Source organism: Mandrillus leucophaeus, unplaced genomic scaffold (genome assembly GCF_000951045.1).
Source record: "Mandrillus leucophaeus isolate KB7577 unplaced genomic scaffold, Mleu.le_1.0 Scaffold454, whole genome shotgun sequence".
Taxonomy (NCBI): Eukaryota; Metazoa; Chordata; class Mammalia; order Primates; family Cercopithecidae; genus Mandrillus; species Mandrillus leucophaeus.
In genome coordinates, this window is record NW_012104854.1 from 509,714 (window position 1) to 581,802 (window position 72,089).

The 72,089-nt window shown below is 35.9% G+C and overlaps 1 long non-coding RNA gene across 1 annotated transcript; it reads left to right on the forward strand.

The window, feature by feature from the left end:
• Window positions 1–43,791: 43,791 nt before the first annotated feature.
• On the forward strand, window positions 43,792–48,350 carry LOC105549722. Its single transcript, XR_001007596.1, has 3 exons — window positions 43,792–43,904; window positions 44,154–44,355; window positions 48,149–48,350. It is a non-coding gene; the product is annotated as an uncharacterized LOC105549722 (long non-coding RNA).
• The last annotated feature ends 23,739 nt before the right edge of the window (window positions 48,351–72,089 follow it).

A 72,089-nucleotide genomic window follows, 5' to 3' on the forward strand; every position in this document is an offset into this window, starting at 1 on the left:
CTCTTCCTTCCTCCTTCTCTCCTTTCCTTCCTTCTTTGCTTCCTTTCTTCCTCTTTGCTTCCTTCCTTCCTTCCTCCCCCTATCTTTCTCTCTTTCTTTCTTCCTTTTTTCCTTTCTTCCTTTCTTCCTTATTGTTTTATGATTATTCTCATGGAAGTAACTCACCTCTGATTGACAAGAAGTCATTCATATCTTCTCTTGGCTAATTACTAAAAGACAATTCAGGGGATATTTATGTCTCACTGGCTATTGTGAACTGTGAGTTTCTATCTTCTTTGAAATTTCTTTTTTTATGATCTGACCAAACAAACCTTCAGTGACAGGACTCCTCACTTGGGGAACATAGACATGAGCAGAAATTTTGTAAACTAAAGTTATCTCTTCAATTCTCTCCTACATGTTCTTCAACTCTCTCCTTCATGGTCTACTTGTTTGTCGGTAAACAATCTAGTCAGGCCTCTATATCTTAATGCTACTGTAGGGAAACCACCAAATACCCAGAGCTAATGACAGTCTCTCCCTCAGTCCGGTGGCAAAATCTACTGCCCACCCTCATATAGCAGCCACTGACAAATCACAGAGGCTTCTGCTGATAAAGTGTTAAAGTCAGCTTTGAACCTAATAATCTCTATGATGTAAAATATTTGCTACTGACTGAAAGTATGCAATATTTCTCAATGAGCTGGCTTATATATTATGATGCTTTGTTCCTTTCTTCTTCTCATGTTACTATCTATCACTGTGGCACGTTGAACCATGTTATGTTTATTTCCTTACCAGAAAAAAATCAAAACACGTGTCAGTTTAACCTCTAAGGATTGCCAGGACTTCAGGAATATTTATTAGAGGTTTCTTTGGATAATTAAAAATCCAGTCTTTTTGTTTATGAGTCACCAGAAATGAGAAATTATTACGCTGTCTATGCCATAACAGATCTTTAGTCTGACCCTGAATTAGAACTTATTTTACTTAGGAGGGGCAGGAGGCGAATAAGCGGAACTTATTGACCTTAGGAGAGCCTGCCAACTTGCCAGAGTGTTAATGCTTACACTCAGATTAGGTCCCCAATGATGCGCGATACTTGCGAAAAGGCAAGACTTTCTAACCTCAGCAGCAACACCTGAACAACAGGTCAAGAAAATGCTAGGTGCCTTAATGCTGTTAAAGGAAGTAGCTATTGTGAAGGCAGAAACTCACTAAAAAATAAAAATAAAACAAAAAGTGACCTAGAAACTAAAGGAAGTAGAAATGTCCTAGCTAATCATTACCCCAAGCAGATAGTCTTTATAGAATTTTTGCCCCGGTCGGGCGCAGTGGCTCACACCTGTAATCCTAGCACTTTGGGAGGCTGAAGCGGGCGGATCATGAGGTCGGTTGATTGAGACCATCCTGGCTAACATGGTGAACCCTGTCTCTACTAAAAATACAAAAACAAAATTAGCCGGGCGTGGCGGCGGGCGCCTGTAGTCCCATCTACTCAGGAGGCTGAGGCAGGAGAATGGCGTGAACCGGGGAGGCGGAGCTTGCAGTGAGCCGAGATCGCGCCACTGCACTCCAGCCTGGGCGACAGAGCAAGACTCCATCTCAAAAAAAAAAAAAAAAAAAATTTGCATGTGTCTGCAAATTTTTTTGCGCCATCTCAGTCTTTTATGTCTCTGCAATGAGTTCACAGAAGTCATTATATACAATTTTTTTTTTTCCTGACATCAGGAAAAAATATTAGGAAAGATCTGATGTTAATTACCTGAAGATAATCTCAGGCTCCCTAGGAGGGTACCTCATAGTGTCAAAAGATCTCAAGTGAAAATAAAGTAAAATCCAAATGAGGTAAGTCAAATCCACAAGAACATGTTGTCTCTAATGTATTTCTCATCTGCCTAAAACAAAATCTTGACAATACTGTAAAGAAAGGATATGAATGCAGTCAAATCCTCAGGCCCACTTGAATAATTTCAAGTGAACTTCATATAAATACTCCCTTGCAATGGAGTATGACTGTGTTCTGGTTGAGGCATGTTTGTGTTCAGTAAGGGCCAAATCTTTTCCTTTCTGTAGAGTTATAGCTCTGAAGCAGCTAAAAGTGCCCACTTTTATGCATGCTTCTTGGGAACCTCCAACCTATCTTTTTACTGACAGAGATGCTCATTTTACTAAAAATGTCATTAAAGAGCTCTGCAAGGTACAATAGCTTGCTCAGAAGCTTCACTATGCATATAATCTAATCTGCAAAGAAGAAGGAAGAAATTAAAATTTCAAATTAGCTAAAAATTTGAGACAAACAAACTTTTTTACTCTAAGATCTTTTAACTTTATAATAATACAAAAATCTCTTTTGGATGTTCATCAATTCTGCTTTTATAAGTTAGTAATAGGTAGATTCATGTATCTAGGAATATCACCTCTGATCTAGACCCTGCCTTTTTGTGAGCAAATATAGCCAAATAATAGTATAAGATCCAAGCAATACAGAAAATATTATCAATTTACAGGCAGTCTTTCCTCAAACTCTTTTAAAACAATGTATAAACGAAAACCTGGAGACTTCATATATTCGAAGAAATGTCAGAGAAAAATTTCTATTGAAAAGGGAGTGATCTGGTACTATCAACAAATGGCAACAAAACCTATAAGCTTATAAGCAGTATAGTAATGTAAAGCAAAGTAAGAAATGTACAGTAACTTTCCCTTACAAAATGCCATTTTAGAATTATATAGTGTTCTGCCACGTGGCAATAGAAAATAAAACTCTGCTTTCCTATAGGTGGTTTCTTTATCTGAAGAAGAAATTTTATGCAATAATAAACATTATTAAAATTTATGGTCTGTATTTACAGCATTTATTAAATAACATTTGAAGCTATATTTGATAAACAAACTATAAAAGCTATATAGTATTTTAATTGTTTCTTACACATGTTGATAATCTGTCATAAATCACTAAAACAAGATGAAAGGAAGAAAGGGAAGAAAGAAGGAACAAAGGAGAGAAGAAAGGAAGGAAAGGGAAAGGGAGGGTTAAGAAGGAAAAATGGGAGAAAAAATAAACAAAGGAAGAAAAAATAAAGTACATTATTCTGTCTTCTCACTAAGAAATTTAAAGGAAAATGAATACAGAAGACTATCTGATATAGAGATTAAAATATACCACCTCAAGGTGTCCTTCTCTGGCATATTTTGAGATGACTATTCAGAGGGGCTTCAGACACAGGAATAGCTCTAAAAAGCTATCTTTTTGTAGAAGAAATTTATATCTGTCTACCTTAGTAAAGCAAATAGGGGATGCAGGAAGAGGGTTTCTCTGAGGTTTCCTTATGCAAATGTAGGAAAGATTAACTCACAGACAGAGAAGGCTAAATGTGTGAAACTTTTAAAGTCTCAAAGAAGAAATTTTACCCAAGACTACCATTTATTCTTTCTGAGGGCTCCAACCTGGGAGACTTCATCTATATAACATAACACCATGCATTTTCTCCCCTCATCATCCTGTAACTTGTCTCTACCTCCCACCAGGAACTCCAAGCCTCTGTTCCTTTCTGTACAGTATAAAAAGTATAGTCATCTGGACTTTCTTTGAGTCTCAAAATTTGTGTGGCTCTCATGCACATGTGCATGTACTACATTTGTATCCCTTCCCTCCCGTTAATCTGTCCATAGTCGGTTTGCTTTACAGATTCCATTATCAAACCTTCAGAAAGGCAGAGAAGGAAGGAAAATTCCTTTTGCTCCATACACGGGGAAACTAAAAAGCATGGTAGGCAAAGTTTCTAGTACACTCACATTTTGATTTACGTAAAGCTCATCTAAGTATATTGACCCAGCCCCTAGAGATTATATTTCAACAGGTTGGAAATGGAGGCAGGAATTTGAGGATCTGTCTTTGAAAAACACCTTGATTGTATTAATTTGTGTGGGGGATGTAGAGGGGAAGAGAAGTTCAGGTCACATCTGGATTCTTTTATTCTCTTTTACTGTTGGTGTAAAGATGCCAGCCATTTACAGGGCCCATATTTTTAATCACAGGTAATTTAAATTTTTGCAACTATCCTTCCACAAAATGCATTCTTTAAAATATCTATCTATCTATCTATTTATCTATCTATCTATCTATCTATCTATCTATCTAATCTATCTATTCATGCATGCATATGTGTGTACATGTAACCAGGGACCTCAGTTTTTAAAATCATCCACTTTCTTTTTCATCTTTCCCTCCCTTCCACCTCTTCATTCCTTCCCTTCTAGGCACTCCCCTCGAGTAATGCATGCTTATCTAATTATTATCTTGCTTAAGAAATTTCAGAGGCTAATCTTGAATAAACCAAGCATGGAGCTGTGATTTCAGAATCCTCCCGCTTAAGGCTGAGTCATGAACAATTAGTCTGCCACCATTGAGCTGAAGTCAAGATAACGTTAAGCAGACCTCCAGATGGGTGATTATCCAAATAGCCATTGCAACAAGACACACAGACCTTGCACCCTGTACCACCACCATATGTTGCCCCTGCCAAATTTCCCTTTAAAAATCCGATGGTGAATTTTAAAATTTAAGATGGTACTTGCCATCTTCTCGGTTTTCTGGCTCTCTGAGTAAACCTGCTTTTCCTCCCATCAACCCTCATCTCTTTTGTCTGGCTTTCAAGTGGTAAGCAGCCAGACTTGGGTCATTATATATGTAACATTTCAGTTGACAAAGTAAGAGTCACTGCATTACTTATTAAGAAAAATGATTGCAGGATGATAATGTCTATTCATCTCTGTAGATAGATCGGAGTCTCCTTTTTTTATATTTTCTTCAGTAGACATGGACCCCCTATGGGATTAACATTCTCTTGTGAATTATAGTTATGGAAGTACTACTTTAAAATTTCTTCAGCAGACTAAGTCATTCTCGGCTTTGAAATAACATTTAATTTTTTATATAATTTATTAAACATTCCTGACAATAGCTGGCAATGGCCATTAACCACTTTTGGTTCAATATTGTATGAGTTATATTTATTCTTAGTAACATGTAAATTGCATGAAGCTAAGGAACCTTAGCACTTGTTGTTAGAGATATTTTTGTATTTTCATTACTCTCAGAGGGGGTATAGAGCCAGACGTAAGGTTAAGGAATGGAGTATATTGACTCTCCTTCAGAAGAGGCAACTGGATTTCTTCATATTCCCTTTTCACTCTTCTACCTGTTTATAATTTATTTTTCTAGTTCTCTTTAACTTAAAGAAACAAAAAACAACCATCTACACTGTTAGAAACAACTACTTTTTTTTTTTAATTCTCCTCCACTTACCTACCACTTTCAGTTCTTGCATTATACCATTTAGCAAGTGGATAAAATACAACAGAAAGACTCACTTGGTTATTAATTCGCTCTAAAAACTAGAGGATTGAAATTAAACTCCTGCTATTGAGATGGAGTTTGAAACATAAAATAGTGACACGTGTGCCTAGGGCATATTTCAGCCTCACAGATCAACTCTAAAGAGCCAAATTCCCCTCAGGTTCTTTGTTCAGAGAGCTCCAAGTATTTGTTAGTTACTGTGCTTTGCATAAGTTGTAAATCCTTTTTCAGGGTAGCCTAAACCTACTTCTATCAAAAAAGACTATCAGCAAGTAGAATTAAAAGTAGCTAAAAAGATGAACAAAACTCTTGCTTGGGGTTTATTCATATACCGTGATTCGCATTCAACATGAAGCAAGGTCCCCATAAAAATAAGGTCCCTGCTCTCTTACAGAGACTGGGAGATAGTTAGTGCTATCTTTCCTGGAGATTGCATTTCATAGAGATGTTTCCCAGTGCTTGAAATGACATTCCTGGGTTCTACAGCTGGCAAAAGACTAAAAGGTTTACATCAAAAAAAGTTAGAGAATAATTTACATTTATAGTACAAGTTTTCTAAAGCAAAGCTCTAACAAAAGGCAAGTCAAGGCCTTGAGTCAGGAAAAAGCCCACCTAAAGTCTGTTCAAACTGAGAAAAGCATTAAGGCCATCTTGGTCAGCTGGTAACAATTCTGTTTCTAGTATAGGAAATTGTTGGGATATGATAAAACTTGTAAATGTGATGGCAATGAATGTTCAAATCTATGATCTCTTTATATACTGTCTTTAACAGAAGTGATTTCAGAATCAGATTATTCATAATGACAAGACCCAATAAGATCAAATAAATCAGAATCTGGAATTATTTGTTTTTTTTTTTTTAAGTAAAGGAAATACAATCAGTTAAGAAGCTACTATTTGAGCTTTCTTTTCTAAAATAAACTTCCAGGCTGTCCTGAGGCCAGTTATTTAAAATATCTACATCAAGGGTATTATGAAATAAAAAAAAAAGTTATAAAAGGTGACCCTAAGGCACAATAATATCTATAGTCATCAAAGAAAAAAACTGCAGTTATTTTCTAGATATTCTACTTTCTATCACAGAAAATTGTATAAACTATATTTAGGAGCATTTCTTCTAAGAATTGAATCATAAAAATAGCTTAAAGAAATTAAAAAATGTATAATCTGAACATTTTTCTTAAGTAAGGTTTTGCCATATTATTTTAAAAGAAAAATCATAACTCTGCCATGTATCTGTTGTATGTAGAAGCTAAATGACTTTGTAGTTCTATTTTATCTTACTTGCACCTCTTTGCAAATGTTTTCACTTCTTGTAGGAGACAGCAGTTGGACTGTAGTGAAGCCTCTCAACAAACCAAATCCTCATTAGAAATTGTGCTAATTACACACATTAAAAAGGTCAGGAGGGTTTGGTTGCACCAGAACTGAGAAGAGAGGAAAGGAACCATGTTCCTACACATGAGCAGAGTATTTTGCAATCTTTTGCTATAGTAATCACAAGTTTGGAAGACCTGAGTTCTTTATTCCTTAATAAGCTATTTGGCCTAGGGGGAAAGTTGTGATCTTAAAATGCAATGCTTTAAGTTTCTCCAGTAACTTCCTGGAGTCATCTTTTCTGTTACCCTACATTTACACACAGGATTATCCTTATATTCTCGAGAAATATGTTTCCCAATGTCTCCAGAAATTCCATTTTTTTAATTCTAAGAAGATTTGAGATTAAATATTAAGTATTTATTTATTTATTATATGTGTTTGGAGAAGTCACTTAACCTCCCCAAATTTCAGCTTTCTTGAATATAAAAGGGATAATAATTATTAGTATTAATAGAGTTGTTGAGGCTACTAGTAAGATAATGTATGTGAATGTGCCAAGTAAGTTGTAAAACAGAATTCAAGTATATGAAGAATAATTAATGTGATTTGTTTACTTACGATAAAGATGTTTTCTTCATGGTTACATATTTTTCCATTAAGCCTTGATGTAGGATAAAGTTTTCTATCCAAATTTAATTCCTTCAGAGCCTTGAAGTGCACTTTTTGGGAGGCTATTCCAATGCAAACCTCTCTATTGGGAAATAGAAATACCTAGAACTAAAACATAAATATTCTAGGCTCTTGAATTTACTTCCCTCCTACTCACTTGATTTAAGTTAAATATTTTAAATCTTTCTGATTTTTCCTAAACTTCCCGTTTATCCTCAACTCGTCTTGGGAACTGCCATCTCAGAAATTACAGTACTTTTCTACTTTCTTTTTCCACTCCTAGATCGTGTGTGTGTGTGTGTGTGGGTGTGTGGACTGGAGGGAGGGAAATTATGAAGATATTGTTTTTAAAGTGCAATACCTAAGGGGAAAATGGAGACTTAAAAAACAACTTTACCGCCCCTAAGTTGATTATCAGAAAATTCAGCAGAGTTTCAATAAATTGTGAAACTCTTATGACTAAAATTATTATTTATGAAATAATACAGTATTTTTTAAGAGGCTGATAAGAAGTCTATCCTCTCTCCTTCCTAATGGTAGGCAGTTGGAAGGCATAAGGATGCAAAAGGAAGTCTCTCATTTTCTGGCTTGACTTTTGGATATTCAACTCATTGTCCCTTTTTTACTCTTAAATTCCACCCCTTCTAACACTATATTATTAAAGAGAGGTGGACTTAAAATCATAGCCATTTAAAGCTAAATATCAGAGATCATTTAATGTGAAATTTTATTTTATTGATAAACAAAATGTCTTAATCTATTCCTGCTGCTGTAACAAAATGTCTTAGGCTGCGTAATTTATAAAGCTAAGACATTTATTTCTGACAGTTCTGGAGGCTGGGAATTCCAAGATCAAGACGCTAACATTCAGTGCCTGATAAGGGCCTTCTTGCTGCATCCTACATGGAGGAAACAATGAAAAGATCACAAGGGGTGACTGCTATGCCCTCACATGGCAGAAAAGATGAAAGGGCAAAAGAGGAGGGGGTAACACTCTGAAGTCCCTTTTATAAGGGCATTAATCCTATTCACTATGGCAGGACTCTCATGACCTAATCACATCTCAGAGGCCCCACCTTCCAATACTATCACCTTGGTGATTAGGTTTCAACTTGTGAATTGTTAAGGTATACACACAAGCATGTCTTCTTTATTGTGCTTTTCTTTGTTGTGCTTTGCTTGGTTGTACTTTGCAGATACTGTATTTTACACAAATTAAAGTTTTGTGGCAACCCTGTGTTGAGCAAGTCTATCACCACCATTTTTCCAATAACACGTGCTCATTTCATGTCTGTATCAGTATTTTTTAAGAATAAAGTATTTTTAAATTAAGGCATGTACTTTGTTTGACATAATGCTATTGCCCACAATATACTACAATACAATGTAAACATAACTTTTATATGCATTGGGAGATCAAAAAATATTTTAACTCACTTTGTTGCAATATTTGCCTTACTGCTGTAGTCTGGAACCAAAATATCTCTGAGGTATTCCTGCACATTCAAACCAGAACACAAAACGACCACAAACTCTGGTTTATGTAGTATAGTCCAGGTTTAGACCTGTTACCCTGATATGATTATTATTAGCAGCCTTGTTTATTTTCAGACTTACCCTGGTTTGTATGAAAAATGACATAGTCATTCTGTATACATGGAAAATAAGACATAGAAAATTAAGGGGTTTCCCCAATTCTGAATAATTTATTTCGCTCTGCCTTTAGGGCCAGAATTCAGACCACTGATTCTTCCTAGGGTTCTAGTCACTGCACCTGGGTTCCCTCTACGATACTTTATCTCTTAGTCATTGCAATTCATGAACGATTTTTAAACACAGATGGAAAAGCCAAATCCCACCAAAAAAGTAGATACATTTCTCTTACAATGTTGACCATCTTTTATCTAAAAGCAACTAAAATATTTTCAATTTACCTCCTTCTACACTAGTGTGTATTACTCTTTTAGGATGATATACTGACAACATCAAACACTGTATGGTTTTTCTTTTGCAATATAAGTAAATAAAGTTCAGCTGCTTAGGACTGGGGGCAACATAATTTCTTTCACCATAAGGAAATCAATCAGTAATCAGACAAACAAACCTCACTAGACTCCTTCAGTTACCCAGGAATATGCCAGCTGCAAAATATTTGCAGCCTGCTATTTAGCCCTCAGTAGTAGAAGAAAATCTACTGTTTTTCTTCTACTGCTGTTAATGGTTAATTATGTGCTACTGAAAAGAACTGGTACTGAATTCATGTCCTGTACCTTTTGGCCTGAAGGGCTTGAACTTGAAGATTGCCTCCTGTCAGGGGACCCTCTGGACATGGGGCCCAAGTCTGAATAAAACCCCATTGTTTCTCTATTTACTTGCTATGCGTCAGGCATTGGGCAATCTGTCATGCATCTGCTCCATTCAGGCTTTGACTAATGATGTGGGAGGATCACAAAGTCTAATCTGACACAGTGGCTGTGTAAATGTCATATGGGTCCCTTGTACATTTGCCCGAGGGCTCTTTGATGGGGCACATTTCAAAAACGATAAAGGTTATAGTACCCTGTGAAGGATTTATGCCATGCAGTCTTACTGGCCATGATTTAGTTTTGTAGCAGACATTCCATTTTAAATTTAGGAATTAATCATTTAGCATAGCTAGTTTTATTGGGTACTATAGAATATACAAGAAAGAATAAAGGATAAGGTTTCTGTATCTCATTGATTTTGTTAAATGAAAATAATAAATTCTTATGTATTTTCTCTGTGACATAATTCCGGTAAAAGAAACATTAAATATACATTAATCAAAAACTGTTTTTGCTTTAGAATGGCCCATGAGGTTTATAATCAAATAACATTGTCAGTTAATCATTAATATAATCCAACACTACAAAATTCTAATTCTAAAAATCAAATATAAAATTCTTAGATTAAATACTTAAATAATTTATAGAACATTCTAATGTCAATGAAGACCCACGTATATATATAAATACATATTATTATTCCCAAACCAACACACATACAGTATTTATTATCTCCAAACCAATATCTAAACACATTTTTTGGAATAAGAAAGTTACTTTCACCTAATAAACATGAATAAAACTAAAGAAACCCTTAAGATATGATCATCTATTAAAACCGTTGCTTCATCCTCTAAGGTTGCAGTTCTTATCCCTGGACCATTAGAATTACCAGGACTACTTTTACACAATACCAATACCTGAACTTTACTTTTTTTCATCATAGGTAGGAAGTTATTTCTACAGTTGGGAGAAAGCATCATCAAAGCTCATTTTTGAAAGATGCAAGATGCAGTCCAATTTAAAGATAAAATGCTCATAAGAAAGCAAGGCTGAAAGAACGTTAAGAAGCATGTTACCACAAACTTAGGAATACAATTATTGGACTTGTGCGGTGGCGGCGGGGGGGGAGGTCTCTCTAGACTCATCACACAAGTTATTAGAGGTGAATTAATACATAATTAACATCATTAATATTAGGTATTGCTGAAAGATGCTGAAATTTGTATATCTGAAGATAGTAGGAAGTTATTCCAGGAATAACAGTTTGAATTTTGTAAAAACTACTGTGCTGTCCAAGTCCATCTACTAAAGTAACCAACCATCCCAGTTAGGCTAGGCCTGAGGGATTTCTCAGGAAGTGGGATTTTCAGTGCAAAAATCAGAGAATTCATGGTTACTTGAGACTTCAGGAAAGGGGAGAAGGAAATTGCCAAATGTAACTGTAAAGTACAAGTATATTAACATCTTTCCCCATAAAGCAATAATTCGAGGTAAATGACCAGTCTAATTGAATAGCTTTGATTTACAGCCCAGGAAGTGCATCATATTTTGGATATATTTTGCCAACATTCCGCCACCCCTTTTCTCTTGGTAAAGCACTCTGACTCTTGTCACTGTTTTTTGTTTGTTGTCTACATTTCTAATAACACTGAATTATTTCTGTGAACGGACTTTGAAATAGATTCCAATATATTTTATTCTCTACCCTCATTTATCTTTGTCTAGTTTTATTCAGATTGTTCTTCTTCCATTTCATACTGTGGCTATTTTTATGTGTTGATTCATTTTCCATTTAATTTATGTTTTCTGTTTAGTTTTTCAATATGGATATCTTTAATATGGAATATTTTGGTCACATAAAAATATGTAAAATATAAGGTTAAAAGCACCCATGTGTTCACTGCCAAGGATAAATAAAAACATTAAGATGAAGTCAATGCCCCCCACCTCAACTAACTGTCTTTTCTACCCTCCAGAGTCAAAGACTACCCTGCATTTGATATTTATCTTTCCAAAAAATCTTTACATTTTTATTACATATGTATGTATCTATAAACAGTAGATTATATTATTGGGCATAATTTTAATATTTATATAGGTAAAGTCTTATGATGTGTATTATCATGTAACTTAAATTTGTCAGTATTGTGTATATAAGATTCCACCCCCCCCAGGTTCATGCCATTCTCCTGCGTTAGCCTCCCAAGTAGCTGGAACTACAGGCGCCTGTCACCATGCCCAGATAACTTTTTTTGTATTTTTAGTAGAGACAGGGTTCCATAGTGTTCGCCAGGATGGCCTCGATCTCCTGACCTCGTGACCTGCCCGTCTCGGTCTCCCAAAGTGCCAGCTATGTTTTTTTTCCTCATTGTTTATCCATATAAACTTTGTAATAGAGATGTTAATTGAACAAAACATGAAATAAAATTTTAAAGAGAGTATTTTGATTGGAATTATGTTCCATATGCAATTTCAATTTGAGCAGAATTGAAAACTTTATAATATTCAGGTTTCCTATTCCTGATGTCATGTGTCTCTCAGCTGTGTGGTATATTTAATACTTTAAATAAAATTTTCTAATTTTCTCCATGAAAGTCTAGGATAGATTTTGGTTGATTTTTTTCGTAGGTATGTTACTTGTTAAAATTTGTGTTGCAACTGTTACGACTATTTCTTTAAAAATGCATATTCTCACTGGTAGAGGGCTGCAATTGTTTTTTACACATCAAAACTGAGTAAAATGGTACTCTTGAATTGTTGAGTCTAATAGTTTGCTTTCTAAATTATCTTGGTTTCATAGGAAGACAATCTAATAATATGTAAATAATATCATACACATTTAATTTTTTTTTTCTGCGTATACCCACTAGAATCTTTAGTATAATAGTAGATAATATCAATTCTTGTCTTGTTTCCAATTTAAATGAGAATCTGTCTGTGATTGCTCTAGAAGTATGGTGTGTGCTACAGTTGTTTTTTACAATAGGTATTCTTCAATCAAGTCAAGGATGTATTCTCAAGAACCAGTGTCTTCACAGTGGGGACCTTAGGAAATATTCAAAAGTAGTATATTAAATATACATTTGAACTTCAATTTACATTTTTATCTAAAATAATTAAAATCTATATTTATTGACAGAAGTACATGCACATTATTTTTGAAAAGACACTTATGTTAGATGTTCACTTTTTTTTTACTACTGTGTCCACAATCAGAAACATTTGGAGACCCATTGTCCTACACTAATATTTCTCAAATTCCTATCCAAAGAATACTTCATCACCCAAATATCACCAAAGATATCCCTGGACCATTAGAATTGAACTTGAATTTGGGTGATGAACACTTCATCACCCAAATATCACCAAAGAGTCTTTTTTAAAAATGTTGATTACCAAACAATAAACTAAGAACTCTGGGGTCATGAACTGTAAATCTGTATTTTTATTAAATCTTTGAGTCATTATTATAAAGAGTAAAATTTCAGAATCATTGTCCCAAATAATAAAGATCAAGAGGATTCTAAATATTCCCCTTTTTATTTTTAAGCTTAAAACTCTTATGCAAAAAAGAACAGGGTTCATTTGCCTGTGAGCAACAAAAGACTCTCCACGAGAATGCTAGTTTTGATCAATAGGAGTTTTATTACTTGTCACAAGTAAGGAAAGCCCTGGCACTATTCTCCAACGTGGTGCTCCCAAAGGGAAAGCAACAGGAAGGTTTTACTGGGCAATGGAAAGGGTAGCAGGTGCATCATGGCATGTAGTCGGGGGTTCCTAGAGATGCAGACACAGGGTCATCATGTCAGCACATAGGTTGAGTGTTATTATAATGAAGCTATAGGTCCTCCCAGGGTGGACACTTTAGCATGGTAATGAGAAAAGTTAACTAGGGTTCATCTGTAAGTTGCCAAGGTCTGTCAGGAGCTGGTTTCAGCCAAGTAGGTGGCCATATACCACATAGGGCTTGAAAAAAAAAAAACAACTATAAGATAGGAAGCTGTAAAACAGACAAATTGTTCAGTCCAGTTGAATGCCTATAATCCCTGAAGACCCTACCTGTCCGCTTACAAAACTTTCCTAAAGATTTCCTCTCTTCTCACAGGATATTTCAACATGTGAGTTGCAAGTATAGACGACCTACCTAATTAAAAAGAAACAAAAAAAAAAAAAAAAAAAGGAAAAAAAAAAAAATTCAACTTATATAAACTTTAAAGAATTACTTAATCTTTTAAGTATTATTATTTTTCAATATAATTACTTTGTGTGTGCTTCCTCGGAAAAGAAGGAAATGATCACTATCTAAGCATTGAAGCATGCTGGTTTGATTTTAGATATCATTGACTTTATGCTTTTGTTCAGGATTTGTGGTCCAATTCTTACTCAAATGCCCTCATACATGTTAAGTCTAGTCTGATAATATTCTTTCCAACCAAAAATTTATTGTAAAGTAGAAACACTCTACATTTCAACCAATAAGATCAAAGTGACAATATGTTGGTCTTCATTTCTCATTGATTATGTACCTATAATTTTTACCAAACCACATTTCTCCCAAGAGATCCCTAAGGAGTTTGGCAAGTAAAATTTCCATGCTTCATTACCCACTCACAATGATACCAGTTTTCTGCTCCAGTTCTTCTGGAAAAACAGAAGTCCATCCTCCAGTTTTTCTCCTTCAAGCCTTCCTACTGATTTCCCTCTTAGGCTTGCCTCTCTTCTATTGTTTTTCAAGGTCTCCACTGGAATAAACTATGTAGGAGAAAGAACTTATTATCTTTCCCCGTGTGTGTAAGGATGATCACTCAATTAAAAATGGGAAAACTGAAAAATCATTACACTGCATTAGATAAGCAGTTTCTTTATTGCATTATCAGGTTTGCTTCAGATAAAATTATAGCTATCACCAGGAATGTACTTGTTACCTATATGGCAAATGTTTCCAGCCAGTATGTAACAATAAAATATGATCCAAATACATTGTTTAAATTCACATTATTATTAATTTATTCTACATGTTGATTCTTTGTCAAACAAAGGTTTGGAGAAATTATTCATCTGAGGAAGTTCTCAGCTGGACTTCAACTATTTATTTTCTATTCATTTTTAAAAGGATTTATTCTGAAAGGTTTCTTTTTTATTTAAAACCTTTCATTCAGAAGCATACTGAATGAGGCAAGAAATACAGTATAAAGGATTTTGAGCAGTGTTTGTAATTTTTACTAAATGATAAATATTAATTATTATTTTAAAAGACAATAAAAAGTTAAAGCTCTTAGTTTCTAACTATTGTGCACAGCAATCTACTGAGTTAATACAAATTCAATTTGTAATAATTATTTCTGTAATACATAAATTATATGGTACAATATAATAAGCGATAATAGTACATATTACAAAATGATCTGACATCTTAACAAAAAACATCCTAACACATGGCTATTATACTAGAGGAAAATAGTATTGTGAAGTAGCTATACTTGCAATTCACATAGAAAATGAATCATAATGCATTAATGCCTTTGAATAATTTGCAAGTAAATGAACCAAAAAACTACATGGCACGACGTAGGTACTTATGTTATTTGAGGGTGAAGAGGGGTAAAGGTAAGAGGAAGAAAAATTAGAATAAAGTCTGATGTTAATAAGTGCTTACATGTGTGCTAAGTCATCTTATAACATTTAACTAGATGTCTGAAATGCAATTACTTTCTATTTATTATTTTGCTGATTTGTTTGCTAATAAAATGTTATTGTCCAAATGACAACGTTGAATTAACTACAAAATGATGCTCTTGAAGATTAGCTAGATTAAATCGTAGAATCCAATAACTGAAGACTTACTTCAGAGATCATCTAGTCACTCCTAAGTCTCCCAGTAGCAAAATCCCTTTACATCATTACATAAAGATGACTGTACATTCTATCTATGGCAAACCCTGTATCCAATATCTGGATCCCTTCTTCCTCACTAAGAAAATCTGGAGCTTTATCAAGGTTGCAAATATGCCTAATTAAATCTTCACCATCAACCCTGTGGTTTAGATTGGCCTTATCATACAGGTCTGGTTTGAAAAATAAATAAATAAGCAGAAGTCTCCTAGAGGCATCTGGGAAAGCATGTTCTTTCCTAACGAGAAAAGGATAGGTGCCTTATCTCTATCTCCAATACTGATGTAATGGAGGAAGCTACTGTGATAACCATCTTGTTGCCTTGAGAGAAAGATCAAAAGAATTGCAGAGACTTTGACCCTGACATCCTTGGGCCCTAAAACAGCATTTAACTACTTCTAAGTAGTTTGTTATGTAAAAACAAAATAAAAATAATCTATTTTTTAAACCATTTATGAACTGGATTTCTCATTCTGCCATCTAACATATTCTTGGCTTATAAACTATCATTAAAATGTTCCAGAAGTGGTATATCCAAAAAACAACAGCAAACATACATTATTACTAAAGTTCTCCCACCTGGATTTCTATAGATACTTTCAACTTCATATGTCAGAAAGTGAGATAACCATGGTCATCCTGAAACCTTGTTTTTTATTTTACATTTCCCGCCTTGCTGAAAGGAACTGCCTTCCTCTGAATCACTGAAGTCAGAAACTGAGAGTACTAACTTCAGACTTGCTCCTCATAGGCTCGGTGCATTTTCTGCATTAGCTCATTTAATCCTCTTACAAACCTGACAAGTCAGGTATTCATATTATTCAATGTAAGACCAAAACATGGAGGTGCTAAATATTTTTCCAAGTTTACACAGCTATTAAGTAACAAGAGCTGGGATTTGAACAGAGACAATTTGATAACAGAATTCAATTTTGATACATTCTTGATTCTCTCTCATTCACTCACCATGTTCAGTAGTTACCAAATCCTGATTATGTTGTCACAATACTTATCAAGTCTGTTTGCTTTGCTCCCTTCTGGTTAGTACTGACATGTCCTCTATTCAAACAAGAAACTACATTACAGCAATAAATAATCCAAACAAGAGGAAAGGGAATGTTTATGTAGAAGGACAAATGGGAAAGGAAACTAACACTTACTGAGTCTTTATAGTATACAGGGCTCTGTATTAGTTCATTTAATTTTTCATCATGTCTCTATGAAGTAGTTATTGTTGTGCCTATTTGATAGATGAGAAACTAAGTTACACAGGTAGTCATCAGCAGACCAACTGGGTTGAAGGATAGTGATAAGAGGTAAATGATCAAGGTGTCATGATGTTGTTATTGATTGGTTTTAAAGGGCATCAGCTGTCCACATAGGGACAGTAGTTTAGGATTTTTGATAGTGAAGTTATATAGTTTTGTGGCCACTGATTCTAAGTCTCACTGGTGTGAAACAAGTAAATATATAAGACTGATCACAAAAGTTTAATTATCTGAGCAATTTACCCACAACATGTTTTAAATATGTCGTCGTAGCAGCCTCAAAATATTCTCTAGAAGCCAAGCTTAAATTGATCCATGTGGGTCCAACTCTAGTCACAATATTTCAGAGAGAAAGCAGAATCCTAGGCTGCTTGATTTCTAAAATTTAGAAAACATATTGCACAATAAAACTGCTTTTGAAATCTCCGTAAGAAAAATGTTCATTGAGAGCCAAATCAGATAAGTGGTCTGGTTTTATGCTCAGTTGAATGATACCAGTTGCTTCACAAATTTGCTAAATTTTAATATATTTGCTAACTTTAGTTCACATATTTTTTTTCTTTTTCCACTTCTCTTCCCCTCTGCTGCTTTGTCCTCTTCTCTTTTGTGTCTGATTATAATATATAAACATAACACAGAGCTGTGCTATTCCTCAAAAATGTAAATGCAGAAAATAAAATCATTGTTGAATGTTAGACTCAGGCTGCTTCCCGCCATTTACAAACTGCTAGGCTCATTTTCATATGAAGCCCTGGAAATAGAGGGAGTTAGACTGCAAAATGAAATGTCCTCGCAGGCTATTCCTGCATGGAGGACCACTGACAAATTTTATGGCCTTGGATCCAGAAATAAACACCATTCGGTGACTGTTTGTACAGTCAGCCCATTAAGTGCAATGATTTGTATGTCCTCAAGAGATCCCTTAAACTACAGTGCCCTGTGTTTGCAGCAGCTTGGCAGGAGTTGTATTTTTTTTTAATCCTGCAGCTTACTGGCCAATAAAGTGTGTGCAAGGCACAATATCTCTCCAGTAAATATGAAAGGAAAACATTGTGACTGTAGGGCTTCACGGAGTCTCTGAGCGATGTCATGTATGCAAAGAGCATTGAAGGCTCATCTATTTTGTTTTGTTAAAGCAACTTTCTTCATGGATGAGGATGCTTACCCTATATTAAACATCCTGTAACCTGTAACTATGGCCAAAACAGTCTAATAGCTATCTCTAATACTTCCTAAGAGCGTTTTACAAAGTAGAACCTTACAAAGATAATAATGTTATGATGACAATGGCTCAATCAGCATTATAAAATAAAGATTACCAGTATTCATGAAGGAGTTTTCTTAAGCAAGCGAAGATATTCATATAAAAAATATATATTCAGTGGGGTAACCTCTGCCTAAAAATTGGTGAATCCCTTCTCCAGTTAAAGAGTGGGCATTATTTTCTAGCATTGTCTAATCTGTGTTCATCCTATTTTGGGTGCCCTGTGCTTTTTATATAGTTGGTTAGTTTGTGGATGTTCGCTTGTAGGTGCAGGTTTTATTGTTGTATTTGCTTAAATGATTGTTCAAAATCCACTTTAAAATTTTCTCAGTAAATCTATATAGATTTTTTCCTTCCAATTCTCTCTAGAAATTCCTGGATGCCTGCTTTGCATATTACCCAAGGAATGGATTTTTTTGATTGATTGATTGTAATTCTGAGTCTTGCAACCTTTTTGCTTTCTGATTACATTATATGCTGATTTCTGAATATCTTCAGCATCATTTAACAAACTGAAGTCAGGAAAATTGAAAATACTTTTGGATAGAAAGAATTTTAGTTGGGGTCCAGGATAAAAATGGGTTTTCCATATTGGACAGAAATATATGCCATCAAATGCCATTACCTCTCTTTCTCCCTTCTGTTCTCACCCCCAACAACTGAAGCTCAGGAGAATATTTCTAACTTAAACTGTGTTATGTACTGGGAGCCCAGGTTCACGTATGTACAACACCTTACATACTGTTGGAATCGAATTAAAGTGCTAAAATTTAAATGTGAAAATATTTACTAAGCCACAATTTCAGAATGCATCCAGTCTTCTCTTTGAGTAGCTATTATATATTAGGCACTGTGCTAGGCTCTAGGGATGCAAAGACAAGATCCATGACTCAAGGAACTCACTGTATAGTAAGAAGAAAGATAAATCGAGTGTCAATTGCTAAACACAGACATACAAATTGAATGACTGTCTAACTTTTAACTCTATTCTTTTATTGGGTGCACAAAAGAATGTAATTCACAGAGCAAAATGAACATGTTTATAAAAAGGGCTACACTACTAAGAAACAAGGTAAAGTAAGACATCGTATGTGGGTGTTGGGGTGGGTATTTTATTTAAAACTTGAAGAAACTGAATGAGTAAGCTTAACCCTCTACCCGTCAATATCTCATAAGTGAAAATAAGTCAAAAAGTGTGAAGAAAATTGCATAGTACAAGGGCACTATATCCAGCAAAAGTTTAAATACATCTTAAGATTGTAATACAACTATAAAACTGGTCTAGAAGTTTGATTATGAAAATGCAAAAATTTAACTTGGATGAAAAGAAATAGCAAAAATAATCAATTGATAACTCGATTGTTACTTTGGTCCTTAAATTTTAAAAACTCTTCATGGAACATATATTTATAAGCTTTTTTAAGCAACTACTCTGTGTAAAACACAGATGCATGTGCAAATATTGATGCCTTTATTACAAGTGTTCTGCTTTTCTTTTTCTTGATGAAATCAACATCTTTGTGGCTATTAATAAGAATTTTGCCATTGACTAGTCATAGTTTTATTTCAGTTTTCATATGCTAAACATGAAGGCTACGTCTCAGTGTGGTTTGGAATTTGTAGCTCACTTTGTGTCATGTTCTCTCCTACAAGATCCTTAATTGCTTCTTGTCTCATCTTGTGCCTACCACCACAATCCTTGTGAATTTTTGCTGCCATCACACATTTGTTTTTGTCCCTCTGCCCTCCTCCATCCCCAGTTCATTCAGTGACTTCTTGGAGTACAGCACTGCTTCAGAAAGTCAAGCCATGGAGCTGATTCTAAAGTTGGCTCTGGAAATCTCAACTGATGCATTTGAGCTTTCCTTAAATGCACTTGCCTGTCATGTGTAGCACTTAAACAGCATCTCATGTGAGGAAATCATACATAGTTTATTTAAAAGCCCCTCAGCTCCCTTGTGGCAATAACCAAGCACAGGCAGCTAAATCGTTGAGCGCCTCTGTTGTTTGCTGCAAATCATAACATCAAATACAGCATGAAACACATGGAGGAGCACCCAAAAATAATTTATGCTGATGAACCCCAGCTATTAACGTAAGTAGCACTGTCTGCCTGCCTTGCTGAAAGTTAGATTGGGTTACAAGAGGAGGGAATCAGAACTGAGCAACAGCTTAAATCTCTAATGGGTTTATGGGGTATAATTATAGCAGGTATGCATATATAAATCATATTTAACATTTCCAAAGTACAATCACATTTGGTCTTTTCAAGAGTAGAAAGATGAATAAAATAGAGATATTAGGGATAGGAATAGCCCCAGGAATTACAATTCTCCACAATGATAAACAAAATAATAACATTGATGAAAGTGAGTTTCTACCCTCTTCAGAGTTCTCATATTGAACTAAAAGTATCATGATTTTACCAAAATAACAAGTCAAGAGATAAACCCCCAGGTGTACAGTTGTATATGTGATGGCTACTAAGCAAATTCAAAATTCAGCAGAATTTTACACTTTTTCCCTCTCCTACTCTTCCATTGAAAGGTAAAACTCCAAGCCATGCATTGCCTATTTAGGCTACAATAGGAAAGGCTGACCCAGGCATAGCACTAATTAATTAGAGAGCTCCATCAGTGTCAATTTCTCTAAAAATCAGTTATCTCTGTAGTAGCAACCTCAGAAGTCATGTAAGTATAAAAAATGAGGTATGAAAGTATGTTCAGAAGAGTGCAGTGGCATCAAGGTTCTGAGGTCATATTGTCTTGGAATCAATATTAATAGATTTTGAAACAAACAGGAAGTGAGTCACATCTGACACAGTAGGTAAGATGTCATATTGTGTATGAGTGAGTTCTTGATTTCATACCAGAAGGCTTCACTTACGTCCTTTTATAAGACATATCAGATTCTAAGTTGTGGAAGGAAACACACTATTGGAAATGAGGAGAAAGCATGCCAGCAGGGCCATGGAGATAAGTCGTTGTATGAAAAAGTGAAGAGTCACAGGGGATAGTATGCAAACATAATTTTTAGGAAGCTGAATTAAGTTGTGTAACTAGCACTCACTTAGAGCGAAAATCCTTCATTTATATACACTGTAAAATCTATAACTCAGGCGTATTTAATTCCTTACACTTAAAAAAATAGGATTTAGAAATGCTGCAACATATTGAAATTTTGAGCTTTCTAAACACTTTCTTAAGAAAGAAAACAACACATTTCCAAAGCATGTTCTTGGACTAGCTGTGCAGAAGAAAAATGACTAAGATTTAAACTACAAGTCTCTTTCTTTATTCTTTAAACATGAACAGATTTTCACCCAGAAATACAGGACAGATCCAAATGTTGATGTGCAGAATTATAAAATTTTGCTAAGGCTGTCTGCAGCATAAACCAAGGTTATAGTTTGGTTCCTACTGGTTTTCCTTTATGCCAGAAAAAGAGACACCAACAATTATAATAGCTTGCTTTCTCTCTCTCTCTCTCTTTCTTCCTTCCTTTCTTCCCTCCCTCCCTCCCTCCCTCCTTCCTTCCTTCCTTTCCTTCCTTCCTTTCCTTCCTTCTTTTCTTTTCTTTCTTTGTCTTCTTTCCTTGCTTTCTTTTTCTTTCTTTCCCTTCTTTTCTTTCCTTTTTTCACCCTTTTTTTTTTATTCATAAAGATGTCACATCCTCTCTACATCTTCAAGTTTCTCCATGGCCTTCCCTTGGGAGAATGTGGGGTGTTCCAAACAACAGGAACAACATCCATCTAATATATTTTTATTAAACACCCATTTGTATTTAATCACAAGGGATACAGAAAGCTGTGCTGCTATCCCACTGGGCCCAGAGGAAAGAGCATAGAGCCAAAGAGAATTACATTATTTAGCTTTAAAATGTAATAAAATTTGCCTTGCTAGGTTTGAACTCGCTAGGAACCTGTGACCTCTTTCTTCTTTCTAATTTCTCCTTTTAGATGGGAATGTTTATCTTATGCCTGCACCATCACTGTATTTTGGAAGCACATGCTTGTTTGGTTTCAAACAAGATAAATCATACCTCAAGTCTCACTTCTACCTGATTTCAATAATCTTTAGATGAAACTTTGGACTAAGAGTTTATGCTGGAAAAGGGTAGTCGGTTCCTTGGAATTGCTCCTCATGTGACATCCATTGATATCATTGTGGTGTGGCCTTGCTACCATTAGGTGGTGGTTAGTGGCCTAACTGTCCACTTGGCCTTCTCTGATATCCCCCTACTAGGGAGGACTAGAGATGATTTATTATAGCTAGAAAAGAATGTCCTGTCTTCATACTCAGTTGTGTTACAGTCTGTTGAAAGTGGAAGGCTATATGCCCACCTGTCTTTACTGGTGGGAATGGGAACCAGACTTCTTCTGTGGTATTTGAAATGGGTTAAGATTTTGGGGGCTGTTGGAATGGTGATTAATGTATTTGAATGTGAAAAGGATATGAATTGTTTTGGGGGTCCAGAAGGTAAAGTGGTATGAATTGAACTGTTTCTGTCACAAATTCCTACCTTGAAACCCTAACCCCCAATGTGACTATGTTTGAAGATAGGGCCTTTAAAGATAAAATTAATATTAAATGATGTTATAAGGTTGGGATCCTAAGCCAATATGACTGGTATCCTTATAAGAAAAGGAAGAAATACTAGGGATAAACACACTTGGAGAAAAGGCCACGAGAGAATGCAGGGAGAAGGTGGCACCCTGCAAGCAAAGGAGAAACAGAGAAACCAGACCTTTTGACACTTTGATCTAGGACATTCAATCTCCAGAACTATGAGAAATAACTTTCTGTCCTTTAAGATAGTCAGTGGTATTTTGTTATGGCTGACTAACACAGTCTGAAAGGTGGAGAGAGGAAGGCAGAGTGGCTAGGGATCGTAGGGTGAAAGACTCAATATGAGAAAGGTGACAACCTAGGAATGCCAGTGGGTGCAGACAAAAATGACCGAACAAAAGCTTACTTTCTATAGCTAAAGGACCAGGAGAAGGGTAGTCTTGTCCCCCCCTCTCTCTCTCTCTCTCTCTCTCTCTCTCTCTATCTATCTACAGTTCACACAGTGAACTGAATAAAAAGTACAATACAACAGAGCAAGAAAATTATGACACAGCTAAAGCAGTGCTGAGAAAAAAATTATGTCATTCAATGATTACATTAGAAAAGAGGAAATCTCATGTCAACAATCTAATGTCTTACCCTAAGAATCCAGAAAAAAATAAAAAATAAACACTAATCTAGAGAAGAAAGAAGAGAACAATTATCAGAGTACAAATTAATAAAACTGAAAACAGAAAAATCAATATAATAAAAAATTATTTCTTTGAAAAGATCAATAAAATTAAAAAATACATCATGAGATTTGACAAAAATAAAAGAAAGAAAACACACAAATTACCAATATTAGGAACAAAATAAGGATTATCTTTATAGACCTTACAGACAGCAAAATTATAAGAAAATACTTTGTACACAGAAATTTGAATCTTGGATAAAACAAACTTTTTAAATTTTTTCTTAGAGACAGGGTCTCACTCTCTCATCTGGGCTAGAATGGAGTTGCAGGATCTCAGCTCACTGAAACCCCTGTCTCCAGGGCTGAAGTGATCCTGCCACCTCAAGCCTTCTGGGTAGCTGGGACTACATGCCACCAAGCCTGGCTAATTTTTATTTTTCGTAGAGATGAGGACTCGCTATGTTATATGTTACCAAAGCTGGTTTTGAACTTCTGGGCTCAAACCATCAGCCTGCCTTTGCCTCCTAAAGTGCTGGGACTACAGGTGTAAGTCACTGTTTCTGGCCTAATTTTTTAAATACACACAGACATAAACACACACACACACACACACACACACACACACATACTCTACTACAACTTACCCCAAATAAAATGCTATTTGAATAGTCCTATAATTATTAAAGAAATAAAATTCATAATTTAAAACATGCCAAAAAAGAAAACTTCACACCAAATGGTCTTACTAGAGAGTTATACCAAACTCTCAAAGAAAAATTAATACTAATTCAATGCAACCGTAGGGACAGTGGCATCAGTAAGATAACAGACTAGGAGGTACCAACTCGCAGCTCTTTCACCAAAAGACAGTGAATAAACAACTACATACAGACAAAAACAGCTCTGGGAAATCTTCACACTACAACCAAGAAGTTCAGAAATCTTGTGGAGTACAAGAACTGAGGATGGCCACACAGAAAACAGTGAAAGCATCTGTTGCATCATCCCATGCTTCATTCCAGAGCAGCTCAAAACTGAGAGAGATTTCCCCAAAGGGGTTTTCCCTGAGGAAAAATAAAAGAGAACAGGTGAACCCCAGCAATCTTTCTCGCTGCCACAGTCATCTGCAGCTTTAGCCACCATGGACCTCTGCAGTCTTTCCCAATGCTAAGGCCAGCTGAGAGAGCTACCCAAAATCCATGCTGGAGTGCTCTCTCAATAGAAAGAGCCACAGGAGTACCTATGTCTTGGATCCTGTGCATTCCCACTGCATGGAGGACAGTATAATAGATGTGATACAAAGAGAGTTATCCCTGGCCAGTGCGAGGACCACAGTAAACTTTACTACCAAGGATACCAACAGCCCTAGTAGCCACCGCTTCCACAGACACTCATAGCCTTAGATTCTGAAGATTCCTACAGTCTTTACCAATGTTGACCTTAGCTGACAGAGTTTCACAGAGACCACACTGTTGTGCTCTTTTAGAATTGGAAATGCAGCACCCCAACCAGGTAATGCCCTGGCAACTGCCCGCAGGTGAAGTCTTTCCCCATTGAAACCAATTTGATAGGCTGGAAGAAGTGACTGCTCCCTCAAATGCACAGACATCAATGCAAGGCTATAAGAAACACAAAAGCAGAAGAAAACATGATCGCACCAAAGAAACACAACAATTTTCCAAAAACTGACCTAAAGAATGTAAAGATTGAAGAGTTACCCCCCTCCCCAATTTAAAATAATCATTTAAAACTATCTCAGTGAGACATAAGAGAACACTAATAACCAACTCAAGGAACTCGGGAAAGCACTACATGAATGAAATGAAAAGTTCAATAAAGAAATATGAATCATAAAAAGAAGGAACCAAATAGAAATTCTGGAGTTGCAGTGCACAATAAATGAAATGAATATTCAATGGAGAACTTCAGTGGATGACTCAATCAGGCAGAAGAAAGAATCTGTGAAACTTTAAGATAAATATTTTGAAATTATCCAGTCAGAGGAGAAAATCAATTTTGAAAAATGAATGAAGAAAGTTTATAGAAGTTATGGGATACCATTAAGTGAATCAATACAAGTATTACTGAAATCCAGAAGAAAATATAGAGAAAGGAACAGAAAGCTTATTTAAATAAATAATGGCTGTAGAGTTTCCAAATCTTGGGAAAGATGTAAATGTCCACATCCATGAAGCTTAAAATTCCAAAACAGATTCACTCTAAAGAGGGCTTCACTAAGACACATGATAATTAAATTTTCAAAAATCAAAGAAAAAGAGAATTTTGTAAACAGTAAACAAAAATTGACATGTCACATGCAAGGTAACCTACATAAGGCTATCAGCAAATTTATCAGCAGAAACCTTACAGGCCAGGACAGACTGAGATAATACATTGAAAGAGTTGAAAGAAAAACCTGCTAAGCAAGAATACTTTATCTGGAAAAGTTGTCCTTCAGAAATGAAGGAAATATAAAGATTTTTTCAGACAAATAAAAGCTGAAGGAGGTCATCACCACTAGACCTGCTTACAGAAAATGCTAAAGGGAGTTAGTTATTCAAGTCAAAATGAAAGGGTGTTAATTAGTAACATAAAATCATGTTATCTGAAAGCACTAATTTCACTGGTAAAGGTGCATATATACTCAAATACAGAGTACTCTAATATTGTAATAGTAGTCTGTAATCCACTGTTAACTCTCATATTAAGGTTAAAAGACAAAAGAGCCATAGCTACAATATTTTCTTAATGGATATACAATATGAAAAGATTTAAACTGTGACATCAACAATATTAAATGTGTGGAAAGGTATGAGTAAAAGTGTAGAACTTTGTATGTGATTAAATTTAAGATGTTATCAACTTAAAGTAGAATAATACAACTGTAACATATTTTATTTAAGCCTTTAAGGTTACTACAAAGTAAAACCCTATAGTTGATATAGAAAAGATGAAAGTAAAGAATTAAAACATACCATTACAAAACTTCATCAAAAGGGAAGACAGCAAGAGGAAAAGAAGGGAACAAAAGAACTATTAAAAAGTCAGAAAAAATTAACAAAATAGCAATTAATAATAAAATTTAAGTTAATTAATTAAATTCTCCAACCAAATTACATACAGAGGCAGAATGAATTTTTTTCTTTCTAAGGAGTCAACTCTAAGGAGTCAAGGCCAAGATGGCCAACTAGAAGCAGCCGTGATCTGAGGCTCCCATGGAAAAGATCCAAAACAGTGTGTGAATCCTGCACCAGCAACCAAGGTATACAGGTTCTGTCATTAGGACTGAGCAGGCAGCTGGCATGACCCAGGGAGAAGAAGGAAGAGCAGTGTCGTGTGGCAGCCCACCTGAGAGCCATAAAGGTCAGAGGAGCCCCCAACCCCAGACAAGGGAGGCAGTGAGTGAGCATGCTACCCAGCCTGGGAAACCATGCTTTTTCCACAGAACTGTGCAATCCAAGATGGGAAGATCCCACTCATAAGCCCACGCCACAAGGGCCTTAAGTCCCAACCACGAAGCCCTATGATTCTCTTAGGCTAGAATTGGCCTAAGCCAGTTGAGCTCCCAGCGGGAGGGGTGGCCATCACCACTGCTGTGGCTGCCTGCTATCTAAGCCTTCTGAGCTCCTTGAGGGAGGTGCAGCAGCCAACACTGAGGCTGCAGTAACTCTGTAACTCCAGCCAAGGGTTCAGGGACAGAACTCTGATCTCCCTGGGCCTGAGCCACTACAGGGAGGGGTGTCCATTGTCTCCATGGACCAGCAGACTTAATCTTTCCTCCTGGTAGCTCTGAGGAATCTGGGCAGCCCAGATGAGTGGGTTTCCTCTCACTACAGCACAGCACCTCCACCAAGGGGCAGTCAAAGTGCTTCATTAAATGGATCCGGCTTCCCATGCCACCCAACTGGGTGAGACCCCTCAACAAGGGTTATCAGACATCCTATATAGGAGTATCCCTACTGGCATCAGGTCAGTGCCCCTTGAGGTCAGAGATTCGAAAGGAAGGAGCAGGCACCCATCTTTGCTATTCTCCAACCTCCTTGAGTGACATCTCCAGGCGTGGGAGTGAACCAGATGAATAGGGCCTGAAGTGATCCCCCCGCAAACTGCAGCAGCCCCAAAGAGGGACTTGACTATTGAAATAAAAACAAACAAACAGAAAGCAACAGCAACAGCATCAACGAAAAATATCCCCACAAAAACCTCATCCAAAAGTCAGCAGCCTCAAAGATCAAAACTAGACAAATTCATGAAGATGAGAGTCAACGAAAAACACTGAAAACCCAAAGGGCCAGAGTGCCTCTTCTCCAAACGTTTGCAACACCTCTCCAACAAGGGCAGAACTAGATGGAGGATGAGATGGATGAACTGACAGACATAGTCTTCAGAAGGTGGGTGATAACAAACTTCGCTGAGGTAAAGGAACATGTTCTAACCTAATGCAAAGAACCTAAGCACCTTGATTAAAGGTTAGAGGAGCTGCTAACTAGAATAAGAGTTTAGAGAGGAACATAAATGACCTGATGAAGCTGAACAAGGCAGCATGAGAACTTCATGAAGCATACACAAGCATCAATAGCTGAATCAATCAGGCAGAAGAAAGAATATCAGAGATGGAAGACTGTCTTACTGAAATAAGGCAGGCAGACAAGATTAGAGAAAACAGAATGATAACGAATGAACAAAACCTCCAAGAAATATGCGACTATGTAAAAAGACTGAGCCTACAACTGATTGGAGTACCCGAAAGAGATAGGGAGAATGGAACCAAATTGGAAAACACACTTCAGGATATTATCCAGGAGAACTTCCCCAACATAGGAAGACAGGCCAACATTCAAATTCAGGAAATACAGAGAACCCCACTAAGATACTCCATGAGAAGATCAACCCAAAGACACATGATCATCAGTTCACCAGGGTCAAAATGAAGGAAAAAAAATATTAAAGGCAGCCAGAGAGAAAGGCCAGGTCACCTACAAAGGGAAGCCCATCAGACTAAGAGTGAATCTCTCAGCAGAAACCCAACACGCCAGAAGACAGTGGAGGCCAATATTCAACATTCTTAAATAAAAGAATTTTCAACCCAGAATTTCATATCCGGCCAAACTAAACCCCATAAGAAAAGGAGAAATAAAATTCTTTTCAGACAAGCAAATGCTGAGGGAATTCATCACTACCAGGCCTGCCTTGCAAGAGCTACTAAAGGCAGCACTAAATATGGAAAGGGAAAACTGGTATCACCACAGTAAAATACACAAAAATATAAAGACCAATGATACTATGAAGAAACGGCATCAACTGGTGTGCAAAATAATGATATAACATCATGTTGACAGGGTCAAATTCATACATAATCGTATCCTTAAATGTAAATAGGCTAAATGTCCCAATTAAAAGAGACAGACTGGCAAATTGGATAAAGAGTTAAGACCCATTGGTGTGCTGTATTCAAGAGATCCATCTCATGTGTACAGACACACATAGGCTCAAAATAAAGGGATGGAGAAAAATTTATCAAGCAAATGGAAAGCAAAAAAAAAAAAAAAAAAAAAAAAAAAAAAAAAAAATGCAAAGGGCAAAGGTTGCAATCTCAGACTCTGAAAAAAGAGCCTTTAAACAAACAAAGATCAAAAAAGACAAAAAAGGGCATTACATAATGGTAAAAGGATCAATTCAACAAGAAGATCTAACTATCCTAAATATGTAAGCACCCAATACAGGAGCACCCAGGTTCATAAAACAAGTTTTAGAGACTTACAAAGAAACTTAGACTTGCATGCAGTAATAATGGGAGACTTTAACACTCCGCTGTTAACACTAGACAGATCAACAAGACACCAAATTAACAAGGATATTGAGGACTTGAACTCAGCTCTGGATCAAGTAGACTTAATAGACATCTACAAAACTCTCCACCCCAAAACAACAGAATATACGCTTTTCTCAGTGCCACATGACACTTACTTTAACATCAACCACATAATTAGAAGTAAAACACTACTTAGCAAATGCAAAAGAACTGAAATCATTAAAAAAAAAACCAGTCTCTCAGACCACAGTGTGAACAAATTAGAATCTAGATTAAGAAACTCACACAAAACCACACAACTATATGGAAATTGAACAACCTGGTCCTGAATGATTCCTAGGTAAATAATGAAATTAAGGCAGAAATCAAAAAGTTACTTGAAACCAATGAGAACAAAGAAACAATGTAGCAGACTCTCTGGGATTCAGCTAAAGCAGTGTTAAGGGGGAAATTTATAGCACTAAATGCCCACATCAGAAAACTAGAAAGATCTCAAATCGAGACCTTAACATCACAATTAAAAGAGCTAGAGAAGCAAGAGCAAACAAATCCAAAAGCTAGCAGAAGACAAGAAATAACTAAGATCAGAGCATAACTCAAGGAGACAGAGACACACAAAACCCTTCAAAAAAATCAATGAATCTAGGAGCTGGTTTTTTGAAAAAATTAATAAAACAGACAGACCATTAGCCAGACTAAAAAAGGAAGAAAAAAGAGCAGAATCAAATAGACACAATAAAAAACGATAAAGAGGATATCACCACTGATCCCACAGAAATACAACTATCATCAGAGAAGACTATAAACACCGTGATGCAAATAAACTAGACTATCAGGAAGAAATGGATAAATTCCTGGACACATGCACCCTCCCAAGACTGAACCAGAAGAAAGTCAAATCCTTGAGTAGCCCAATAACAAATTCTGAAATTGAGGCAGTAATAAATAGCCTACCAACCTAAAAAGGCTCAGGACAGACAGATCCGCAGCCAAATTCTACCAGAGGTACAAAGAGGAGCTGGTACCATTCCTTCACAACTATTTCAAATAATTGAAAAGGAGGAACTCCTCCTTAACTCATTTTATGATGCCAGCATTATCCTGATACCAAAACCTGACAGTGACACAACAAAAAAATAAGGAAACTTCAGTTCAATATCCCTGATGAACATTGATGCAAAAGTCCTCAATAAAATACTGGCAAACTGAATCCAGCAGCACATCAAAAAGCTCATCCACCACGATCAAGTCAGCTTCATCCCTGGGATGTAAGGTTGGTTCAACATACACAAATCAATAAACGTGATACATCACATAAAGAGAACCAATGACTAAAACCATACGATTATCTCAATAGATGCAGCAAAGGCCTTTGGTAAAATTCAACATCACTTCATGTTAAAAACTCTCAATAAACTAGGTATTGATGGAACATATCTGAAAATAATAAGAGCTATTTTTGATAAACCCACAGTAAATACCATACTAAATGAGCAAAAGCTGGAAGCATTCCCTTTGAAAATGGGCACAAAACAAGGAGGCCCTCTTTCACCACTTCTATTCAACAGAGTGTTGGAAATCCTGGACAGGGCAATCAGACAAGAGAAAGAAAGGGTATGCAAATAAGAAGAAAGGAAATCAAACTGTCTTTGTTTGCAGATGACATGATACTATATTTAGAAAGCTCCATTGTCTCAGCCCAAAAACTCCTTAAGCTGATGAGCAACTTCAGCAAAGTCTCAGGATACAAAATAAATGTGCAAAATTCACAAGCATTTCTATACACCAACAATAGACAAGCAGAGAGCCAAATCATGAATGAACTCCCATTCACAATTATTACAAAGAGAATAAAATACCTAGGGATACAGCTAACAAGGGACATGAAGGAACTTTTCAAGGAGAGCTACAAACCACTGCTCTAGGAAATAAGAGACAATACAGACAAACGGAAAAACATCCCATCCTCATGGATACAAAGAATCAATATCATGAAAATAGCCATACTGCCCAAAGTAATTTATAGATTAAATGCTATTCTCATAAAATTACCATAGACATTCTTCAAAGAATTAGAGAAAACTACTTTAAAGTTTATATTGAACCAAAAAAGAGCCCGCATAGCCAAGACAATCCTAAGGAAAAAGAACAAAGCTGGAGGCATCACGCGATCTGACTTCAAACTATATTACAAGGCTATAGTAACCAAAACAGCATGATACTGGTACCAAAACAGACATATGGAACAATGGAACAGAACAGAGACCTCAGACGTAAGACCACACACTTACAACCACCTGATCTTTGAAAATCCTGACAAAAGTAAGCAATGGGGAAAGGATTCCTTTTTTAATAAGTGGTGCTGGGAAAACTGGCTAGCCACATGAAGAAAACTGAAACTGGACCCCTCTTTATACCTTATACAAGAATTAACTCAAGATGGATTAAAGACTTAAGTGTAAAACTCAAAACTACAAAAGCCCTTTAAGAAAACTTAGACAATACCATTCAGGACATAGGCATGGCAAAGATTTTATGATGAAATTGCCAAAAGCGATTACAACAAAAGCTAAAATTGACAAATGAAATCTAATTAAACTAAAGAGTTTCTGCACAGCAAAAGAAACTATCATCAAAGTGAACAGGCAACCTACAGAATAGTAGAAAATTTTTGCAATCTACCCATCTGACAGAAGTCTAATATCTGGAATTTACAAGGAACTTAAAGAAATGTACAAAAAAGCAAACAACCCCATCAAAAAGTGGGCAAAGGATATGAACAGACACTCCTTAAAAGGAGACATTTATGCAGCTAACAAACATGAAAAAAAGCTCAGCATCACTGATCATTAGAGAAATGCAAATCAAAACTGCACTGAGATACCATCTCATGCCAGTCAGAATGTCGATTATTAAAAAGTCAAGAAACAATAGATGCTGGTGAGTCTGTGGAGAAATAGGAACACTTTTGCACTGTTGGCGGGAAAGTAAATTAGTTCAACCATTGTGGAAGACAGTGTGGCTATTCCTGAAGGATTTAGAACCAGAAATACCATTTGACCCAGCAGTCCCAATCACTGGGATTCCTTGGGATAACCAAAGGAATAGAAATAATTCTATTATAAGGATACATGCACACGTATATTTATTGCAGCACTATTCACAATAGCAAAGACATGGAATCAACCCAAATGTCCATCGATGATAGACTGGATAAAGAAAATGTGGTACATATACACCATGGAATTCTGTGCAGCCATAAAAAGGAATGAGAGCATGTCCTTTGCAGAGATATAGCTGGAAACCATCATCCTCAGCAAACTAACACAGGAACAGGAAAACCAAACACCACATGTTTTCACTAATAAGTGGGAGTTGAACAATGAGAACACATGGACACAGAGATGGGAACAACACACACCGGGGCCTGTCGGTGGGCAGGAACGAGGGGAGGGAGAACAACAGGACAAACAGCTAATGCATGTGGTACTTAAAACCTAGGTGACAGGTTGATAGGCGCAGCAAACCATCAAGGCACACGTATACCTATGTAACAAACTTGTACTTTCTGCACACGTATAGATTCAATGCTATTCCGGAACTTAAAGTAAAAAAAAAAAAAAAAAGAAAAAAGAAAAAGCCCACTATATGCTGCCTATAAAGGATTTACCTTAGCTTCAAAAACAGTAATAGGCTGAAAGTGAAAGGATAGAAATATACATTCCAAACAAGTAGAAAACAAAAGATAGAAGGGGGTATATAAACTTATGTCAGACAAAATAGAAGTCAGTCAGAAAATGTATCAAGAGAAAAAGAAGATTACTCCATAAGGATAAATGGGTCAATCTATCAAGAAGACATAATAATTATAAATATATATGTACCCCAAAATAGAGTGCCTAAATATACAAAGCGGAAGAGAGATATAGTAACATGATAATAGTAGGGGACTTCAATACTCCACTTTCCAAAGTGGTTACATCATTCAGACAAAAAGTCAGAAAAGAAACATCAGATTTGAACTGTAATTTAAATCAGATGGACCTAATAGACAAATATCAAACATTTCTTCTAACAGCAGCCAAATGCATATTCTTCTCAAGCATACATGAAATACTCTAGGATAGGTCATACTTTAGGCCGCTAAACAAGTCATAACAAATGCAGTAAGATGAAAATTATATCAAACATCTTTTCCATCCACTAAGCTTTGACAGTAGAAATTAATAACAAGAGGAAAGTTTACAAATATGTGAAACTTAAATACACTCCTGCACAAGCAACAGACAAAAGAAAACATCAAACAGGAGATGAAAAAGTATATTGAGTTAAATGAAAATGGAAATGCAATATAACAAAATGTGTGAGATGCAGCAAAAGCAGTTCTAAGAGGGAGGTTTATACCTCAAGAAACTAGAAGAAGAACAAACTAAACCCAAACAAACTAAGCCCAAAGTTAGCCCAAACTTCTTTTTGAAAGGAAAAAAAAATAATAAATATTAGAGCAGAAATAAATGAAATAGAGAATAAAAAAGATAAACAGAACTAAGAGTTTGCTTTCTGGAAAGCTAAAAATGGATAAAATATTAGCTAAAGAAAAAAGCTATGTCTCAGGTAAAGTACAAATGAAAGTGGAGACGTTACAAATAATACCACAGAAATGCAAAGGATCATAAAAGACTACTATGAGCAATTTTATGCCAACACATTGAATAACCTAGCTGCCAATATTTTATAATAAATCTCTCTCTCTTCCTCCCTCTCTATTTATATCTATACACACAGATCTATATTCTATTATTTCTGTTTCTCTGGATAACCCTGACTAAGACAAGTTTATAAATTTGGAGGCCGTTTACCATAGTCTTCGGACACGAGCTATTGCTGCAGAAAGATTTCACTCTGTCCTGCTTTCCAATGCTATGACTGCCTGTGATGGTGGTGGTGATCATTTGTTTTTATCTAGAATCTAACAGGAATATCTTTTAACGTATGTTTTTCTGAAATGTCATGATAATGTGTCTCTGTGTTGAGTTTACTTTTATTCACTGTCTTCAGTATTGGAGGGTCATTTTCAATATAGCATTTTATGCACTTAAAATTTCCTTATGCTACCTTTTCTCCCCTGTTTTCTCAATCCTCTGTGCAAGACATCATTATTGTAATTACAGATGGCAAATAGGAATGATAAAACCAATAAGAACTCTTAAAACTTGTGCTCAAATGGGGAATATATCCATCCTTTCTGTTCATATTTCATTAGTCAAAGCAAATCACATAATCAGGGTTTATGTCTGGTGGGGAGGGCCAGTGAATATTTTGCCAATAATAAAATGTACTACACTCGGTGACTGTTCATATTTGAGTAATCGTTGGCTTTGCAGGCACATCTTAGAGCTGACAGGCTAGCTTCACTGTGTAGTCATTGAATGAGGAGTCACGTATTTAACAGTGGAGAATGCACAAGTTAGTACATAGGGCATTTTCCCCCTATGGTTATCCAGTTTCTTCAGAAAGGAATCCTTAGACTCCTGCTTCATGTAATTTTGCCTGGCCATAGCTGTTCCAGAAGCAAAGAGGACTAAGTGAGCAGGTCTTCAATAAAATATCTTATTTTAGTTACACATCTTGTTCCTGTTTTTCAACATACATGAGTCTATAGTTTCCAGCTTCTTCTGTTAAATTTCCTCAGAGAGTAAACCTTTGTTCTGCCTGGGAGCATTCATCTGGTTAGGTGGCTTTATGGAACAATCTGGATTTAAATCTTTTATATATAGATGCACAAATAATTACCCCATTTTTGGTTTTGCCCTCACTACTCTTCCTAATGGGGAAGAGTATCTCCAATCTCTGAACTTTTTAAAAGTTCCCTGCCGTTAAATGGTTTGACTCATTATCAGTATTCTCCTCACCACGCACTTAAGGTTTCAGTTCTTTCCAGCCAGTTGGATTTGTTAGAACCTTTCCATTTTGTTTCCAACTGATTTCCCATTGTCTCCACTTCCATAATCTTTGTCCAAGTGGGTTTTACCATTTTATACTCTTTAGTGTCAATTTAGTGGCCATTTGAGAGGAAGTAGAGATAAGCACATGTGATTTAAAGTCAAAGTGTAAAGGTTTAAAGAGTATAAAAGGGAGTAGAATTGTTGAAGAGTTTTGAAACACGTTGGAAGAAAAGGTAAAAATGTACTAGAACAATGTTCAAGTCAACCCTGAGACAAACGAAACTTGAGGATGATGACAATGAACAACGAAGAGGGAAAAGAATAAATATAAACTGAGAAAAAGGAGAAAATTCCTTAACATAATGAAATGGACATAATAAATGTGAATAACCAACAGGCCATAATTAATATGGAAGATAAAAATAAAATAAAATAAGTAAAATAATGTCCTAATAATAACCTTAATGAGCTCTTATCTATTTGTTTTTAAACACGAGATGAAGTTATATTTTTTAAAAAAAACCTGTAATAAGATTTAGACCCAAGGGTGGAAAATGTATTTTGTTCATTTTTAAATTTCTACTTCCAAGCAGAGTGCTTGGAATGTAATTCAATTGCTGTTGCTTGAAGGCCTTAATGCCTTCATGATTTAACATAATTGGGGTTCACAATACCAATTTAGTAATTTTAATTCAGAAAATTTGTGCAATAAGAATCTGGCATCTGCAGAGTTATTTAGACAGTATATGAAAACACAACATAGGCTGTATTTGGTAAAGGATCCCATGTTCAGGGAAATATGATAATATTTACATGAGTCTTTCATTTGCAAAACATTTTATATTCCTAAAATTGCTCAACATTGTTCTTCGTTTAATAATTATTGCCAGGATTTGAGGTAGGATCACTTATATAAGAGAAGTATAGAATTTTATAAACTTCAAACAAAGTTACAAGAACTTAGATTTATTTGTTGTAGACATATATGTTCATTTAAAATATATATATATATATATAGAACACCTATGTTTCTGGCACACATGCATGCTTTAGTTGTGGCGATGAACAAAACAGTGAGAACATCCCTTTTCTAGTGGAGCTTGTATAGTAACGGTGCTGACAGCTGTAGTGAGACCTCGGTTCTTGTCTTCTAAGTTTAAAAGAACTTAAATAAGAGACACGTGGCAAAGGAGATGCAGCATAACTTATCGTGAAAGAAAAAGAATACTTTGAAAGTTAAGTGCAGAGTAGACAGTACACCCCGAGAGAGAGAGTTCAGGGTGGGCTACTTGTAAGGATGAGACAGCAAAGACTGGCACTGGGGAGACTGCTGTTGTGGAAGTCTTACATGATTAATCATAAGGAGGTGAGAAGAGGTGTTACTAGTAAGCATGTTCTGGATAGTCATCTGGGTGCACATGCGCAGTAGCTGTGCATGCTTGTTTATACATTGCATGTCTCATTAGCATCTTAAAATCTCCACCCAGGGGTGTGTTTTTTAACATCATGATGAGAAAAGGGTCAGTCTGAGGACAGGTAAAATCAAAGCGTGCATGCTCTCTACAGGGGAAATTCCCTATGGAAGACAGCTTTGCTTGAATGCACCTAACTCCAATGAGAATGCTGAGGCTTAATTGTGTTGATTGTAAGGTCCCACGGCTGCCATGTCCCAACGACATGGTCACTTCCTTGATTGCCTATCCTGCCTCAACAGTGGTAAAGGCACAATGAAAAAAATCAGTCAAATATATAGCATATTGAATTGTTATAAAACTTATGGAGAAAACTAAAGCAGGAGAGGTGGAAAATGTTCCTGAAAAGTTGGCATTTGAGTAAAACCCAAACTTGATAGTGAGGGAAGAGTATTCCCAAAAGAGTCAACAGCAAGTGCAAAAGCCATAAAGTGCTACAGGTTTTGTACTTTTGAAGAATTAAAAGAAGAGAAGTTTTACCTAAGTAGGATGTGAGTAGGGAAAAGGAGAAGTTAAGTAAGATAGATTATAGGGAAACAAAGTGTAAAAAACTTCTCAGGGGCCATTAAAAGGACTTTGGTTTTACTATAAGCGACATGAAAAACTAATGAGGATTTTGAGTAGGGCAGTAAAAGCTCAAAAGGAATTCGAATTCCTTTTATCTGAATTCACTACAGTTCTAATAAAAACTAGGCAGGCTAGTAAATATTCAGTGACTAAATAAAAGTTAGTATCCAGTTTAGCTGTTCTTATAATGTCTGAGGCTGAGCTTCTATTATTATCATTAAATTTGTATACTGTAAAAGATAAATGGCATTCATGGCATCAAAATTTTTAATCCAGCCCATATCCTATCTCTTTGCCATGTAAACTTATATGGCTTCCCAAAGTAACACTGCGTGTGACCACATGGTTTCCTTTTGGCCACATGGTCAAAAAAGTTCACTTATTTTAAAAATCTATTAATACAATACATAAAATTAAAAGGTCAAATGAGAAAAAACAAAGCTGTCATCTCAAAAGCTCCCCAAATGAACTTAATAAAATACTAACAATGTTTTGTTTAACAAAATCCTTCAGAAAATAGATGAATATAAACATGGATTTTCCCAACATAATAAAAGATATTAAATTTAAGCCAAGAATTTATATTATAAACTTACTGTTACTTTCTTATTAAAATTACAATGAGTTGAGTATCCACGGCAGTCAGAATTCTACAATGGCCTTCAAGTTTCATGCCCCTGCTACACCCAGTGCACATACACACACACACAAAATCTGTTGTATAATTCCCTCCCATTGAGTACAGATCTAATTTATGAAAATGACGAAATATCACTCTCATTACTAGTTTACTATCAGTTGACCTTGGGTTAATAAAAAGGGGTAAAGTATTAACCTGGCGAGTCTGAGCAATAGGATTTATGACCTATTGAAACCATGAGATAGTAATTGCCTGTTGTTTTAAGTTGCTATTCTGTGGTAATTTGTTATGCAGAAACAGAAAACTGAAACAGACTGCAAAATATCACCATTGTGATATTACACAAAAGAAAGCGTATTTAAGAAAAATTCTGTGGTAATCAAGTGAAGATTATTTGAACTAATATAAGTTAATCTATATATACATATATACACAGGTATAAAATAATAAGCTCAAAAATTGACTCATTTCTTAGTAGTAATAAAATAATTCTAAAAACCTAAAACAAGCTAATAAAATATACAATGGGTCCATATGTTTAAATGCATGTGGCATTTCCTCTTTCAGTACCACATACTCTTCCTACAACCTCTCAAGCTTCATTTCATCAGAGATGCCTTCCCTAAATTTTATTAGATTGAGGTCAATCTCTATATGCTCTTGGTGCTTCACATACCTCTCTTGTTTTATTAATTATGGTATTAAAATTATATCTTTATATTGCTTGTTCTTTTATTATTATTTTCTCCAACAGATGACATGAAAATCTCTCTTTTGGCTCAGTGTTTTTCTTCAGGACTTCTGTAGAGGTTAGTCCTCAAAAATTGTTAATGAATATTTATAAATGATGAGATAAAATAGTATATAGATGTTAATTATTCCTAAGTTAGTTTATAGGTTTGGTAAAGTATCAGTTAATGAATAGGACATGTAGCCTGTAACAGAGACCCTTCATTATGTAGTGAAAATAGTCAACAAAAGATGAAGTAAAAGAGATGTTTAAATGTGTGTACCTGTGCATGTTTCTGTATTTATTGTATTGCCAAGTTGATTTCTGAATTATTGCACGTTATTTTTTTGTTGGCAAAATAAAGGCAGTGTGGTAAAGAAAAAATTGTGATCAAATTTAATTACCTCTATTTAAAGATAAGAAAATATATAAGTATTTAGTCATTTCAATCTACTGTAGAGTCTCAAAGGTAGGGTAATACCTTTGGTTACCTTTAAATCAATATCAATGATTTTATTCTACTGGAGTTAATAGGTATTTATGCAATCAAATAAACCAAGGATCCGAACTCTCAAAATGATTATCACCCTTTTATAATTACAGGTAATTACTTATTAGTGTTAATTCTCACTAGAGTAAATAATTTATTCAACAAATAGAGCAGACCAATAAGGCAGGACTTACGATGACATCTAAAATCAACCCTAGGACACTTAAGGAAAATGACCTTTTAAGGACTGAGAAATTAGTAGTGCCACCTGCAATATCTATGAAGGGGACTATAGTGTAGAGTCAATGAATGAAAATGCAAGAAATGATGATAAAGAGGATATTTTCTCATAAGAATAGAGAAAAAGAACAATAAAGGTAAGGCAAATGGACGAGAAAACAAAGGAAGTGAAAGCAAAATTAGCATTTGAGAAAAATGTGGGAGATGAAAATATTAATCATGGGGAAAAAAAGAAAGGGAAACATTCACATAAGAGGAAAGGAAAAATGTCCATTATAGGAGAAACAGAAATTTATCACAGAAGGGCGAAAAATATCTGAGTAAAAAAGATGAGAGGATAAAGATAAATATAAATGCAATAAAAAAGTGATAGGCAAGAGGTAATGTCACTGAATGGTACAGAAAGTAGAAAAGATGGTTAGAAAAGAGTGAAAATATTGGAATGCAAGAGAAACACACAGAGGAGACAGACTAAAAGAGGAAGAATGAAAGTGAGAAGGCCCAGTATACAGTAAGTCTTTTTAAGAGGTTTTGGGGGAAATCAGCCCCCGATAATTCAACATTATTTCACGTAGGTTCTTTTCTATTTCCCTAAGTGTTCGCTGGTCTGAGAAATAAAGGGAAAGAGTATAAAAGACAGAAATTTTAAAGCTGGGTGTCTGGGGGAGACATCACATGTCGGCAGTTTCCGTGATGCCCACAAGCTGCAAAACCAGCAAGTTTTTATTAGTGATTTTCAAAAGGGAGGGGTGTACAAATAGGGTGTGGGTCACAGAGATCACATGTTTCACAAGGCAATAAAATATCACAAGGCAAGTGGAGGCAGGGCAAGATCACAGGACCGGGGCGAAATTAAAATTGCTAATGAAGTTTCAGGCACACATTGTCATTGATAACATATTATCAGGAGACAGGGTTTGAGAGCAGACAACTGGTCTGACCAAAATTTATTAGGCGGGAATTTCCTTGCCCTAATAAGCCTGGGAGCACTATGGGGGACCAGGGCTTATTTCATCCCTTATCTATAACTGTAAAAGACAGACGTTCCCAAAGAGGCCATTTTAGAGACCTCCTCTTGGGAACACATTCTCTTTCTCAGGGATGTTCCTTGCTGAGAACAAGAATTCAGCAATATTTCTCCAATTTACTTTTGAAAGAAGAGAAATATGGCTCTGCTCCACCCAGCTCTCAGGCAGCCAGACCTAATGGCTATCTCCCTTGTTCCCTGAACATCGCTGTTATACTGATCTTTTTTCAAGGTGCCCAGATTTCATATTGTTTAAACAATTTGTGCAGTTACCGCAATCATCACAGGGTCCTGAGGTGACATTCATCCTCAGCTTACGATGATGATGGGATTAAGAGATTAAAGAAAAGACAGGTATAGGAAATCACAAGAGTATTGATTGGGGAAGTGATAAATGTCCATGAAATCTTCACAATTTATGTTCAGAGATTGCAGTAAAGACAGGCATAAGAAATTATAAAAGTATTACTTTTGGGAACTAATAAATGTCCATGAAATAAATCTTCACAATTTATGTTCTTCTGCCATGGCTTCAGCCAGTCCCTCCGTTCAGGGTCCCTGACTTCCAGCAACAAAGAGGGAAAGAAAATGGAATGAGAAGAAAAATGAAAGTAGATGAATATAAAAGACAGCAGGGGGATATCTGAACATCAATGGGATGAATATTTCCAAGCAATGATTGTGGAAGCAAATAAATGTTCTTAAAATTCTTCTTCTACTATAAGTCAACGGTATTCATGTAACTAAATAAACTAAGAACATTACCCATAAATGTAATCACCCCCTTTTACAATTACATGTAATTATATATTAGTGTCAATTCTGATGGTATTTAGTCATTTATTGAATATATAGAACAGGCCAATAAATGAATGTTAGAAATTACAAAATCAATTGTGTGTGTGCTTGTGCACACTTTTGCGTGTGTGTGTGTGTGTGGTGCTGTCTCTCCTCAGCTTCCCTTTCAGCCCTGTTAGGAGGAACTCACTGTAGAGCCTACATCACAGTGTGAGGAACTGATGATTAATGAGGGAGAGTGTTTTCAAATCTAAGGTTCTACATGATCGCTAAACAGTAAAACCACAGGGAACAACAGCACACCTGTGCCAGTACAACCTAAAAATGAAAAATTGAGAAGAGTGTTGCCTTTTCCTCCTTTGTCTTTCCATAGGACAGAAAAATCTTTCAAAAGTTGATGGATATTTTGACATCTGGTGCTAAGCCCAAGTCCCATAACTGTTCCATAAAGATGCTTCAAAATTTAACATGCTCTCTAGCTGGGTGCCTGGGAACTTTCCTGCATCAAAGTATTTATGAGTGATAGATAAACTACAGTTGTAAAGATGTTTGTGGGTGTTTTCAAAGATGGTTTCATGTCCCCCTGCCAGATTTCTATAGGTAGCTTGAACACACTTGGTGCTGCACAACAACCTGTACTTCTAAATAAAAATAAAATTCTGAAATGTTGTTTCAAACATTCACTGAAGTCCATGTTATTTCCATTAATGCCTTTGTCTTTTTAATGCAGTCCTTAGATTTCCCAATCAATTTTCACCGACTTTCTAATTTGGACTTCAGTAATATGCAGCAATCTCATCAGAAAATACATTTAGCACATGGCTAAATTACTGAGTTGGAATTTCATTTTCTTTGGCATTTTAAGATAGTCTGAGTAAACTGATAGTAAATGCTTTGGGGACAATAGACCTCTTTTATCAGTGTACAGCTCTCCACTCAGTGTTAAATTATTTCTTGAAATGGGTAGTTGGAGAGAATAATATTGAGAAGAGAAACATTAAATATGTTTGACTAAGCTAAGAGCCCCAGAATATATTTTAAATTAGTAGGTTCAGTATTATCACCCTTAATTTAGTTCACTCACAAATATACTGTGTTGTGGGATAGCACATTTTTCAAATAAATAGGGACAGAGCAGCAGAATTAGCTGACACTAACTGAATGGCAATTTTATGGATTTATTTTTCTGTTGAAATGAGCTCCTAGCGATAAATGTAGAATACTCTGGAAATGGACTGGTACAATTCAGAAATCTGCAGAAGCTCCTTGACTTATGATGAGGGTGCGTCCTGAAAAACACAACATAACTTGAAAAGATCCTAAGTTAAAAATACATGTAATGCCCCTAACCTATTGAACATCATAGCTTAGCATAGCCTACCTTAAAAGTGCTCAGAACATTTACTGTAGCCCACAGTTGGGCAAAGTAATCTAACACAGGGCCTATTTTACAATAAAGTGTTGCATATCTCTTGTAATTTATTGGACATTGAGCTGAAAATGAAAAGCAGAATGGTTCTATGGGTACTCCAAGTATGGTTTCTAATGAATGGGTATTGCTTCCACACTATTGCAGTCAAAAAAATCGTGAGTCAAATTATAGTAAGTTGGGGGTCATCTGCATTTTTCTGTATTTTGGTGACAACTTCTTGGTTTAAAAATAAAAACATATAGGTGCATAATTAGAGTGAAATATCAGGGGTGGAAGGGCAGTAAGGCATGAGGGTGACATACACCCAAGGACACATCTTTGAAACCTCATTTTCTACTTCAACCTAGCCTTTCCTTTTTATTCCTCTTCTGCTCCTACATGAAAGAGGAAACAGTCCCTAATGCCAATTTCAGACCCTCCCCATGTTAGTTCTCAGTACTTCATGCTTGTTTAAAATGTGTGATCTTTTCCTATCATTTCTAAAACCTCCTAGATAACTCACCTTTTCACTGTTGTTGCAATCTCTCCATATTGTTCTGCAGAAAAATGCTGCTGACTTGTAACCCATCCTTCCTCTTTTTTTTTTTTTTTGTCTTTCCATTGGCAAAGTCACATGGTATGGTTGTGAGTCAATACCATAATAGAACACTAACATACATATGCATATCAGGATATTAGAGAAAATATGAAGAATAAAGCAACTCTATAATTTGCAGCACCATCCAAAAAATGGTAAAATTTCCACCACTGCTCTCTTACATAAATATATTTTTAAAGATTAAAAGCATGTGGGAAGATATACTAAACCAATCTGTTTTATCTAAATCAGTATGATTTACTTTGTCTACATATTTGTAGCCAATTTTTAGTCAATAAAAGTTATTTATACATACACACACACACACACACACACACACATATATATATACACTACACACACACACAAACGAATTCCTCAGCTAAGCATATTGCTATATAGATACAGTGTAATGGGTTTTGAAGGATAAACAGTTGTTCCCTTAGGAAACAGAAGAAATAGCCCAATTTTTAATCTACTGAATATATTTTCAGTCAAATTAGTGGGATATCTTTATGCAAGAAAGATTTACCAAGAAGGGCAATGGATGATATTTGGTCTTCATTCAAAAAAGTTGCTTTGACCTCAAGTGAAAGTACTGAGAAGAACAGAAAACAATACTGTATGTTATATTCAGGAGCTGAAGCACATTTATTGTGACATTTGATGACAGTATAATAATGTGCCTTGGTACCATATTATTTGGTGTGCCATTCTTAGATCTTATGTTGCCATAACAACAGAATATGTGTGTGTGTTTAGTAGAAAGACAATCCTTTTTTTTTCCAGTCAATTTTTTCTTTGATCTATAGAACTCGCTTCTTTTCTCTGAAGTTTTCACAATACAGCGTGATAGAAGGAGCACAGGTAATAATTACAGAAACTTCAAGAGAAAAAGAATATATGTGTTAAATGAAAGCATTAAGCCCCTTGCCTTACGTCCTAAGACATTTAAAGATGATTGAAGTGATTCCTGTCTGTATCTATCATAATGCCTTTTTCCCCTTATCAGAGACAAACTAAATATACAAAGGTTATGGCTTTCTTGATTAATCTATGTGACAGGGGCGAATTGCCTGTTTTCTTTTGTTCCTTTTTTTTTTTTTTTTTCTATAGAGTGCCAGAGGCAGGGAACTCCTATGCTTCACCAGTGACTCATAAGAAAACTTAATAGAAGGTCTCTACTGCCCACTGGCCCTGCAGTACCTGATCGATGTGGTCCCAAAGTTAAGTAGGCTAACCTTCATTGAACCAAGAACTTCAGAGGCATGGGAAGAAGTATGGGAGAAGGAGTCCTTGTACTCTGGCAATGAGGAAAGTAAGTCTGCTATTTTGCTGTTAGTTGTGTTATCTATGTTTTTGAAGACAACCTTTTGTTATCATTGTTACCTGTAGAGTTACTGTATTTTTACAGTAACTGTATTATCTGTAGTAACTGTATTTTGTAGTTACTGTATTATCTTAGTAGTTACAAAATACAGGTCTCTGTGAAACCCTCAGTTTTCCAGATTGTAACATGGATTTAATAACATATAATATTTTTGGTGAGAATTATGTAATTATAATCTATGCAAATGTTTAAAAGACTATCTAGAAAAAACTTTGAGCATAATCAATGATAATTACCATAATTACATGAAGGGATGTGGAAAACACTGAAGGGGGTCTTTGGGCTACTGCTGAGCTGATGACATTTGCTCTTTACCCTGAAGTCACTCTTCCCCTTTTCCTGCAGTATAGAAGAGTTCATCAAGTTTTCATTTGATAATCCAGTTCACGTTTGATAATTTTCTTGCTAACTATCACCTATGACCCAAGCCAGCACGATGAGCTGTTAAGAGGCACTATGCTAGGTATTTAATACTTTGCAGCATTTACCATGGTGATGTTGGGCATGGAGTTACTTCTAAAACCATTATTTTAGATATTTTACAATTTCAAAGAAACATCACATGTATTTTCAGTACTAATTATGTACACACATTTAATATTTGATATGAATATCTTATCAGTGGTCCTCAAATCCAGCAGCACATCAGAATCACCATGGAGAGTATTGCAAATATAGGTTTATGGGCACCGCAACAGTGATGTTCTGATTTGGTAGGAAGAAAGTAGGGCCACAAAACCTACATCTTGACAACTTCTAAGACTATTCTGATATAAAATCCAGTTTGAGAATTAGAGTTCTGTAGTAGTTATAGTACTTAAACTTATATTAACTTTGTGGTAAATACACACACACACACACACACACACACACATACACACACACGCCCTATTTGCTACTTCAATGTTTCTTCTCCTCATGTATTTACAGCAGTGCTATGAAGGAGACAATATGACACCCTACATGACAAAACATAGGATGTACTGAATTTGCTTTTAGCACAATTGAAAGACATGCCAGAAAAAAATGTAGACCTGAGAGAAAAAGATTCTATAATGCTTTGCAAAATTATCATTCTTTTAATCATATAATAAGGACTGAATTTAATTTTTGCAAGTTTTTCTTTTCTTTGCATGTTAAGTATTGAAATATCTTCAATATTGTGATCTCTTCAAATTTATCTCAGCAAAAAGCAAGGGCTATATTCTATCATTGTCGTCTATTTTTGTATTTCTATTTATGAGGTAGGCCATCATTATAATGTTAAGTAATTAATGAGATATGAACAGTGAAATTATTATGAGGCTTTAAATCATTTAAAGTCTATTCAGTATTATTACATCTTTGACAAAGGAAAATAAAATTCATGATGAAAATGGGAATTACAACCTCATCTAAACTAATCTAACTGTGGTTTTTAAATATCACTTGGATCAACACATTAGCTCTCCTTAATAACTGTCAGTCCCAATATATAGGTGATTGACCTAACTTTATAGTATTCACCATAACTCCTTAGCTATAGCTGACAGGACTGAAAATTGTGTAGGATTATTTCTCATATGTCTAACGTGGTCCTGCATGTTAACATTGGCTAGTTGAATGCATGTTCCCTAAATGAATCCCTCCTTCAAATTTGAGCTCCCATGTAATCTGTTTAGATTTTGTTTTCTTCAGTTTCAATTAACTGGCCAAATCCAACCTAACCTTGTAGAGGAAACAACTAGTAATAGTGTTATCAAAGGACTCAAACAGGCATGTGTGTTTAGACATGTTGGTATATTCTGTTCTGCTTATATATAGGAGATGGTTCATGAAGCCATTTGAAAAAGTTACTTTCCCAGCTACAAGCTAAACTCCGTGTGACAATTTCTTTAAGCTATCCCCATCCATTCGGAGCACTTGGGCCTTTTCTTGCATTCTACATTTTTCACTATGTGTGCCAGCTTGTCCTCTATCCTCTGAATTCACCTAGTTCAAGTCCTGGTTTTAAAAATTTTATTAATTATACTCTTAAAAGAAGATGTTACAAATTGTATGTAAGAATAAATATGCAGTCATGACTGCTCATTTTATCATAGTAACTATGACACTAAGAAACAGAGAATAAAAGTTTGCAAAATTGGGAATAAAATGACTTAGATTTTACTCCATAAATGTGTGATAATCTTGCGCCAGTTCTTATTACACTAAGCCTTTGTTCCCTCATGTGTAAATGGGAATAAATATGCTTACCTTCTGCTTCACAAGGTGGTTATGAGTTTAAAATAAGGCAATTTATGTGAAGATGCTTTGGAATTGTGAAGCATTATATAGAAAAATTATGTTATTAAAATAAATAACTTCCAATTTAATATCTCAGTTGTATAGAGTAAAAGATTGAATAGGCTTTTGTATACAGCAGATTTGGCCAGGAATCAGTACCACGACTTCTGTGAAATATGGTTAATAATGTCTAAAAGTTAGGACTTCTCTGAAGATCAATAAGATCAAGTTTATCTCTTGACTGCCTCTCCCCTCCAATGTTTACTTCCTAAAACTTATCCTGTTTTCCAAAGCCATACATCTCAGGCTTTTGCACATAAAACTTTGATTGTATAAGCATATATCTGTAAAAATACACCCCCCCCCCCCCACATATATACACATAAAAATAACAAGCAAACAAAAATCTTCCTCTCTGGTTTCCCATGGAAGCTATGTATCTCCATCATGAAATGTATGTCACCATGATGATTTTATGTTTTTTACTGTCTACTAGTTTATACCATAAATTCCTTGAAATATAGGATAATTGACTTAATTTGCTTTATACTTTCATGATCTGACACGCCATATACTTAACACTCAATAAACATTTTTAGAATTAGAGTAAGTAGCTCAGAAATGGACATTCAAATTCACATGAATTCATTACTGAGCTACTGACTATAGAAATTGTGTTGCAATTCTTACTAGATTAAATCCAACTTCTTCTATGTTATTTGGAAATAATAAAAAAAACCATGATGCTATACTGAGCATTATAATAAGATACATTATATTCAGAGAAAGTGTTTTTCTGTAATAAGCTGTTTATTACAGTAAAATTCCATTAAAAAAATTCTGGTATGTATTAAGAATGATAACACTGTTTCTCCTTAAGATATTTGTCCTATACCCAGAGGACATATATTCATATATTATATTGGAAATATTATTAGTGCATTTAAGTTCCAGATCAACTGCAAGTCCCACCCAAGGAATTAATACATCTTTTTATACAGTAGTTATATAATCCATTAAGTGTGTTTATGCACAGTGGAATTGTAACTGGGATGGATGATATGAAGTCAACCTTATAACTTCTCGGAAACTCATAGTTGCACAGTAGCGAGAATGAATAAAAAGGGAAGTGTCTCACTCTGCCATCCTTTTTTTAATCTGTAAAATTGAAAATAAAAAATTAAATAATCATTTTTGTCAAGTACAACTAGGGTTTGGAGCTCCCACGGAGTCACTTGCCCAGCAGCCTTTCATCCTCTTACTGAATCTCTGAAGATACATACAATGTATGGTGAAAGCACTCCCCTCCACTTTCTGCATTTTCTTGGTCTTTCCTTTCTATTCCCCTCAAAATTTATAAAAGCAGATATCAGGGGTTGACGGAGGTAATGATCATGATTGGTAACTGAGATGGGAAGCGCTGCCTATGATCCTAAGAAATGTTACTTTCCCCCAGAAAAACATTAACAGTGCAAGACACAGCGAGAATCACAGAGCCATGGATGGACGATCCTTTTGAGGACAATAGAGGGGGAATTTGGATAAGTTTCCTGAGTGAGAAACCTTCCAGATGGCAATCTGAAAGTTAGTTGTTCCTTCTCAAAACACAGAGCTTTCTCAAGAGAAAGATAACACTCTCCTTCATCAGAGCGAGTGAGGTAAATTTTCAACAGAGTTATTCTGGAATTGGAAAACAAAATGCGTGCAAGGAGTTTTTTTGGTTGTTTGTTTACATAACATAGTAGAAATACCTGATGTTTTGCGGTTGAGGCAAAACATCCTCTAACACAAGAATACAATGTTTATAATGCATCTGAGGACCTTTCCAATCAGGAATGACAGTGCAGAATTCAAAGAGGTCAACACAGACTAGAGTATGAAACAAACTAGAAGAGGTTACGAGTCTCAGGCTTTACCAACTGAGCTAGTCAGGTGACCACAGAAGAGATAAACAGGACACAGAAGTGACCCAATTACTTCCCAGTCCTCAAATTGGAGTTATGACTCATCACTAATAAGGAAAATTGCTGATTATTGTTCATACTTGAATATGGTATGTAGGTGATTATGTATACATTTAAGTTAATCAGTCACTGCGTTCATTTAACCATTTTGAAATTGAGTTGTTTTTAACACATTTATTTGATTGAAAAGTTAAGATTAAAACAAATTAAAAAACCAAATGTTCATCAGCAATAGATCATTCTTACAATTCTATACAATTGAATACTAATAAACAATAAAAAGAAGAAGCTATAGTTACACTAAACACAGATCTTCAGTAAAAGAAGTCAAATACAAGTTTATCTAATATTTTATTTATATTAAGTTCTAAAAATAAACTACTGTGATACAATGGTACATATAAAAATGGATAATGATTTTTATGGGGGATGTGTGACTAAAAGAGGCTATGGAGGTTGGGGGGCTTCTGGATGATGGTACTATGATTCTTAGATCTAGATGCTGGTCACTAGGATTTTATCACTTTGGGGACATTTTACCAAGTTATAGAGAATGGCTATTCATATGTCATCTTTCATTTGAAAGAGTTCAAAATAAATAAACACACAGGTCATGAATGTAATATATAGAAGAAATACATAGCAGGACAATTTTCTTGTCAACAGCTCTCATATTTGCCATCCCAACCAGCATACTCCACAAGTCAATGAACAATTTGCCAACTCCAAATATCCTAATACTTCAAATTTGATGCTTTGGTTCATTTTGTTCCCCCAGCTTGGATCATCTACATTTTCTCTTCCCTGGAGAAACCAAGTTCAGTCCACAAAGTCCATGTAATATTTCTCTGAACTTAAGAGCTCCTGATCTGAACATCCTTACATCTTTGATTATCTCTAAATGAACTTTTTTTTTTTTTTTTTTGAGACGGAGTCTTGCTCTGTCACCCAGGCTGAAGTGCAGTGGTGTGATCTCGGCTCACTGCAACCTCCACCTCCCAGGTTCAAGCAATTCTCCTGCCTCAACCTCCTGAGTAGCTGGGCTTACAGGCACACGCCACCAGGCCCGGCTAATTTTTGTATTTTTTTAGTAGAGACGGGGTTTCACCATGTTGGCCAGGCTGGTCTCAAACTCCTGACCTCGTGATCTGCCCGCCTCAGCCTCCCAAAGTGCTGGGATTACAGGCATGAGCCACCGTGCCTGGCCTAAATGAACTTTTTTTTGCTGCCTATTACAGTTTGTATACTTGTCTACTCTTTCTCTTAAACATGAAGTTTCCTTAAGTCAGGGGCTATGCTTGCCGTCTTTGTGTTTCCCTCTAAAGTACTTGGCATAGCTCCTGGCCTATATTAAGTACCATAGTCTGTAAATATTTGTACAATGGAATGATACTTACAGTTATTTTAGACTGCAATGCCTTTATATTCCACACAATTTTAGAGGTCATTTTGCAGTTCCTCAGAAGGCTATGATCTTTTAATCTATGGTCAAGGATAAGAATACTTGTGGTACTTCATCACAGTATAACGTAACAACAAACTTTAATTGTTTAATATTTCAATCTGCAAGATTTGCCTAATAGATGGGAAAAAATGGTTCCTTTCTTATGGGAGTGAATGTTCCAGGGAGACTAATATATATATCCTGTAACTATATTGCAACAAAACGAATTATCAACTCCACTCATGCTGGGGCTGAAACCTTCTACCTTGATTTGCATTCATTAAACAACTTGGGCTAAGCCTGGCTCTGAGAATCAAATCATTACTATAAATGTAATGATCTGTTATGCTGCTCTTTCTCTCTCTTCATGATTGCTGTTTTTCTTCCTTGAACCTGGAACGCAAAGAATTAGGAGAAAGTTGCAAGTCTAGAAGGTGAAATCAAGGATATATTTTTCATACTATTACACAAAATTAAGGAAGCTGTGACACATTTTTTAATCAGAAGGAGCTCTATCCACACTAGACAATATTATTCACTTTAGGTCTGTTTAGATAGAGACCAGTTTCGTCTCTTGGTTGAGGGGATTACCCTAATTTTCATTTTTTATTTCAGAAGGCTCAATGTCTCTACAATTTCTTTTTGTATGTCAGTAGTCAACGAAGTCATGGAGACAGTTTTTTACATAACCTTCCCACCTGCCACTTCTTTGGCACATTATACTGCTTGGGAGAACAGTGAACCAGCGGTAAACAGGTCCTGAGGAGAAGCTTCCAGATTGCAGCAGTGTAAGTTCTGATTGCTTCCCTCCTGGCTATGACATTGTTTTTCCCTAACATTGAAATACCATTATTTTCTTGATACAAACTTTGTTTACTGCTTGTGATCTTGTTGCCTAGGGTTTCAAAAAATTAGTCCCCCTTAAATAATCCAAGAAGGAAAAAAAGATCATCTAAGAGAAGGCACAGTTACCATGCAGTATCTTTCAAGGCTTGAAGCTGCACCAATTAGAATGCTTTTCTGTGGTTACATCCTCATCTGCCATATTGGCTGGAGACAAAAAAGATGGTAAGGTCAAGGTTCAAATGCTACTTTGTTTTAATTTGGACATTTGAAATTTCTCTTCACTTGAAAAAAAAAAAAAAAAAAAATGCCTTCTCTCCATTTTACTCACACAGATTTCTAGAAACTGACTCTTGCTCTCAAATATGCAGTATGCAGAACTCCTTTATAAATAACATTTATCTAAGATTGAGCCTTCACAATTGTAAAAAAATAATGCACTCATCATCTTGCAAAAGAGCTTTCAAATGAAACATAACAAACCTAACTGGAGAGCAGGAAAAAAAAAAGAGGGGGGTCAGGGAGACGGGACTGGATTATAGCAGCAGATAAATATTTTTCATTAAACATTAAAAACAACATCTGTTACTCTCTTTAATAGTGTGAAGATTTCACTTTATTAAGTTTGGGGTGGTTAATGACTTTCAAAGTAATTTGCAATTTAAACATGCCTCTATCTAGTGACTAATTCATGACAGTCTTCAGCATTAACGATCAATTTTATTAACGGTTTCTCTCTCAAAAGTGAAAAAGTGGTACATCATTTCCTTGAATTGTGATAATAAGAAATAAATGGATATTCTAAAAATTTTGTGATAATAAGAAATAAATGGATATTCTAAAAATATTTAGTCTGACTTTTCTCAGTGTTTCCCATGTCTAAACTTTCCCCTTTTTCTCTAAGAAAGGAATATTTGGGAACTAAAAAATAATTGATTAGTAAAAGCAAGAATCTCTTCTTTTCTCCTATATTATTCATCTCCCAATTGCCAGCTGATGGTGGTCATTACATTTCTTGAAATGACGACGTTATCCACAGAGCCAGGCTCAGCCTAAGTTGTTCAGTGAATGCAGATCAAAGTAGAAAGTTTTAACCCCACAATAATGGAGCTGACAACTTGTTTTGTTGCAATATACCTAGAGCATGGGTGAGATGATGAGAACTCAGAGTATGCTGGAACCACAGTGCTTGCCTGTACATTCCCAGCCTTCACTGTGAGTTTCATCTTCAGCTTCTTATCACCCATTGGAGCTGTGCTCTCAACTCCAATGTGATTAGCTGATGCTCTTAGTAATGCCTTACCCCCAAAAGGCTGGAAACTATTTCTTATTTTCAACCAATACTTGAAGTCAATATAACAGAAAATCAGTCCAATTCAAACTTGTGCTTATGATGTTCCTCAGGAAGACATGATACCACTGATAACCTTACCTTAGTAGTCGACCTCTTATCTCTCTGGCTTTGCCTAATGTTAATATTCTCTCTTTATCCACTTATCTATGCCAGTTAAGTCCCAGCAGTTTCCAAGTCAGCTTAGTATATAAGTAATTGGAAATACATATGTCATTAAATATGAATTATATATTTTTTATATATATATAATCAATTCTATCCTTTGTTTCTTTATCCAAAACCAATTTTTATTTATTTATTTATTTTTGGAATTCAGAGGAAACATGATTCCACATTTAGAAAAGGCAAGAGAAAGAAAAAAAGGAACCATATTCTTTCACATGGAATATTGTATAATTGCCCTTCTTGGTACTATTTATTTTAACATATGAGTAAATATGTTCAAATAGAGCTCAGTTTCTAAATTTTTTACAAAATGGTAATTATATTTCCCTTCAATAGATCTATAAGATATTCAAATGAGGTAATTACTACAATCTTCTTTTATAGTACACCCTAAAGATAGAATTGGTGCAGTCTGATGGGTAAAGAAAATAGTCTAAATCAATCCTGGTATTTATTTGCAACCTCATATTTTATTTGAAAGATTCAGGAAGATTTTGTATTTGACTCCCTAATGTAGGTGAGTGGGTCTTCTGTGGCTGCATTTAAGGTTTTGTTTTTTTTTTTTTTGCATTAGCACAAGTTTTGAGCAACTTAAAATATGCACTAGGATAGTTTTCTTCATGTTTCTAATACTTGGGTTTTGCTTAGTCTCTTGGTTCTTTGAGTTTATAGTTTTTTTCCTGAAATTTGAAAATATGTTAGACATTATTTCTTTGCTTGTTTTCTATTGTACGTACTTTATGTGATTAGGTGAGGCCCACACAAATAATCTCCCCATTTAAAGGATACTTGTGCCTTATAACCAAATCAAGAGAGTGAAATCTACCGTATTCACTGTCCTGGGGATTATATAGGGTGAATACACCAGGGGCTGAAAAATGTTGGGGCCATATTTGAATTCTATCTACCCATTAGCTATTATTTTGTGCCCAACCTCTCCCTCATTGAGGGATTCTTATTGCATGCATATTCAGACTGCAACATGGTCCTGCAGCTCACTGATGCTGTGTTAACTTTTTCTAGTCTATTTTCTCTCTGAATTTCATTTCTAACTATTGCTGCTGCTATATCTTCAAGTTAACTACTCTTTTCTTCTACCATGTGTAATCTGTTAATTACAACCAGTATTTGTCTCACATGTCATAGTTTCATTTCCAGAAGTTTGAATGGGGTTTTAAATATCTTCTATGTCTCTAACTTCTTGAATGTATGTAATACAATTATAATTACTATTTTTAAGCCTTGACTATTAATTCTAATGCATATGTCCTTTCTGAGATGGTTTCAATTGATTATTTTCATAATTATATTCTGTATTCTCCTGCTTATTTGTAAGCCTGGTAATTTTTGCTTGGATATTAAGCATTATACAGTTTACTTTTTTGTTCCTGGATATTTTTGTGTTTTTATAATATCATTGATTTTTTTGTTTCGGTTTTTGTATTCTCTGGGACACAGTTAAGTTACTTGTAAAATACCTCATCCTTTTGTACCTTGCCTTTAAGATTTGCTATACAGGACTAGAGCAGTATACTGTGTAGAAACAGAGAGGGGACAGAAATTAAGAGTTCATTCTCCTGCGTGTTAAGCTTTAGGTGCTTATTAGACATATGAAGGAAGCTACAGAATAGGTAGTTGAATATATGCATCTGGTTTCAGAGAATAGATTAGTGATGGGAATATAAATTATTTTAATAATGCAACCAAGCAATTTAACACACACATAACTGTGTATTATTTAACTGAAGGCCTAAGCAATAGGCCTGGTAGAAAAAGGACACTCTGACTTTTTATGTCATTGTTGTACCATGGTTTAATATTTTTTCCAAGTGTGGCCTCTGGATCAGCAGCATTGTAGCATTGTCACCTGGAAATCTGTTAATAATGCAAATTTGTGACTCCACCTCAGGCCTACTGAATCAGAAGTTTCAGGAGTGGGGCCAGCCATCTTTTTAAATAAACCCTCTGGATAAATCTGATAAACTCAAGTTTGAGAGCCACCCATCTTGCCAATAAATGCTAGAGTATTTTGTGGATTACTGTACTGTCATCTTAGCTGTGAGGTCTCAAAGAAAGCAGACATTTCTAGATGAGGAATAGAGAAAGGGCATTCCATGTGAGAGGAGCAACGTGTGAAAAGGCATTGGGTCTAAATGGCATTCAAATCAGTCCCTCACTATTGAGAGCAATGTATATAATCTTTATTACTTGAAAGAGGCACTCTGAGCACCCCTAAGTGCCAGTTTCTAATCAGGGAATTCAGTGAAAATCCTTTTCCTTCTAAAAATTTTATCTGAGCTTGCTAGAAAATACAATGTCAAAATACAATGTTTCAAAAATCCCAATTTTATAAATGTTTGTATGGTTGAAATGTGTAAACTGAAGTAATAATTTTTCAATTTCTAATCCTATATTTACTTTGAGACTATGGACAAATAAGAAACTCAATTTTCTAGATACTTTTACTACTGTAACATTTCCTATAAGAGCTTAACACATGCCTAATACATGATAAGTATTTAACAAATACTAGCAAATATAATTTGCATTATTTCAAAAGCACTGGCCGTTCCCTTGGTGCATTTTGAAGAGTGTCACAGGGGCTCTGTGATTCATAGCTAGTGTTCTAAGTAATCTCTTCCATTTAGGTAGTATGCATTTACATACCATAAAAGTAGAGCATGATTAATTGCATGTTTATAGCCCCAATAAAGTGCTATTTTGGAATAAATATGGCCTGCCTGTAAAGGTATTATTAAATACTACACTTTCTTCTTTCTCAAAAGTAAAAGATAGATATTACCTGTCTAACTTCCCCCTAGATGGGCTGGATCAGACACTTATAAGGGGAGCATAGTGCTGAGACAAGGTCTACAAGGCCAGAAATGTTAAATTGGCTGTCAGGTACAGGGATATAAGTTCAAGATTAGAAATAAAATATGAAGGCAAATAAAGACAGGAAATGGGGGGAGATGAAGAGTTAAGTAGGACCAAGCTGAGCCAGCCCAGGATTAGGTGAACTGACCTGGACCTCTCCTCTCACTTTCCCAGAACTCCACCTTGATGACTGGTTTTGATGAAATGCTTTACTTAGGATCTGGTGCACACTCTCTTTCACTTCTTAAATAGACGTCTGCTTAATTCATGTTTCAAGCAATTTCAAAACAAAAATTTCATACTTCAATGCAGGTAGGTAATCCTGAAATGGATTGAAGTTTCCTATTTCTGTCAAAAGCATCATTCTACTTATGCTTGGGCTCAAGATATTACAATTATACTATTAATTCTCTTTCATTAGCCACATCTCCTTTTTCACTAATTTTTATTTATTTATTTTATTATTTAATTAATTTATTTATTTTTTGAGATGGAGTCTCGCTCTGTTGCCCAGGCTGGAGTGCAGTGGTGTGATCTCGGCTCACTGCAACCTCTGCCTCCTGGGTTCAAGCAATTCTCCTGCCTCAGCCTCCAGAGTAGAGACAGGGTTTCACCACGTTGGCCAGGGTGCTCTCAAACTCCTGACCTCAGCTGATCTGCCCACCTCGACCTCCCAAAGTGCTGGGATTACAGGCATGAGCCACCGTGCCTGGCCTCCATTTTGTTTTTAATGTGATGGAATACATTACATTTTTGAGTATAATATAAGACACTAAAAAGTGTACAAAACTTATGATGCAGTTACATTACTCAGGCACCAGGCTTGGACCCACCCATGGTCTAGGAAGTTGAGTGGTAACCACCTACCACTAAAGTTTTTCATGCCAAAATGATATTTGTCATAAAATGCTATACAGAAATCTGGAGTTTCAATTTGTTTACTCTTCAAACACTTTAACAGATTCAAAACTCTGTTGTGGAGAAACCTGTGGACTGGTTGCAAATATCCTTGGAGGCTACCTCTGTGAAAAAGGATGACTGCCCTCTGTCTGGTCAAGAAAAAAAGTCAGCCTTTCAACTTTGACAGTAAAATGTCCAATGCAACTTCTTGTTCAGCTTGTTTCTAAAACATATAAATCTCTTGTTAATCAATAATCCAGCACTCAGTCACTAATTTCAGAATAGAACTATGAATAAGCCGAGACGCAGCATTTCTCAAAGACTGCTTGGAACATCTAATATTTAAGAAAGACAGCTTAATAGGCATGTAAATCTTTTATTTATCTAGGTTCAATAAATTCTATCCCGACATTCAGATAACCAGAAATAAGGTACCAAAGTAATATTGCTTCAACTGTCCTTAGGAATCTCTTTGTTCATGAGAACATCAATTATACACTGAATGATGCAGGATGTGGGAGACACCATTCTGGGTACTTTGGAATATCAGAGGAAAAGGAAACACAAACCATTTAAGATGGCATGTTCTGACTGCAACTTTTAGAGAGGGTTAATAGCAAAAATTTTCACACGTAGAATATTTGTGTATTTTTAAAAATCAGTATTAATATTAATTAACATGTATTTTATAATTGATGTTGAGAAAAAAGAGCAATAGTTCTTATTCTTATTTTTATCCCACAGACTAATTTAATAAATATTTATTGATTGACTTCCATGTATAATAGAAATACGGGGCCGGGCGCGGTGGCTCAAGCCTGTAATCCCAGCACTTTGGGAGGCCGAGACGGGCGGATCACGAGGTCAGGAGATCGAGACCATCCTGGCTAACACGGTGAAACCCCGCCTCTACAAAAAAAAAAAAATACAAAAAACTAGCCGGGCGAGGTGGCGGGTGCCTGTAGTCCCAGCTACTCGGGAGGCTGAGGCAGGAGAATGGCGTAAACCCGGGAGGCGGAGCTTGCAGTGAGCTGAGATCCGGCCACTGCACTCCAGCCTGGGCAACCGAGCGAGACTCCGTCTCAAAAAAAAAAAAAAGAAATATGATGGGAAACCAGGCAGACATAGTCCCTATCTCGAGTAAAAATATACTAAAGAAATCTTGGGAAGATTACAATTAAAGACATAGCCATACTAAAGCCTTAAAAGCATTTAAAAAATTGTAAAATAATCAATTATAGGTAATGAAGCCTGAAGAAAATAATGGGAAATTCATTACACCTAAAAACTTAGCCTATCGGAAGCTATTCTTTTTAAGAACATAATTTATCTTTTATCTTTCTGATACTAATATTTATTCTAAAAAGACTGAACAGTTTATATAATTCCTTCTTATTGGCAATGATGATGACTTTATTTCTCAAAATACAACAGTTTACTTTTAAAGTCAAATGATAAGAAATCCTTTACTAACCCTATTTCTTGTTAAGTCACATAAAATGTAGAACTCTCTGTACATAATTATCTCATCAGATCACCTCTATTTCTCTAATCCTAGTTTTTATTGTGATTTTATATTGTTCATTTTTAGGTTACCTTCTTTACTGTATGTGTTTTCAAACTTGCAAAGACAGTTTTTGGAAGAAGCAAAGCATAGCAAACTTTATTAAAGATGTGCAAACATGTTGAAAATACATTCCACGTATTAGATAGAAATTCTCCATTCCATATTAAGTGTAGTTATTTTCTTAATTCCATATGAAGTGCAGTTATTTCCATATTAAATGTAGTGGCCGCCTATGACATTCACAGAGCAAGCGTATTACTTACGCCCTTTAAGAGCAAGCACCACCCATTATATATGTATGTATATTTTTGTATGACTGGTGAATAACTCTATTAGGACCAACATCAGTTTTGCACTTTCTCTTTGTTAACGAAGAGACTTGATCATGATTTGGTGACATAGGTTTTGTGACTGGCAGTGCACAGAGGCCAGGGAAGTGTATCAAGTATATCGTGTTCGCATTCTCTATATTCATAGCCTTCATTTCAGCTGGGGCTGGACATGTGCTCCAGTTTTTTCAGAAATCGTCTGAAAAACCTTTTTCCTTCTTATAAAAAGTTCATGGAATTTTCAGGCACTGCCTTTCCCCCTACCTTCATTGATTAAGAGGCCATGTCAAAGATATGACATATATTTTGTTATTGCAAGACGTTACCCAAGAAGATGGAAGCCAACAACCTCAGAATGTTGGAGAAAAGTTCAAGATCCCAGATGTCAGTGGGTGGAGGAAATGGGGAGATGTCAAACGTTATAAACTTCCAGTTATAAGAGGAGTTAAGTTCTGGGGATCTAATGTACAGTAAGGTGACAATAGTTCATAATAATATATTGTATACTCGAAATTTGTCAAGAGAGTAGATTTTAAGTATTCTTATCACATATGCATAAAAGAAAATTATGTGATGTGACAGATATGTTAATTGGCTTGATTATGGATAACATTTCACAATGAATATGTATATGAAAAAATCATGTTGTACACCTTGAATATATGCAATTTTTATTTGTCAATTATACCTCAATAAAGCTGAAAACAAAATTCTGATGTCATGTCATTTTTAAGAAGCTGAACCAGCACTAGCAATATCTGCTATGGTCTTCTTACTATGTGAAAAAGATAAATTGCCATATATTTTGAAAAGTATTAGTTGGGGTTTTGGTTTATGGCAGCTGAACGTGTTCTTAACTTATGCACTTTCATACCTTTTCATTAGTAGTACTCCATAAATAATTTTTCAAATTGTTCTTTAATCAAGATGTCATGTATGTTACTTGTCACCCTCTCACTCAAGTGATCTAAATTAGTTGCTCACTAATTTTTACCAGAGCTAGTCAGTAGACCTTTTATAACTATCTGCCAGATGAAAATGAATAAAATTTTCGTAATACTCATTTATGTTTTCTTGCTACATAAATTTCCTTCTCTTTCCTGTAATCTTGAGGTCAATTTATTTTTCCAGATCATAATTTTGATCATGCCTTTGTTTCTTGTTTATGTATGTTAAAGCCTGCTCCCTAGAGCCCACAGAAATCCAAATTTGTTACTCCATTATTTGAAATCATTCAAAACCCACACTTAATATTGCTTTTCAATCTAATTTCATGTTATTGATTATAATCCAAACAAATGGCTGTCACTTTTTCTTACATAGCTAACCAACTTTGGGGAGGGGATACTAATTATTTTGCTGAAATGACTGACCACTCCTCATTTCTGCCTAGCAATCACTTGTTTCTCTTTTCAGTTCCATCTCAAATTTTATCTCTTCCAGAAAACGTTTCTTCACTCCTCAACTTAATCTACTTCCACCAAAGTGGAAACAATATTCTCCCACTCTGAACTATGAAACAGTAACTTGTGATTTCCTAACAACTTATGAATGCTGCTGAATATTATAGGTTTCTAAGTACAAGTCTTTCCTACTCTACTATATTTGGGATACTGTCTGTGCTTTTATGAATTTTGTTGCAGTGTAAAACACACAGAGGTAATGTAATATATGTATTGTAATATATATACAGAAACTATAAAAATCAGAAATATAGAATTTGACGGATATTTAGGCACATGAACACTGTTATATAACTCCCACTTAAATGAAGATATAGAACAAAACCAGTGTATCAAGAATCCTTTCTAATGTTTCTTCCCAGTGACCATCCCCTGTGAAAGGTAACCACTCCTTTGATTTCCATCATCATATATTAGTATTGCCTGTTCTTGAACTGTATGTGTTATCATTTGTTATTAATTCTTTTGTGTTTGGCTTCTTGTGTTTATGAGCTGTATTCATGTTGTTCATATGAATTTAGTTTGTTCCCTTTCATGAATATAGTATTTTGTGTGAATGTACCATAATTTTTATCCATACATTTATTTTATTCAAACATAACTTTTATGTTTATTGATAAACATTTGGTATGCTTCCAGTTTTTCACTATTATGAATAATGTTGCTATAATCATTCTTATACAAGTGTTTTGGGAGCCCATTAGATACATTTCCACTGAGTATATATCTGAGTGTAGAATTTGTGGTAATACTGTGCATGTAAGTCCAGATACTCTGCTTTGCAAAGTAAAAAGAAAAAAATTCTCCACTTGCATCACAGATGACTGTATATATGTGGATCTATTTTGGAACTTTCCATTCTGTTTAATTATTTTCTTTGCCTGTTTTTATGCCAAACATCACACTGTTTCAGTAACTATAGCTTTATAATAAATCTGAATGTCTGATAGGATAAATCTTCCATTTTTTTATCTCTTAATTTTCTCTACCATTCTTGTCAATACATTGAAAAGAATATAATTGTTATAAGTACATGGAACTATTTATTACAGATTAACTTAGCAACATTTGGCATTGTTAAAATTGTGAGTTTTCTAATTTATGGAAATAGTATATCCCTTCATTTATTTAGGTCTTCTTACATTTTTGTCATAATTATCTTGTAGTTTTCCATGTTGATGTTTTGCACCTCTTTCCTTGGAATTGTTTTTATTTTATTTCTTTTACTTGCCTTATTGAACTTGCAAAAAACTCCAAATGATAATAAATTGAAGCAATTATAGCTGGAATCCTTGTCCTGCTCTCTTTCTCAATCTCTGTCATTCATTATTTTATTGCTAATGTGACTTTTGCTGGAGAATTTTTGCAGATATGCTTTATCAGATTTTTTAAGACTACGATTTCTGGTTTAATAACAGTTTTTAACATGAATAGGAAGGATTAACCTTCTAATCCTAAGTATCTGATACAGAAGTTGTGTATCCACAGTAAACAAATTAAAAGCTGGTCAAAATATATGAAACGACTGTTTTTAGCTATTGAGACAAGTAGTGTTGGGCTGTGATTCCTCATAAAAGGGAACAAATTAGATTGTCCCTATTGAATTTCCAGACTCCAGTGCAAGGAGGGGAACTGAAGGAGAATAAGGTGGTTACATTCAGTGAGAGCCTGATAGCAGAGTTTGGTTAGACTAAAGCAGCTGAAAATTGTGGAATGTAATATCAGAGAGGAGACTGCCACACAAAGAACTCCAAAAATGTGAGCAATGATCTCCTGTACTCTGCTGTCAAATACTAAGCTGTGCATTAAGAATGTTGCTGCATTATATGTAGATGTGGCCAACACCCCAAAATATGGTGCTTCTGTCTCTCCCAAAGCATAGAATGAAGTTGTTCTCTGAAGTCTCCTTATCTACCTAAAGTCTGGACCTGTCAAAAGAAAATAATGACCTCTGGTCACTTCCCTAAATTTTCATTAACTGAACTCTTACCACAGGATGAAAGACTGAAGTCTGGCAACATACCTGGGCGCACTTTTGTCACTAACCACTGTCTCTTCTGTGAGCCCAAAAGACTTCATTCCGGGCCATTGTATGTTCTTTAAGCTCACTGAATTACCCTAACAATCATTTACTACCCCCCTAAAATTACCCACACTTCTCCATTTCACTTTTCCCTAAGAAGGAGAACATGTAACCATTTGTATCCCATTGCATGGTAATCACTCTGTGTTTCTCCCCCAGGTACATTAATAACTTTGTATGTTTTTTCTCCTATCAATCTTCCTTTTTTTTTTCAGTTTGATTTTCAGCAAACCTTCAGAAGGCAAAAGGGAAAGTTTTCCCATGGGCCAACATGGATTGTTTCTGTAATAGTCTGTTCAGGCTTCTACAACAAGATGTCACAGGCTGGGTGACCTAAACCATGAGTCCTCAAACCCCAGCCATGGATCGGTATGGGTCAGTGGCCTGTTAGGAATCAGGCAGGCCACGCAGCAGGAGGTGAGTGGTGGGCAAGTGAGCATTACAGCCTGAGCTACGCCTCCTGTCAGATCAGCAGTGGCATTAGATTCTCATAGGAGCACAAACCCTATTGCTAACTGTACTTGCAAGGGATCTAGGCTGCATTTTCCTTATGAGAATCTAATGCCTGATGATCTGAGGTGGAACAGTTTCATCCCAAAACCATCCTCCACAGTCCCCTTCATGAAAAAAATTGTCTTCCACAAAACTGGTCCCTGGTGCCAAAAAAGTTGGGGACTGTTGGCTTAAACAACAGAAATTGGTTACTCACAGATTTGGAAACTGGGAAGTCCAAGATCAAGGTACCCACTGATTTGTTTCCTGGTAAGGGCTCTCTTCCTGGTTTGTAGATGGCCATATTTTTACCGTATACTCATATGACCTCAACTTTGTGCGCGAGTGGGGGAGAAAGAAAAAAGTTCTCTGATGTCTCTTCTTATAAGGGCACTTAATCTAATAGGATCAAGACTTCACCTTTATGACTTACAGGCCCTGTCTCCAAAAAGTAGTCATATTAGGGGTTAGATTGTCAACATATAAATCCGGGGAGGGGGATTGGCAGGAGGTCCCAATTTTGTCCACAGGAGTTTCTGTTGTCTGTTTCCCTCCCCTTTCATGTATCTTACTGTACCCGGTAAATTTTGCCTGAACGTCAGAAATTATACATATATAATTGTTATCTCAGGGCCATATTCTCTTCTACCACCAATGATTCATCTTCCTGTAGGAGGCAGCTGGAGTATGAAACAGATTACCTTAATGCAATCAAGACCAATCAGATTTACGGTTGGTTTTTTGTGGTCATAAGGCTCAGATGCTCTTTAATTTACCTCCACTCCTAAGACATAGCTCTGCAGAGTCTCTAGCTGGAGACCTAACTCCAGTTATTGTTTGATCAGATACTTGTGTATGCTGAAAACTCTTCTCTCCCTGGCAGCAGCTTTCTGTTTTGCTTCTTAGCCTCTTTCCATGTTCACCTTAAGGAATTAGGATATTTCTCAAAAGAAAATATCCAAAGTGTTCCCTTCTCCCCATCTCTGAAAACTCTGAGACCATTGTCCCCAAGTCTTACTTGTTGTGTCCTAAACAAAAATTATTCGCCAGCCCCATTCAATTACCAAAACCTGCTCAGCTTATCTGTTTTGGTTATGGTCCTTTGTCCTGTTTTTCAGATTCCCACTTTCCCAAGACCATAACCTGGCAGATTCCCTGAGGGGAAAATGTCGTCTTATCCTTTGTTTTTGATTTTCTGCTTCCTCATTTGCCTTAGCAGCAATATGGTCTTTTCAATTTGATTTTTAAACATTTTATCCAGCTTTTCTAAATGTTTTGACTGAAGTATTGGTCTGCCACGAGCTGCTGCATCAGAGCCAGAAGTGAAAATATGACTCTTTGACATGTCACTTAGTACCTAATATATAATAAATGTTAGCTAAATCTAAATACTTAGTGACTGAAAACAAGAATAAATAAATTAAAAAATACCTTTTTATTTAGTAAAGAGACCTTGATCAAAGTGCTGAATCTAGTATTAAATTTTCTTGGAAATTATAACAATGTTCAAACTATCCTATCAACGGTTGTATTTTTTTTTTTTTTTGAGGGGGGCATGGGTGTTATGTCACAGAGGTTATAGCAGAAACAAATTCTGGGGACAGAATATGTAAGAATATTTCACATTTTCTTCTTCTACCAATGTGATAATTGAGAACTGGAAATATTAGTTAAATTAATGTAAGAATACGTAGAGAAGCTTAAACTTTTCTGCTAGTTACTACAATTTTACAAAAGGACACGAAGTATATTAGGTTAAAATTTCTTAATGTTGGGTTAATTGTAATAAATAAGATTTCTTTAATTTTAGAGCACCTGATTAGCTTTATTTAACATATGAAATGCTAGTCAATGAAAAATTAAAAAGGGTTAATGTTTTGACATGCATATTTCATTATTTAGCCTGATATTTCTAATATTTTCAATGCATATTAATAAAATGAGTTGAGAACTTGGCATTTCTCCTACAAAGAATAAGAAGATAGACAGTACATGAAGGTTATGCCTCCTATTCTAGTTTTCTTCCAATTTAAATTTGGCAAATCTCACAGTTTAATATTTATAGATAAATGATGGACTACAGGTAACTTCTAGCTACTATGGAGTTAACATGATTTTTAGATGCCTATTTAAGGCATGAGAAATGGATAGCATCTAAACCTTAATTTCTTTCTCTTTTTAAAATTTATTTATTATTATTATTATTATTTTATTTTTGAGATGGGGTCTTGCTCTGTCACCCAGGCCGGATTGTAGTGGCATGATCTCAGCTGACTGCAACCTCCACCTTCCAGGCTCAAGTGATTCTCCCACTTCAGCCTCTCAAGTAGTTGGGACTATAGGCACATGCCACCACAACCAGCTAATTTTTGAACTTTTTATAGAGACAGGGTCTTGCTATGTTGCCCAGGCTGGCCTCAAACTCTTGAGCTCAATGATCTGCCTGCCTTTGCCTCCCAAACTGGTGGTATTACAGGTGTAAGCTACTGCCCCCAGCCTAAACCTTAATGTTAAATCTACTCTCTCACTTTAGTTTACAACTGGGCCTAAAGAATCAAGATTAAGTATAGAAAAGTTCTGAGGGTCTTTGGTTTGAAGAGACTATAAGTGTAAAAGAAAAATTGCACTGGATAGAGTTAAACAAGAAGACTTTATTCAAGACAACTGCAGCAGGGAAGAGAGCTTGAACTTAATCCCAATGAAACAAAAGGCAGGAGAGTTTTTAAGCACTGGGATGAACTAATGAAAAAGAACCAGAGGACTATAGGCTGATGTGGTCCACTGTGTTTGCTAATTGATGCTTATGGAAGTTAAGTTCCTAGCCTCCCACCTAGACTGGGAGATAGGAGCTCTATCTTCTTTGATGATTACGTTTCAAAGGAATAGTTGCCAGGTCCTTGAAAAAGAAATGCCTGGATTGTAAAACTGGAAAGAGGTTGGCAGAAGATTTAAATCTCAAAAAGTCAGGAACTGATTTACAATAAAAAATTGTCTGAGGTAGGCTGGGCGCAGTGGCTCACTCCTTTAACCCCTGCACTTTGGGAGGCTGCGGCAGGTAGATCACTTGAGGTCAGGAGTTCTAGTCCAGCCTGGCCAACATGATGAAACCTCATTTCTACTAAAAATACAAAACTAGTTGGGCGTGGTGGCAGGAGCCTGTAATCCCAACTACTCTGGAGGTGTAGGTTGCAGTTAGCCAAGACCAAGCCACTGAATTCCAATCTGGGTGACAGAGCAAGACTCCATCTCAAAAATAAATAAATAAATAATAATTGTCTAAGGTTAATTCTCTGACAAAACGGATGTCAGGGCCCTAATATCAAGAAGAAACCTACTTAATGTTTAGTCAAGCTGAGGGGAACATTAAGGCCTTCTTGGTCACAATGTAGCACAAAACCTGTGGGATCCCATATAGAAATTCTGTCTTTTTTCCTCAGTCCATATTTGAAATAACAACACTATAACACTCCTTTCGTAGTTATATTTTCTCACCTTCTTTACAGAAGAAGAAATCCTTACTTAGAAAAGGTAAGTAACTTGACCCTAATGACCTAGCTGGAAATGACAGGTCTCTGTGAGATTCAAGAGTCTGTTTTCCTAACCATTGTGTTACACAGATGAAGTAGACCTAATTGTGACATCCTTTTCTTCTTTTATGCCCTTTTTATTTATCCTTATGTTGCCTTTATCCAAATTAATTCACTGGGGCAGTCTAACAAATCGAGTTTACATTTCATTAATTATGTGCATGTTAATAACAACTCTTAACCCCAAACATTACCACGGTTCAATGACAGAGGTTATTAAGAAGGATATAAATCCTCTATATGTACTGGATGGCTCCCAAGGAAATAGAGAGAATTGGCATGTTTTACTATCAGTGTTATCAGAGTCATATTGTAGGCAGCTCCCTTCTATCAAGTCAACAAATAAAATAATGGTAACTACCTTTTTTGGTGGATAACATGTTAGCCTCCGTGCTAAGAGATTTGCATAACTTTTTTCAATCAGCTGACCTAGGATCTAGAGAGATAGCAATGTTCTCCATTTTAAAAGTGAGAAACCTGAGTTTTAAAGAAGCTAAGTAACTTGCACAAGGATAAGTCACTTTAGCAATATTCATAGTTATTACAATCTGAATCTGGAATTGAATTTGCATTAGCTCATTCCCGTGGCTGTGCTCAAGGGCTACCCTCTACTGCTCTGGTTCTGGGCAATATGTCAAGCTTCGCCCCTCTTTTCTTTCTGAAGGAGACCACAGAATATCACCCCAAAATATGGCACCCTAGCATGCTTAAGTATTTTGAAATGAACCCTTGGAGATCAGCAGGTGCTAGGAGAGGCTTTTCCCATATCTGCAGAGGGACTGGGCACACCCACAAAGAAAACAATTACCTTCTGTCCCTTCCCTGAGTTTTCATTAAGTAAACCCATATTGTAGGGAGTGGGGAATGCAACTACACATGGACAAGTTTATTTTATCAGGAGCCACTGTCTATTCCCCTAGACCCATTCAGTTTCCAAACCATTGGTTAGTAGCCAAAGTTACTAACCATTGTCTGAGCATTGGGCCTATTCATTTCCCCTAACATTATTTACTCTACATTTCCTCATCTCCCTTCCCATGTGAAGAAGGGTTTATAAGCATGTGCACTTCATTTGGTTTTGGATAATCATTCTACTGTGATTTATTTTTTACCCACACATGATAAAATAAATTTGTATGCCTTTTTCTCCTATTAATGTGACTTTTGTCAGTTTATTTTCAGCAAATCTTCAGACTGCAAAGGGGAAGTCTCCCCCCTTCACTCCTTTGCTTCTTTCCTTTCTTCATTTCCTTTCTTTTATTTTCTGCCTTCCAATTTACCTTGACCACCTTTTTTTCAATTATCTCACAATCTTGAATAAATCAACATTTAGTAGTTATTTACTTAAGCACTTTTATACTTGAGCAACGTGAATAATGTAATATGTTTGACTTCTTAAATGTAAGGCCTTCCCTTGGGCTTTTACAGTAATTTTAAAAAGAGAAAAAAAAATTTTATAAATGGAAAAAATTTAAATATTTTCTGTCACAGGTGTAAATTTATATTAAATTTCAATTAAAATACAACTACTTTCATAGTACATTTCATAAATTTGTGGTAGAGGGCATTGATAATCAAATATATGGGTGTTCAGAAAAGAATACCTCCAAATTTGTCACTTTGGACTCCAAACAGAGCAGCTGAAGAGCAGCAAAGGCAGGGAAAGGGCTTTCTGTGATCTACCCTTAACTGACTAAGGTATGTTCCTCCAGAAGACATACAATTGTCAATCAGGGAAGATTAAATCAGGAAAAGAGACTACAAGTCTGACACCTCCACTGAAAGACTTTAACCACAGCTACCATCAATTCCTCTGAGGGCTGCTTCTGAGAAACTTCATCTGCATAGTAAGACAGCCTTTGTTCCCAGTGCAGTTTCTCCCCTGACCCTCCTGTGGCTTGTCACCATCTCCCCCAGAAAAGCCCCCAGACCCTATTCTTTCTCTTTGGTATAAAACTTCAGTCATTTGAGGGCATAAAGGTATAAAATCTTCAGTCATTGGGTCTTTGAGTCTCATATTTTATGGGATGCCCATGCATGTTGACATAATGAATTTGTTTGCTTTTTTACCTCTTAATCTGTTATTCCAGAAATCTAACTTTCAGTAGGTTAGAAGAGTATTTTCTTTCACTCTTGCAAGTGTATTCTTTAAATTGTGCTTTTACACCTTCAATAAAATGCTTAGGAATTCCTATGTCAGTGCTTTTTAAATCTTGGCTAAAGTATTGCCTAAGTAGTTAAAAAAAAAAAAAGAAAAATATACTCAAACCCTGCCATGGAGCCACTCTACATTGTCAGGTGTCTGTGATTAAAAACATCCCCATTGCTGATTCTGATATATGCTGGGATTGAGAATCTCTACCCAATTTGTTTTTATTAACATTTTAACACATTGATCAGTTTAGCTTAAAAATGATTTAAGAAGTATTTATTTTGCTTCTGTGCTACATAAATAGCCATGCTAATGTTTCTGGATGTTCACCAAATATTTTCAGTTCTGTCTTCTGGGTATCTGATTGGATTGTACTTCCCAGCTGTCTTGTTGTTGGGAGGAGCAGTGTGTCTGATGAAATTGTACTTCTGGGGCAGAACACTTAATTGCTAGTTTAGTTAGGCCTGTGCTACTGAAAATACACTAGGCAGTGTAGCAGCAGCACCATCACTTGAACTCTTCTTAGAAATGTAGATTTTTCAGGGTCTGCCCAGATGTACTGACTCAGAATCAACATTTTCATAAGATCCCCAGGTGAACTCATGCAAGTTAAAATGTGAGAAGCCTTTCCCTAGAGTTCTAGCTTTCCCTTGTAGTATGGCCAGCAATATTTGAGGTGGTAGCTGATTTCTTGGCCTGGAACTCTGAGTGACATTTGTAGGCAGGACTCCCTGCCAACCAGCAATGGGCATGTAGCATGAGCTAAACCTTATGTTTTTAGATGTCTGTGTGACTTGCCTTTGTAGCATAACATATCCCATACTGACTAGATACCTTGGATGTACAGGATTTCCTTGCCTTTCTCTTCAAACTCATTTATAAAATACACAGCATCAAATCTAAACCAAAAATCTGTAACAATGTTCAATTTAAACACAGATTTTGATCACAAAAGGCAGAGATTTAGATTGATAGGAAAATAAATTCCAGACCAGGAAGAGATAGGACAGGACAGGAAAGGTTCCTTCAGATTGTTGAAGAAATAGCTGAGTTGAGCCTATAATAAGCCAAGAAGAATGGCTGCCTATGTTTTGGTATGTTAAACTCTTTGGTATTAAAACCAAGGCCAAATGTGTGACTGAGGGGTTGAGGGGATATTTTCACAATTTGTCAGATGGGCAACTCTGTTTACCAAGCAAAGGAAAAAGCAGGTGGATTTAAAAAAAAGAGAGAGCAGGAAATAGAAGAGAGGAATACAAATAGTAACAAAGGTTTCAAGCTTACCACAGCTTGCTCTTTTATTTCAAACCCAGAAAATAGCTCTGGGCACGTTTGCCTTGATGAACTGGAAAAGTTCCACACATTAAGGCCAGCAACCCTGACATAAGGCCATATCGAGAATGAATACATCTTTTCGATGAAGGGCTAATCTTGTACAAACACATTGCAGGGTGTTTTCAGGTCCTCTAATGACCCCTAGACTCTCTCTCGCACCATATTGTTAATGGAGAAGATATTTGTGTTAAACATTGTGCAGATTAAACTGGTGGATTATTTTCCCCGTATTTAAAAATATCATTGTACCCTGTGGCCAGACCATTCCTAACTGAGAAATACAAAATGCAACTGAATTTTTCTTTGCTTCATTAAAGGAAGCTTGAGAAAATTTAAAGGGACTGTTCAAATTTCTTCCTTAAAATATGCCTATTTCTAGGACACCCTATGATACCAGCGGCTTTAGAATAGGAAGGAGATTATTATAAACTAGAAGACAAATTTATGTAATCATTGTGATATCCATTTATTAAAAAACTGCGTGTATGCTCTCTTTGTACCAGACACTGTATTAGGAGCTGGTGACATAGTGGGATACAAGGACAAAGCCATGCTCTTATGAAGCTTACATTATAGGATAATTCTCTGCCATAAACATAGACCAAACACTTCCACTAGAAATGCTGACCAATGCCTGGATTCTCTGGTAAGATTCATGAGCTCATCCTGCTTGGTAGCATGACATCATTTTATGATATACTAATTTCTACCTTGCTTGACATATCAATGTGTCTACATTTTTTTAATTACTCAATCTTTTAACAGACCATTTATTTAGCGCTTTCTGTCATAAAATTTAATCTTCTGACAGTGCTGCCGTCCCAATGCATCTTTATCAATGCTGTTTCCAAAGAAGTGGGTAAAACAACACAGGGACAAAAGAAATTTGCATATCAGTTCTCGGCTTACACTAAAAATCTATGAAGGATGCCAACTATTGACAATACCCAGGAGGCAGTCCTGGGACCAAACCAAATGGGCCCATTACCAAGAGTGCTGTTAAAATCAAGCTCCAGGCTAGTAGGAAGGAATAATGTATCGATGGAGAAATTAAGCAAGTGGGTCATGTATGGATGATTTGTGGATGGGAGGAAGATAAAGAAAATAGAGACTGGGGTGGAGTGAGCTGAGACAATAAATACATGTGAGTTGGCCAACTGTCCATTTGAAATTAATGTTGCAAAGACTGAGTGTTCATGCATCAAACAAGTTTTGTACACAGCTTTATTAATTCCCCTAGGCCTGGATGTGTCCTTAATGCCATGAAACTAGATTATACAAATTAGCTAGTGCAAGAGATGGGTAGGATTGCATTGCTAAATAATTTGCCAGCATATCCGCAACAACTGTTGCTTCTCTTATAATGTTGTTGAAAGAATCAAAGGAGAAGATATCTATGAAAGTGTTTTACAAATCAGAAAGCACTTTACTTATGAGAAGTGGTGCTATTGTTATTATTACTGTGCTTGTTTTAATGCAACCTAGACACTGAGGTAGCATAGTTTTTATGTCACAAGGTCACTGTTTCCTGGAAAAGCTCATTCTGATTTTGTTGATGCTATCATTCAGATATATTTGTGATAGGTAACTCTGACCTTTCATTGTTCTTAATGCTCTTGCCCTGCTGAGCTAAAATAGGGCAGTGCGCCTTCTGCCCTGCTTCTCAATGAAACTGCACACATGGGTTATAAATTGAGACCTATTTATGATGAAGAAAACAGGAGGATGAAAATAGAGTGCTTATCAACCTGTCACAATAGGAGGAGGCTGGAAAGTAAAGTGTCATTCTCATGCTATCCTCAGAGGAAGAAAACTGATTTTCCTTTCAACAAATGTCAAAAGGAAAACTTTTAGGCTGTCACGTATGGCCCATATTTCTAGAACCTGGCCCAACTTGGCTACTGTAAGACTTTGTGAACACAGCCATCCAGAGGATGCTGTTTAGAGGGAAGGAGGTAAGATATTACCAGGATAGAATGGTGATACACAAATGCAGGACCAGAGGACAAGAAAGCAGATATACAAGGAAAACAATTATGGTTGTCAAATCACTATGTCAAGTTAACCCATGAATACTTATGCTAACTGGAAATACATAAGGCTACTTCTCTGTCTTTGTGCATCCACACTCCTGCTTACAGACACATGCACTCATACATTCTGTCCTAAATTAGATTTCTCTAGAAGGAGGCCCTGTAAGTAGGATCATGTAAAAGAAGTTTGTCTGGAAAGTGGTCCTAGAAATTAGCAATAGTGGAGTAGGAAGAAAAGAAAATCTAATCAAGATATGTTTGTCAGCTGGTCACTGCTGCAGGCAACTGGGACTCTGTATTTTGGCAGCGACTCCGTATCTTGCACACTTCTGGACAAAAGTGCAAAACATATATATAATCGCACATGAGGGGCAATTTCTGTTCATCTTTGGTTAAAGGCTATTCTTTTTTTCTTTTTCATGTTTATTATACTTTAAGTTCTGGGATACATGTGCAGAACATGAAGATTTGTTACATAGGGATACATGTGCCATGGTGGTTTGCTACACACATCAACTCATCATCTACATTAGGTATTTCTCCTAATGCTATCCCTCCCCTTGCCCCCCAACCCCCAAGCAAGCCCTGGTGTGTGATGTTCCCCTCCCTGTGTCCATATGTTCTCATTGTTCAATTCCCACTTATGAGAGAGAATATGCAGTGTTTGGTTTTCTGTTCCTGTGTTAGTTTGCTGAGAATGATGGTTTCCAGCTTCATCCATGTCCCTGCAAAGACACGATGTCATTCATTTTTATGGCTGCATAATATTCCATGGTGTATATTTGCCACATTTTCTTTATCCAGTCTAA